We start from the raw sequence: 67166 nt of genomic DNA, 5'->3' as shown, positions 1-67166 counted from the left end.
ATTGCTAAACTGCATACATGATCACAGATTAGAGGTTGGAAGGGACCTTCCAAGATCATCCAGTCCAACCCCCCTGCCAGAGCAGGAGCATAGGTCACACAGGAACACATCCAGATGGGTCTTGAAAGTCTCCAGAGGAGACTCCAGAGCCTGTTCCAGTGCTCTGTGACCCTCATGTTGAGGTGTCACCTCCTGTGCTGGAGTTTATATCCATTGCCCCTTGCCCTGTCAGAGGGTGCAAGCGAGCAGAGCCTGTCCCCTCCCTCTTGACTCCCAGCCCTCAGATATCTATAAACATTGATTAAATCCTCTCTCAGTCTTCTCTTCCCCAGACTATCAAGTCCCAGGGCTCTCAGTCTCTGCTGATAGGGCACATGCTCCAGTCCCTTAATCATCCTGGCACATACAAAATTAGTGTCTTAAATTCAGAACTATCAAAAGGAAGAGCACAGCAAAGTTCTTGGGCGATGTGTGACAGCAGCACGACCACATTCACTACAAAGGAACTCGTGGAAGCTCCACCTAGACCTGGCCTTCTTGTACAGCAAGGAGGAAAGCTCATGCTTTAGCTCATCTTTTCTTAGGTGAAACACATCCCTGCAAGTGTGTAATTTTTCACTTGTTTCATGTCCAGAGAAGGGCCACAAGGATGACTGAGAGGGCTGCAGCATGTCTCCTGTGAAGACAGGCTGAGACAGTTGGTGTCCAGTTTGGAGAATGCTCCAAGGACTGGCCTTGCAGTATCTGAAGGGGCTGCAAGAAAGCTGGGGAGCACTGGGGGGAATGGAGCAAAACTAGAAGTGGGTAGAATCAGATTGGATGTTAGGAAGAAGTTCTTCCCCATCAGGGTGGTGAGAGCCTGGAAGAAGTTGCCCAGGGAGGTGGTGGAAGCCTCATCCCTGGAGGTGTTTGCAGCCAGGCTGGATGTGGCTGTGAGCAACCTGCTGTGGTGTGCGGTGACCCTGCCCATGGCAGGGTGAGGTTGGAACCAGATGATCATTGAGCTCCCTTCCAAGTCTGTGATCAAGAAACTTCTTGTTTTAAGCCAGTCTCAAGAATTGCCCTGAAGTGTTTCTGCAGTTGCTCAGTATTAAAATCCCCATGCTGACACTCAGCAGAGTGCTTGCTGCAGCGTTACCCTAAACCAAGAGACTCCCATGCCTCCTCCTGGTGAGGATGCTCACCTAACCCCTCCCCTCTTCTTTCTTTTTTTTTTGGTTAAAAAGAGAAAAGAAAGAGACAAATTTGTAACTCATTTTATTTGTCTGAAAATCTGGACAGCAGTGCCAAGGGTCTCTTGTTGTTACTGGGCATGTTACAAGCAGTACACCCAGGTTAGGAGAGCTGGGATTTCACAGAGATTTTTGTATGGAGTAGGGGAATGAAGTTATTGACTCTTCCCTGCTAGAGTTTGAACTACAAGGTAAAAATGCCACACAGCATGAAAAGGTAAAGCATACCAACAGAAGGAGGAACTTGTTCACTCACTATTCAAGATTGCAGAGAGGCTCCCTCCCTCCTTTTGGTAGCCAAAAGACATTACAGGTATTCCTTAGAGATGACAATGCCTTTTGAATGGAGTAGTTCACCCCAGCAAAAACCTCAGAGAAGGAAAAAAAAGGAAAGAATTAAACCTTGGTGGCAGTGAAGCTTCTTAAAATGGTGAAGCTGCTGAAGCTTGCTGTTCAGCAGAGCTAATATTGCTTGAGGCTGAAGTTAAGTACAGTGGAAATTACAAAGACATTCCTGGATGTTCACTAGAGAACAGCTCATTGAAGAAAAGGAAGTCAGCTGCTGCTTGCTGATTCAAAAAGTCCAAAATTAAACTGCTTTGGAGAATATTAGAAAACCCCAACCATCCAAAACCTAAAACCACAACACCCTGACACACCAAGGGAGGAAAAAAGGAGGGGAGGAAGAACCAAAACAACACAACAGGAATAAACCACAAACAAAAAAACAATGCAGGAAAAAAATAAGGGGAAAAGCCCCAAAAAGGAGGGGAAAAAAGGGGAAAAGCCCCAAAAAGGAGGGGGAAAGAAGGGGGAAAAAGCCCCAAAAAGGAGGGGGAAAGAAAGGGGGAAAAAGCCCTAAAAAGGAGGGGGAAAGAAGGGGGGAAAAAGCCCCAAAAAGGAGGGGGAAAGAAGGGGGAAAAACCCCAAAGAGAAGAGAAAAAAGGGGGGTTAAAACCAAAGGAGGAGATAAAAAAGGGGGGAAAAAACCAAAGGAGAGAAAAAAGGGGGGGAAAAACCAAAGAAAGAGAGAAAAAAGGGGGGGAAAAACCAAAGAAAGAGAGAAAAAAGGGGGGGAAAAACCAAAGAAGGAGAGAAAAAAGGGGGGAAAAACCAAAGAAGGAGAGAAAAAAGGGGGGAAAAACCAAAGAAGGAGAGAAAAAAGGGGGGGGGAAACCAAAGAAGGAGAGAAAAAAGGGGGGAAAAAACCAAAGAAGGAGAGAAAAAAGTGGGGGGAACCAAAGGAGGAGAGAAAAAAGGGGGGAAAAACCAAAGGGGGGGGGGGAACAAAAAGGAGGAAAAAAGGGGGAAAAAAAACAGAAAGGAGGGAAAAAAGGGGGGGAAACCCAAAAAGGAGGAAAAAGAGGGGGAAAAAAGGTGGAAAAAGGGGGGGGGGGGGGGGAAAGGAGGAAAAAGGGGGAAAAAAACCCTAAAAAGGAGGGGGAAAAAAGGAGGAAAAAGTGAAAAAACCCAAAAAAGGAGGAAAAAAGGGGGGGGGGGGGGTGAAAAGGAGGAAAAAGGGAAAAATAAAAAAAAAAACAACAAAAAGGAGGAAAAATCCCCAAGAAAGAAGTGGGAAAAAAAGGGGGAAAAAACCAAGAAGGAGGAAGAAGTGGGGAAAAAAAAGGAGGGAGGGGGAAGGAGGGAAAATGGGAAAAAAATCCCAAAAGAAGGGAAAAAAGGAGGGAAAAAAGGAAAAACAACAAAAAAAGGAGGAAAAAAATTGAAAAAGGAGGGAAAAAAATGGAAAAAAGAAAAAAGGAGGGAAAAAAAATTTAAAAAGGATGAAAAAGGAGGGGGAAAAGGGGGGAATAAAAGGAAGGAAAACATAAAGGAGAAATCCCAAGGGCAAGTCAACATTCATGTTATTTGAGGCCCAGACACCACACCATCCAAGAGCAAAATCAAGCCTGTGAAACAACTCTGCTTATAGTTGCAGCCCAAGAATGCAAAGTTTGTGACAAAAGTAAGGATCACTCCAGAGAAGCTGAATGAGGTTTTAAGAAGCTTTGTGTTGTTGGTAAACCTTGCAAAGAAAAGCATCAGGTGCTCGAGACTCGGGAAGAACCACCACATCTGAGGAACCACATCTGCTTCTCTAATGCTGCCTTACAGAACTACCAACAACTGCATTCTGTTACCTGTTTGAGCAACCCTTTCCTTGGCTTTTATCCTCCTCCCCCACATGCAGGCAACATAAAAAGCTGTAACTCGAAGGACAGCCCTAATGCTGTTGGGGCAGCAGTTTAAAACTGGACAAAAAGCCTCAAGTGGATGCATTTCGTGGTACAATCCCAGGCTACAGCCTGCTGTATAAAGACTATTTCTCATCATTCACATCTAGAAATAACTTTCTATTATTGATATGTCTAAGCTGAAGTCTATCTGGAACTAGCACATTACTGAGGCGAGGTTTAGCCCTTCCAGGTCATTCCCCAAACTGGCTAATACTAGCAAACTTTGGGGAGAGAAGACAAGCATCAAGTTTGATTCATCCATAATTTGTTTACAGCACTGTGAAAGAAGAAAATCCTCATCTTTAGTATGAGGCAACAGGAAATCTATTTACACCAGGAGAAGAGTGCAGTTTAATCCAAATTCCAAACTCCTCCCACGTCTAGCATTGCAGTTATCTGTATGTATTATATGAAACTAACTAACTGTACAATAGTTGGGTCCTCCCCCCCCAGAAGTTATGCTCTCTTATGCAGAAGAGCAGAAGTAGTCTGAGCTCACAGTTTGTTGTCATTTGGACATCTGAAAGCATCCTGCAATATCTCCAAATACTCTTTTAAAAGTCAGGCAAGTAGACAATTTGTTTTACAGGCTCATTTGAGAATGAAAGAGGGCATTGGGAACAAGGTATTAACTGAAAGTCATACTGGGAGGAGAGAATCCTCCTAGGAAGAGTGCAACTCCATTAAATACTTCTATACTTCAGGACATAAACACTCCTGAGGGCTCAGACATTTCAGTACTGGCACATACCAACTTCAGGACAGGGTAGAAATCAAGCAGTCACCACCTTTTTGTGTGCACTGGGAAGAGCAAGCTAACTTCACAAGCAGCACTAGCTGTGTATTAACACTGAGCCCTGGGAAGATTACTGCATTAGTTGTCCAAAGATGGGCATGGTGCACGTTTCCATCCAAAGCTGCAGGAGAGTGTTCTACAGCTGCTGCACAAGCGGCTCAAGGGCAACTTCTGAAAGCGGTGGTGCACACAGAGCAGTTAAGTTACCCCTGAAGACAAGGGGAAAGTTCCTTCAAAGCATTTCAGCAGAGAGGCTTCTTTTCTAGAACTGGTAACTGCTTACATAGTTCCAGTGGGGAACTGGAGGTTCACTTCCTCAGCAGGCACAGCTTCTCATGCTGCAGTTACTTAAGACACGAAGAAAACTCTTCCACGTGCTTTTCCTTTAGCATCACGTCCACCGTTTCTTCAGCATCTTCCCTTTAACAACCAGGGCACTGCTGCCTTGAAGCTGGCCTGAGTTTTCAAGGAGAAAAACACTGGGCTTTAGGTATTAGCTGGGTTTTGATGCCTTGGCTTTACAAACCTGGCTGAAATTCTAACCGTAGGTGGCTGGGGGGAGAGTGCATTTCACTTCTTTCAGCACAATCTTGAGGTGCTAAAGCTTAGAGTTCCTGAAGATTTCTCTTTCCTGGGGCCTGATCAAACTGACTGCCTCTAATGGTGAGGAACTTGGCTGCTCTGCAGCCAAGAATGCTTCAGCAGAGAGCTTTCAGGACAAAGCCTGATCTTCCCTGGAACCAGTACGCTTCAGCTGGATACCGAGACCAGGGTCCCCTCTCTGATGCTATCAAAGAATTTCCTCTCCCTCCCACAAAATGGCATCTGTACAGCTGCCTGCAAAAGAAACACGTTAAACAGATGGCCAGCAAAAGGACAACTGGGACATGAAAGCATTAGAAGGCCTGAGTAAGTGGAGGTTGAAAATGAAGGGAAGAAAAACACTGATTAGCTCATCAAGGAGGAAGGTAGGTAGCTAGTGAAAAAAAATCCTAGAGCATCCAGTGCTCAGACCCAGCCTCTCTGGGGACCAATCAGGATGCCAATAAGGTATTTATGGGGATCATCAACCACACATTTTGGTTTCCAGTGACAAATGAAAAGGAGTTTCAGTCTATATCTGACTGCAGAATGAGAGAATGCATTTCCTCTATCAAGCAATGGTGATGACTGATGAAATCACCAGCAGGAGAGATCAGCTGGGCTCCTTAATTCACTTTGGGCAACATAACCTAATCTCAACGTTTACTGGGGTTATCTAACCTAATCTGAATTGAACGTGCAGGAATGGATTAGAAGCAGCCCTGCTCATTTTGTGCCAGAGAAACAGGAGGCACCAAGAATTTGGGTGTGACATCAATTTTCAGCAGCACAGCCAAGATGGGGAAATCATCCACAGTCCACGCATTCCACTTTGCAGTCCAACGGTGTTAACAGATATTTAGAGCCTGCAAATCTCTACACTCAGTACTGCAAGAATGCTCCTCTGCAAATTTCCTTCAAATAGGCTTTAATCATGCAGAAAAATCTGATTTTCTCCCAAGGGATATTTTTGTTTTAAGCTACACTAAGTCAATTTTAGCAAATGAATTCTTCCTGGAAAGAAGGAAATTAGCAGGCAATGGATTTTCAAGTCCCCCAAACAGCCCCTGACAGTCTAACCTTTGAGGACACAGCTTTTGGTTGGCTGGGTGGGTTTTTTTTCCTGTTAGTCTCTCCCTCAAGGTACAACTTGGAAAATACCAACTCCAAAACTCTAAGTGGAATTTCACTCAGGCAGAAATTCCTCCACCCCAGCACATGGGATAGAGTCATAGAATTGTTAGGGTTGGAAGGGACCTCAAGGAGCAGCCAGTTCCAACCCCCCTCACACCTCACACTACAGCAGGTTGCTCACAGCCACATCCAGCCTGGCCCTCAAAATCTCCAGGGATGAGGCTTCCACCACCTCCCTGGGCAGCCTGTTCCAGTGTCTCACCACCCTCATGGGGAAGAACAACTTCCTAACATCCAATCTGAATCTACTCACTTCTAGTTTTGCTCCATCCCCCCCAGTCCTATCACTCCCTGACACCCTCAAAAGTCCCTCCCCAGCTTTCCTGTAGCCCCCTTCAGATACTGGAAGGCCACAATTAGGTCTCCTTAGAGCCTTCTCTCCAGACTGCACAACCCCAACTCCCTCAGTCTGTCCTCACAGGAGAGGTGCTTCAGCCCTCTGATCAGAACAAACACCTCTGGCATGGATTTGCCAGGAGACAAAGTCAGGATGGGTCCTTTTCATCCTAAAAATGCATCAGTCTGCACTGTGCAAGGTCTAAAACCCAGTATTTACTAGCACTACCAAAACACAAAACACCCAAGTAGTATGTAACTGTAATGCAAGCCCTTGCATGGCAATCCAAATTTATTGAACTACTGATGCTAAGTCATACAAAATTGCACCACTTTTAATTAAGGCTTTTTAGTTTACATTTGGCCACCTCAAAAGCAGTTGTAACATCAGGTTGGTCAATTTTAAATACTGTGGCTCCCTGTTGGATATTACACACAATCTTTACACCCAAACGTTAATGCATACAAAAGCAACAAGGCATTGTTAAATAAATCAGCAAAAAAGTTAATTACTGCAACTCAGGCCCTGTGACCAATTACACATGATTTAAAAATTACTTCCCACATTCACATCCACAGTACTCTTCCACCATTTAACACCTCAACCAAAAACGTTACACATGTAAAACAATCACTAAACAGGCAAAAAAGTACTAAACCGGTATATTTGGTATTGCAAATACACTTAATGCAGGAGCAAGCAAGGGAGTGGAATTCACAGTGAGAATCTACAGCTGCAGAAGCCCGAGGGGGGGAGGGGAGAAAGGAGGGGGAGAGGGGGTGGGGTGGGGAAATGATTTACAAAAAAATTGTCAAATCATTAAAAAAATTGCTTTTTAAAATATACACTTCTTGTTGTAGACCCCCACTGTACACACGACTATAAACATTGTTCCCTGTGTAAACAAGGCAAAGGAAACGGACGAGCAAAGGGTTTGAAAAGTCTGGACATTTCCTTCCCAACAGATATTTCAAGGCCATGTCTTTTTTAGGCAGACGTGGATTTTGGTGGTGTTGCTTTTCTTTCTTTTAGGCTGAAAGGACTCTTTCAAGACTAAGATCACTGTCTCCACAGGTTGGTTGGTTGGTTGGGGTTTTGGGTGTTTTGTCTCCTAAACCAAAAAACAACCCACATGAACAAAACCTAGAGAGCTGTTGTGTTAATCAAAGCGCTTTTGTACAAGACCAGGAGGAGGAGGAGGAGGAAGAGGAGGAGGAGGAGGAGGATGATCCTGTATCTCTTTAAAAAAGTTACAATAAGCTACAAATACCCATGAAGCAAAGTTATCTGGAGTAGTCTATAGAGGAGCTCTTTGGACTTTCTTTTTATTATGCTAAAATAGTGGTGCTTTGTTGGGGTTGGGTGTTTTTTTTTTTGTCTTTCTTTTTTTTGCCTTTTTTTTGTTGTTGTTGTTGTTAGGGATTTTTACATTATTGTACTCTCCAATAGAAAGTGGGGATTGGTGAAGTAATACAGTACACAGTTTTCATACAGGTACAACATTGGTGGATGAGCAATGTCTCTTAAATCAGTAATACTGGATGTAGGCTCTGGTTTTACCAGTTGCATACACTTAGAATATTTATAAGTAAAAATCTCTCATGACACTGGAAAGTGATTAGAATGTGCAAACTGATGTAGTAGCTTTCATCCATTTCTTAAAGGGTACCACCACAGGAAAGTCCATTTAAGATGTTGGTAGGTTTAATAAAGTTGGAATGCTGGCACTGTTGAATTGGGCAACAGTTCTTCAGACCTGGAATGACAAAAGGAGGTTAATATTGGCAACAACTGCTTGCCACTGCTCTTCAGTTCATACAACTCAACCAGAAACTAGCAAAGTTGGCAGGCTCACAGGATGTTAGGGGTTGGAAGGGACCTCTGGAGACAGAATAGGATAGACCAGACCAGGTTGGAAGAGACCTTCAAGATCATCGTGTCCAACCTATCGTCCAACACCACCTAATCAAGCACCAGGCACCCTATCAAGTCTCCTCCTAAACAGCTCCAATGATGGTGACTCCACCACCTCCCCAGGCAGCCCATTCCAATGGGCAATCACTCTCTGTGAAGAATTTCTTCCTAACATCCAATCTGAACCTCCCCTGGTGCAGCTTGAGATTATGTCCTCTTGTTCTGGTGCTGGTTGCCTGGGAGAAGAGACCAACCCCCCTGCCAGAGCAGGACCACAGAATCCAGCACAGGTCACACAGGAACACATCCAGACAGGGCTGCAAAGGCTCCAGAGAAGGAGACTCCACAACCTCTCTGGGCAGCCTCTTCCAGTGCTCTGTCACCCTCACAGTAAAGAAGTTCTTCCTCACATTGAGGTGGAACCTCCTGTGCTGGAGTTCCCATCCATTGCCCCTTGTCCTATCCCAGGGCACAAATGAGCAGAGGCTGCCCCTGTCCCTTCCTTCCTGACCCCCAGCCCTCAGCTATTCATAGGCATTGATTAGATCCCCTCTCAGTCTTCTCCTCTGCAGACTGCCCAGCCCCAGGGCTCTCAGCCTTTCCTCCTAAGGGAGATACCAGAGCTCTTGCAGTATATTCCACCAGCCCTTTAAAAAGGAAACTGTTTCCAGAAGGTAAAGTTTTGAAGCATCAGAAGGAACATTTTCAGTTTGAGCTCTACCAACCCCTCAAAGCCTGAAAAACAACTTGATAGCAGTGTGAACAGGGAATCCCACACAGATTTGTTGTCCTGACTGGAATGGCAAAAGAGACCATCAACATCCCTATGGTAACATCATCAAAGATTCTCCATGCCGTCCTGCACCACAGTGGTTCAGGGCTTTTTGTCATCATTGCTTTGTTTGCTTTTAACAGCCTGTGGTAGTTTTGGGCTGTGCCTTTAAAATATCTTGTTATAGATTTCGAGCAGAACAGGAGAAGAATGTAAACAAATCACTGTTGGGTGTAAAAAAGGAAAACAAAGATAATTCTAAGCAATTTCATTGGAGAGAGATCTGCCATAAGACTGGATGTACCCAAACATGCTGGGGGCTTCTAGTCTCTTCTCTTGTCGCTTTGTTGCTCTGGAGAGGATGCTAACCCTGCTTCTGCTTGACCATGGCTGCATTGTTTTGGTGAAGTCTAACAGATACTTTCTCTCTGCTCCTTTCTCCCTTTTGGGCAGGGGATGGGGAGGCAGAGAGACAGCTTCCCATGTCATCTTGACCAGGGGGGTTCTCATGTTGTTTATTGTAAATACCTATAAATATTGTAAATCCTGTAGATTTTCATTGAATCAACCAGGTTGGGAAAGACCTCAGAGATCATCAAGTCCAACCTAATACCCAACACCTCCTGACAACTAAACCATGGCTCCAAGTGCCACATCCAAGCCTTTTTTGAACACCTTCAGGGATGGGGACTCCACCACCTCCCTGGGCAGCACATTCCAGTGGCCAATTCCTCCTTCTGGGAAGAATTTTCCCCTCACTTTGAGCCTAAATTTCCCCTGGCACAGCTTGAGACTGTGTCCTCTTGTTCTGGTGCTGGTTGCCTGGGAGAAGAGCCCAACCCCCACCTGGCTACAACCTCCCTTCAGGGAGTTGTAGAGAGCAGTAAGGTCTCCCCTGAGCCTCCTCTTCTCCAGGCTAAGCAACCCCAGCTCCCTCAGCCTCTCCTCACAGGGCTTGTGCTTTGCACGTGTTCATTGCATTCCACTGTAGATTGTAGTTTCGGCTTGCAAGTACAGCTTTCATTTGCTGGGCTGGCAAAGTTAATGTTGGGGGGGGGAGGGGGGTAGTTTCAACCCACTCCCCAGCCACAAGAGAGAGAAAATGTGCAAAGCTCACCTGGCTCAGAGCTACAGTACAGCTGTGTATTAAAGTAGCTGACACGAGGACTTTTTGCGTGCTTTCCCAGGCACCGGAGTTTTTCTGTTAATTTGTCGCACAAGGTCGTAAAAGATCTGAGGGCAGAAAAAAAACAAGAGTCCATTGGTTACTGGCAACACCAAGCCTCCTGCACAGCCTCAAGCCTTGCATCCTCCCACCTCAGGTCCTCACGTGGCTCAAGAGCCCCTGTGAACACCGAGTGACCGCAAAGCCGGAGAGTTAAACTGCGCGCTTAACGCCAGGGGTTTTCCTGCTTCAGGTAACTGCCTGCCAAGGGTTTTCCCACCCTGAAGGAAGCAGACTGGAAAGGCAGCTATACAGTGCAGCTACTTGTCTCTGGGTCACAGAATCACAGAGCATTAGAAGTTGGAAGGGACCTCCAGAGATCATCCAGTCCAAGCCCCCTCCTAGAGCAGGATCACCCAGGGTAGTCCACACAGGAATGCATCCAGGTGGGGTTGGAAAGGCTCCAGAGGAGGAGTCTGCACAACCTCTCTGGGCAGCCTGCTCCAGGGCTCTGGCACCCTCACTGCAAAGAAGTTTCTCCTCATGTTGAAATGAAACCTTCTCAGTTCAAGTTTGTCTCCACTGTTCCTTGACTTATTCCTGTGCCCCACCCAAAAGAGCTTGGCCCCCTCCACTTGACAGCCACCCCTCAGCTATTGATAGACATTGATCAGCTCCCCTCTCAGCCTTCTCTTCTCCAGACTAACCAGCCCCAGATTTCTCCTCTCTCTCATTTTTGCTGTACCCTTTGCAGCTTGCTTGGTTCCTTTTAGCACACACAGCTTGGTTTATCAATGAGGAGGCCTCATTGTTTGTCTCCATTGCTCCTTGTCTTATTCCTGTTCACCACCCAAGAGAGCTTGGCCCCCTCCACTTGACCCCCACCCCTCAGATACTGATAGACATCAAAGGTCAAATTGATCTGAACGCTTATATGCCAGAGTTATCAACTGCTAGATGCTATTACTTTGCAATTTAGCACTGAGGTCAAGAAAGAGGCCACAGCTGCATTCTGAGCTCAAATCACTCTAAGGTTATTATTTTCAAGAACAGTTCCAGGAAGTTTTAAGTCCACATTTTCATGGTAACTGAAGCACACTGCTCAGTCACCAGTGGTCTCCTGCACTTGAAGGAGATCAGGCCTTTTCAGATACATGAAAGACACTGAAGTCTAGAGAATTAATTCAGAAGCCTCTCTAGGACTACAGCATGAGGTAAGTGTAACATTTCCTAGAACAGGAACTGATGCCTGAGAGTGCCTCTCACTTGGAGCCTCCCAGAATCCCAATTAGAACATGAATGTGTTGAAAGGCTAATTTAAGACAAGTCTACATACAATTAAACAGCATCTGCTTAGTTCCTAACTGACATTGTTCCAGTCATCTCTGTGTCTCCCAAGCACTGTCTGCAAAGCAGCAAACACTCCAACAAGGGCTTGGGGCATTTGATGGAAGCAAGTTCTAGTTTAATAAACATATGCCTTTCAGAGAGTTAAGCTGATTCATAGAATCACTAAGATTGGAAAAGACCTCAGAGATCATCAAGGCCAACCTGTCACCCAACACCTCATGACAACTAAACCATGGCTCCAAGTGCCACGTCCAATCCTCTCTTGAACACCTCCAGGGGTGGTGACTCCACCACCTCCCTGGGCAGCACATTTCAATGGCTAACAACTCTCTCTGGACAAACTGATTAGTTTCCATGAATTCCCAAGAAATTAAACACATATTCCTTATTTTTGATGTCAGCTCTATATAAAACCACCGTACTCTTTGGGTTACATGGAAGTCTTGCTCAGAGGCCCTTCCAACTTGGCTGGATGCTGTCACCACTGTTTTCCAGGAGACACAACGAACAGTAGGGTTTATCATAAACCCCAAGCCGTTCCAGACATGTAAATACCAGCACAGCTGCTAAAGCTTTTGCACCCCCTCTCCTTTTTTCCCAGAGCTGCTCATTCTGACAAAACCCTTACAAGTTTTTGTTCTTACTATCCCAAATAATTTAATACCAAACAACTTAGATCAAAGAATTTTAAGGACCTAACTCTCAAAGCTTTTTTCCAAAGCAGTCCAGCAATACATTCTCAAGTTGGCAGGGATCATATCAATGAGGAGATGTAACATTTATCCCAAATTCAGATGAAAAGGACTTGAGAACTAACTATACTCAATATTGTGTGAGGAAAGACCTAAGCCAAAGCTAAATGCAGCCCTTAAACACCTCAAATGTTCTCAATAGCAGGGTGCAGTTTAGTCCATTAGAGTGAATTTTATTCGTAATTGTTGGTTCTTCCTTGACAAACTCTAAATGTTTGTCCCAAATTCATATGGATAGGACTTGACAACTAATTATACTCAATGTAGTGTGAGGAAAGTCCCAAGCCAAAGCTAAATGCATCCCTTGATATAAACATCTCAAGTTCTCACTAGCAGGGTGCAGAGTTTAGTCCATTACAGTGAATTTTATTCACAGTATCACAGTACATTAGAGGTTGAAAGGGACCTCAAGAGCTCATCAAGTCCAACCCCACCCCCCCATTTTTGTGTGTACAAATAATTGATTTTTATTTCAAGAGGGGAAAGAGTCTTTATCCCAAAAGCAGGGGGCAAAGCACTTGGAAATCTGTGCTCACTTCCCTCCTTGGCTGTGCCCTTAAGCCATTTGTGCAGCAGTTTCAAATGCAGTTTCCCCATCAGACAATGACTGTTACAGCACAAACTGTAGGTGTTTGGGTTCCAGAGCAGTGTCCCATCCTTCTCCCTCTGCTGCCCCTCCCCTCCCAGAGGAGAAAGAGCCTTACCTCATTAACATTTATCTTTGATTTTGCAGAAGACTCTAAGAATGCACAGTTATTCCATTGCCTTGCTAGGTTCTGACCTTGTTCCTTTCCCACAACTCTTTCATCTTCCAAGTCACACTTATTGCCAACCAGAATCATAGGCACCTAAAAACCAAAGACCAGCACAGACATCATGAACATTCTGGGAAGGAAGAATGTGATGCACACCTAAAGCCCTACCTGAATCAATTCTTACAGGGTCCTCACTTCTAGAGCAATCAAGCTCTGATATAAACTGAAACTTGACAGCTGTGTGATACTTCCGCCTTCAAATCTATGTCAGTGCATTTTCTGCCTGCTGTTTGGCAGGGCAGTGTGGGGGACGGGTTGAGGATTCAGTATGCTGCTAGTTGAGCACATTTCACATCTCCATGACCTGATGAGATTTCACTTTTAGATATTTAAGGCATCAAGAAGTCTTCTGAAGAACACACTACAAGATCCTTACACATTCAGAAATCCTGTGCTGGGTAGCATTATCTTGATTTCAGTAAAGCATCTGACACTGTCTCCCACAGCATCCTTGCAGCTAAACTGAGGCACTGTGGTCTGGATGATCAGGTAGTGAGGTGGATTGAGAACTGGTTGAAGGAAAGTAGTCAAGAGAGTTGTGGTCAGTGGGACAGTCCAGTTGGAGGCCTGTGTCTAGTGGAGCCCCTCAGGGGTCAGCACTGGCACCAGTACTGTTCAATATATTCACCAACGAGCTGGATGCGATGACACCAGGCTGGGTGGAGTGGCTGACACAGGAGGGTTGTGCTGCCATGCAGCCAGACTTAGGCTGAGAGATGGGCAGGGAGAAATTTAATTACATTCAGCAAGGGCAGGGGTAGAGTCCTGCACCTGGGAAAGAACAGCCCCATGGAGCAGTATAGGCTGGGGACTGACCTGCTGGAGAGCAGAGAAGGGGAAAAGGACCTGGGGGTCCTTCTGCATGGAAGGTTGCCCATGAGCCAACAAGGTGCTCTTGTGGCCATGAAGGCCAAGGCCATTCTGGGGTGGATTAGAAGGGCTGTGGTTAGTAGGTCAAGAGAGGTTCTCTGCCCCCTCTACTCTGCCCTGGTGAGGCTGCATCTGAAATACTGTGTCCAGTTCTGGGCCCCTCAGGTCAAGAAGGACCTCAGGGAACTGCTTGAAAGAGTCCAGCCACAAAAACAGACAAAGGGTGGAACATCTTCCTTCTGAGGAGAGCCTGAGGGAGCTGAGGGCTCTGTAGCTTGGAGAAGAGTGTTGCAAGTGTTGAAAAAGCTGTTCCAGTATTTTGACCATTTAATTTCACCCTAGTGAGAAAGCAAGTCAGACCTAAGCTTCAGCACAGGAAAAGCTTTATTCAGATTTTGGTGAGAACTGAAGTTGCAACTTGAAGCTCATTATCTTTCTCCTGATACTATGGAATGGCTTTCAGGACTGAGGGGAGAGCTGGATGTTAGGAACAAGATCTTTACCATAAGGGTAAAGACATTGGAACAGGTTGCCCAAGGAGGTGGATGGGGCCCCTTCCCTGGAGATATTCAAGGTGAGGCTCAACAGGGCTCTGGGCAACCTGATCTAGTTGAGCTGACTGCAGAGGGGGTTGGACTGGATGAGCTTGAGAGGTTCCTTCCAAACCAGACCACTCCATGATTCCAAACCCCACAACAATGCAATCCCAAGGAACTGCCAGTCAGCATAAATGTACTATGTAGACTAATGTTTTAAATACCACATGCTTTGATTTTTGTGTACAAAATCAATTTGATCACTGAATGGTAGGGCTTTGAAGAGGGGACCTCTGAAGATCATCTAGTCCAACCCTCCCCTGCTACAGCAGGATCACCTAGGCTAAAAATCACCCAGGAACATGTCCAGGAAGGTTCTGAATGTCTCCAGAGACAGACTGCATGATATCTCTCTGGGAAGCTTGTTACAATGCTTTGCCAACCTCAAAGTGAAGAATTTTGATGCTAAACAAGGCTGTAACTTGGTAGGTTGTGGATGGGAAAGGTACCTGCAACTTCAATATGACCCTTCTGAGATACATTTGTGATAATGGGCAAGAGATGACTTCTAGAAGAAATCTGCTGAACATAGGCAAGACTTATAAAAGATGGCAGTTAAAAAGGTGCAAGGTGGTTTGTGCTCTGGAAGTCACACTGAACTTCCCCCAAACTGAAATACTGAGTATGTCTGTGCCTGCTGATGACAGAAGCTTGCGTGGATACATGCAGTAAGGAAGGCATCACGGCTGTCTTGAAGAAGGAAGTTCTTCCTACCTGGTGCCTACAACCTAGAATGTGTTCCTGTTAAAAACATGCTTGCTGCTGTTTCACATTTGAAATACCTTTCTTGCTTTTATTGAGGGACTGAACAGTCACTTCCTACAAAGGTACTAAGTTGAGGGGTTTTTAATCAATTACAAACTGGGATGTTTTAGCATTATGGAAGCTATAAAGTGAGGCTAAGAGGCACACATGGTAAATTGTGTGGTAACAGAATGACCAAATTCACTTGCAGGAATACACACAAGCTATAAAAGCTACACAACATGCAAGTTCAAAGCTCACAGTACTGTCTTCCACCAGGATTTCGTGCTATTAAAAGTACTAAAATCAGAGGCATATCAAAGAGAAGTAAAAAAAGCCCCACAAGGGGTTTGAAACTGTCACTGATGGTAATTGAGGTCAGGATGGAGTTGCTTTAGAGCTGTTTTCTGCAGCACTACTGAATCAGGTTATGTCCAGTTTCAAACAGAGTATTAAAGGAAAAGAATAAAAAGACAGTTATCTACATAACAAGTCACCATTTCTCTAGCTTGCCTTAAGAGTTACACTTCTGCACTATGCATCTGCTGGTTAATTTGCCACTTACAAGGCTGGAAGCTACCTAACCACAGTGCACACAGGACAGAACCTGTAATGACAACTAAAACATAAAGCATTTATAGACATTCTTACATCATCAGTGTCTTTGACTCGAAGAATCTGTTCTCTTAGGTCCTGTAAATCATTAAATGTGGACTGTGCTGTGATGGAGTATACTAATGCAAAACCTTGTCCATTCTTCATGTATAGGTCTCTCATTGCTGTAAACTGTTCCTGTAAATGAAAAAAGAAACACAGATACAGATGTCACAGTCTGTGCTTTCCTTGCACAAACAGCCTTATACTCCAGGTCACAAATGGTTATTGGTGCCTCCTCCCTCAAGCTGAGCAGTTGTTTTGCTGTTTCACTATGTGCATTTTAGTCAAGTGGAAAGCTTTGGAGGAAATCTGAAGTTTGGACATTATCTGGCCTCGGTAAGCAACATCTAGGTATTGCCAAGGGCTGTACCCTGGGAAAAAGGTCACAAAAACTAGAGAGGAGAGGTAGAGTAGAAGGTAATCTGCAGATTACAGAAGTCACATTCCTCCCACATCTCTCCTCACCAACGTTTTTCCATCTCCTGCTTGTTCTTCAAAATGCACTGTGAAGTAAATGCATCCCTTTCCAGCCTCTTGGCACCCTCCTATGTTAAACTCTAATCTTCAAGGAGATTGACTAGAGAATGGAGACACTCAGCAGACTTGTCACATCTCCTAGACTTAGGTGACAACTATGGTACTGCATGTGAAGACTTGCTGGTGCACTACATTATGCTCTGTTTGAAAACTGTGGAGGCAGCATCTGCCCCTCTCACATTGGTGCCTTGCCTGTCTCGTGCCTGACCAATCACTCACCAAGTCTCACGCTGCATGTCAGATGAGGAAAGTGCAATTTATGGTGAGAGAATGGCCACTCCATTTGTCCTACAGTTTTACACTGCTTTAATAGGGAGTTTAAGTTAGTTATTATTGGAGCAGATCGCTGTTACCGTTTGGGGAACAATACACCCAAAGGGTCTGGAGCTTACATTCATTGAAGGAAATGACTGGTTTCAGTCAGAGGAAAACCGTGATCAGTATGCAAAGGGTCAGCATAACCCTGGGCTTCAAGTTCCCATAAGCTGACTAAAGCAATGCTATTTTTATCCCAATGTCAGAGTACATCTCCCACACAAAAGGAAAAGCAGAGGAGAAGCAAGCATGTATTCTCTACAGTAACAGAAACCAAACCTGAGGAACTATTAGGCTTAATTCTTCCTCTGGGCAACATAAACTTAAACCAGTAGCAGCAGCTCTTCGCAGTGTGCCCCGCTCGTGCTTCCCCCATCACAGAACAAGAGCTCACAGGGAACCCCCACTGCATTTCCTGCTGCAACACTCCCCCAAGTTCTGTTTAAATGCTAGCAGGTTAAAGAACATCCTCTAAATCCCAGTGAACTGACCCAAACAACCCTTGAGAGGAGGAGGCAGGAAACAGGTCAGTGTTTTCCCTCCCCCAGGCTGTGATGGTTGTAACAAGGTACAGCAGTCTTTCAGGGGTCTACATACCGTTCCTGCAGTATCTAAGATTTCAAGCATACACTGTTGAGCATCTACTTCAACTTGCTGTCAAGAAAAAACAACAGAGATGTGGTTAGAATTTTCCCCCTCTTGCAACTCTCCCCTCCCCACCCCAAGGCACCAGGAATGATGTGATTTTAATAAGCAAATTCCTAATGCATCAAGCAACATAATGGCTTAAGAAGTTTATGTGGATCTCCACTTTGAAACCAGCAGGAGGAAGCCTTTCAAAGAGCCCTGGTGCCATTTTCAGCAGCAGCAGCAGCAGCCAAGTACCACTCTGCAAAGTGATTAGGGATTTTTGATTATTACAAAAAAGAGAGGCTGCTAAAATGGTAATAATGGTGATCAGCAACTCACACAACTAATTCCTGCTTGTTTCAGGGATCAGTCAGAGAGTGGAAGTATAGGTGAAAGCTAGACAGCTGGGTTGGCATACTAATGCTCATTCAAGAGCAAACAAGGGAATAAATAGTACACAGCAAACAATAAACCAAGGAAACCCCTATGAATAGTGTCTCCAAGGCAAGGCTTCAGTGACACCAATTAGGAAACTGACCTTAGGAAAACATGCAAAAGCAAAATAGGTTTAGATGCAGAAACTGATCAGGCTTCCTATTTCAGAGGTCTTCTCCTGGGGGGGATTTCTGATTTGTTTTCCAGCAAGACTTGGACAGACTGGAGAGGACAAATGCAGAGTCCTACCATCTGAGGAGGAATAATAAACTGCAGCAGTACAGGCTGGGAGGTGATCTGCTGCAGGGCAGCCCTGTGGAGAAGGACCTGGGAGTGCTGGTGGATAACAAGTTCTGGATGGGACAGCAATGTGCCCTGGTAGCCAAGAAGGCCAATGGGATCCTGGGGTGCATTAAGAAGAGTGTGTCCAGCAGATGCAGGGAGGTTCTTCTCCCCCTCTACACTGCCCTGGTGAGACCTCATCTTGAGTACTGCATTCAGTTCTGGGCTCCCCAGTTCAAGAGGGACAGGGATCTGCTGGAGAGGGTCCAGCAGAGGGCTATGAGGATCAGTAGGGGACTGGAGCACTGCCTGGTGAGGAGAGGCTGAGGGACCTGGGGCTGTTTAGTCTGGAAAAGAGAAGACTGAGAGGGGATTTAATAAATGTTTATCAATATCTGAGGGCTGGGGGTCAGGAGGGAGGGGACAGGCTCTGTTCACTTGTTCCCTGTGATAGGACAAGGAGCAATGGATGTAAGCTGCAGCACAGGAGGTTCCACCTCAACACAAGGGGAAACTTCTTTACTGTAAGGGTGACAGAGCACTGGAGCAGGCTGCCCAGAGAGGTTGTGGAGTCTCCTCCTCTGGAGCCTTTCCAGCCCTGTCTGGATGTGTTCCTCTGTGACCTGAGCTAGATTGTATGGTCCTGCTCTGGCAGCGGGGTTGGACTTGATGATGTCATTGTGTCCCTTCCAACCTCTGACATCCTGTGAGCCTGTTTTGGGCTTTTTGGTATTTTTATTATTGATTTGGTTTTTTTTTTTCCCTTTCTTTCAAGCTATTGGTCCACTTCCCTTGATTCCACCTGCATTTAAAATTCCTAGCTGGCAGATGGGCACTCAAAACTAGCCCTGATACGACACTACCAGTAGTTTTAACTTCTGAGCTTTTCATTTGTAACTAGATGTGAGCTTGCAGGGTGGGGGAGAGGAGTATTTCCCATGTCCCCTAGGGATGGAGAGTCCTTCAATAACCACTATTTTAATATGCTGTTGTTCATCTAATGAAGCAACTTCTATTCTCTTTATGAAGAAATATTTGGGGAGGAAACTAAGGCATCAAGTTGCAAGACTTCATGCTCTATTATTTAGTTCTACACAAATTACTTAGAGCCACATCCTCTCAACTTCAATCACTGTAAAACTAGGTTTCACATTAATGGTATAGAATTGCAACTGCTAAAACAATACATTTCTGAAGTCACACAAACAAGAGACAAGTTGGAATTGCAACTAACAGCAAGGGGAAGGAAACAACTGCACAAAGTGTTGTCCAGACTTAAGCAAGACTTCAACAAGCTGCCTGATTTGAAAAAGAATAATACAGAGATGTATTCATGTAAATATAGAATCATAGAATCAACCAGGTTGGAAAAGACCTCAGAGATCATCAAGCCCAACCTATTCCCTAATACCTAACACCTCCTGACAACTAAACCATGGCTCCAAGTGCCACATCCAATCCCCTCCTGAACACCTCCAGTGATGGTGACTCCACCACCTCCCTGGGCAGCACATTCCAATGGCCAATCTCTCCTGCTGGGAAGAACTTTCTCCTCACCTCCAGCCTACACCTCCTCTGGCACAGCTTGAGGCTGTGTCCTCTTGTTCTGGTGCTGGTTGCCTGGGAGGAGACCAACCCCCACCTGTCTACAACCTCCCTTCAGGTAGTTGTAGACAGCAAGAAGGTCTCCCCTGAGCCTCCTCTTCTCCAGGCTCAACACCCCCAGCTCCCTCAGCCTCTCCTCACAGGGCTGTGCTCCAGACCCCTCCCCAGCATCGCTGCCCTTCTCTGGACACATTCAAGTGTCTCAATATCCTTCTTAAACTGAGGAGCCCAGAACTGGACACAGGACTCAAGGTGTGGCCTAAGCAGTGCTGAATACAGGGGCTCCTGCTGGCCACACTATAATGCAGAGATAAATAATAATACAGAGATATATTCACACCTAGTCCTTTCAGGACCAAACCCAAAAGGGACATTTTAAGATCTATGCTAGATAAAAATACAAAGACAATTAGCATAGGCCAGAATCTCTTAAGATGGCTATACTTTTTCAGGCTCCATGGAAACAGTCTTTGGAAAAACTCAGCCAGCAAACATCCTGAGCCTAGTATGACCTGAAGAATGTAAATCTGTAACAAAGGAAACATTTCACTTTAACACAGCTCAGGAATATTATTTTCATCACTTATCTGGCCTGACCCAGCAAAGGCCTGCACCAAATACTGGGATAGGGTCTGAAATTCCTGCTGAGAAGAGTAAGCAGCCATACAGAATTTGTTGTTGTTGTCTGTTTAGTCAGAGTTGGAGCTTTGGCTGGCAGCCCCTGTGTAACACAGACTGGGCTTTTTCCAGCATACAGATTTCCATGAGGTCGAGGAAAACAAGTGTGAAATTATCATTTTGCTCTCACTAATTCTTCCTCTGTTCAGAAGAGATTCTGGTGGCTGGAAGCTGCACCAGCTGTTAATACAGCCCCTTTATTCCATTATAAATCTAGTCCAGTGCTGAGAGAGGAGGGCCTGCACTTTTTGCCCATTCACAGCTAGGGGTTTTGCATCTTGCTTCCCCTGTACAGACCCTGGCACTTGTGGCTGTAAGGTGAAACACGTCAGAGGATCAACTCATCTGAAAAGTAATTCAGAGAAGAAACTGACACAGCTGAAAACTGATCTGCTTCACCAAATGGTTAACTCTTTTCATAGCAGTCCAGATGTACACGATCTTAGCCTGGAATATTAATCAGTCTCAGCTGAAACTGAAGAGTGAGCAATATGGAGATTCAAGATGATGCAAACAGAATCAGACCTTTCAGCTTGTCATGCTGATGATGGGAAAAGAGAAACTAACAGGCCACTGTGTTTGTTCACTGATGATGGGTTTGTGTTAACTTATTAATAAAACAATAGCCCATCTAATGGAAGTGGAATCAAGCTATCAGTTAAGCTGCTAGGAATACAGTATGATGCCTCCAGTGTTCTACAGGGGAGCAGGAAGTTGCTCTTAGCAGATTTTCCTAGTAGCAAAGCTTAGAACCTCCACCATACATCTGCAAATCCACCTGCTGGTGCAACCACACACAAACCAGTAAGAAATATAATAATAAAGAAAATACATTCCCAATCCTGACAATGAAATTGCCACTCTTTACTGACTAGCCAGTAAGGTATTATGCTTAAACATCAAGCAGCTGGGCTTGAATTATTCCTTTTAGATTGAAAATTAAGTTAGGCTAACTGAAGTCACCTGGCATTTTGTAGCATCACCAGGCATCCCCTTTTGCAAGCAATGCCTCAAACAACTGACAACCTGCACTGCAGTTTGAAGTCTGTGTGACACTAGAGAGGTCTTCTGCATTTACCTTTCTGTAGGAGTCTTCTATCGTGGGGTCGTATTTCTCAACAAAGATTCCTTGAACAAATTGTACAGTCTGCAACACAACAAAAGAAAACAGGCTCTTGTGAGATTCTTCTTGCATAGCCACACCTGGTAGCCACTGCACACAAGTGTAGACTCAGTTATCCACTACATTGTTGAAGGCAAATTAAGTGACTGACATAATAAATTAGGAGAACAAGCAGTTAGGTGCATGTGAGTAACTGCTGTTAGATGAAGCAATGCTCCAGATCTCTTGCTTAGACCACAAGAATTAAAGCATGCATTGACTTAAGGTTTGTCTAACTCTTGGAAGCATCATTAGCCTTTTAGCTGAAGGGGACACTATACAGCAATGTGGTTTATATGCTTGCATTTAGGACTAGTGTGTCTTCTGCTACTTAGGACAAGGGGCAATGGATGGAAACTCCAGCACAGGAGGCTCCACCTCAACATGAGGAAGAACTTCTTCACTGTAAGAGTGACAGAGCACTGGAACAGGCTGCCCAGAGAAGTTATAAAGTCTCCTCCTCTGGAGCCTTTCCAGCCCTGTCTGGATGTGCTCCTGTGTGACCTGTGCTGGATTCTGTGGTCCTGCTCTGGCAGGGGGATTGGACCTGAAGATCTCTAGAGGTCCCTTCCAACCCCTAACATCCTGTGATCTGCCAGCAGAGGAATTAAAGTTTATAAAAACCCTAACCAGCAGCATTCACTAGGTTTAGCTAGACTCAGTAAGATATTCCTGTCTACCTAGCACATAGGGGATGTTTTTAGCACAAGTCAGATGGAACTTCAAGACTTAGAGGCCAAGTCAGAGCAGACAGGTTCAAGTCCAGAAATGCTGCACTCAGATAACGAATTCAGAAGGGAAGGAAAAAAGTTCTTTCACAATCTAACACTGTGTCTGCCTGCCTTTAGGAACCACTCTGTAGGAGAATATTTCTTAGCTGCCAGAGTGGACCTCTAAACCTTACTTTATAATAAACTGCACAATATAAACCAAAAGATGTAAAAGTTCTTAGGTGGGCTGAGAACATCATATTCTGTGAACTTCTCCAGTGCCAGCCTAGGTCAGGCTAAACTCTTCTGTAACCATTTCACTGACATGCATGAACATTTGCAAACAATGGCTTATACTCCTCTACCTGCACAGCTGTAGAGCTGCTTGGAGAAGGGATGGAGAAAACATGTTGTATTTTCTAGAAAACATGCAAATCTCCTCTATTTGCATTAAGAGTGCTTAGAGACTGCTATCAAACAGTTAGCAAACTGCACTCTGAAGACATTTCTAGAGACAGAAGTTACCAAGGCCAGACACAGGCAGACCAAGTTATTGTGAAGCAGCTTTCCTTACTCACAGACCTGTGGGTGAAGGAAGTTCCATGTAAACATAAGGAAAAAACTTTTTCACTGTGAGGGTAAAAACATTGGACCAGACTGCCCAGGGGGTTGTGGAGTCTTCTTCTCTGGAGGTATCCAAGACACACCTGGAAGTGCTCCTGTGTGATCTGCTCTAGGTGATCCTGCTCTGGCAGGGGAGTTGGACTACATGATTTTTTGAGGTCCCTTCTGGCCCTTAACATTCTGTGAAGACAGAGGCCTTGCACAATGCTGTGGCTATACACTTCACTGTGTAAGACAGGCAAAGACTTGACCAACCACCATCAGCCAATCCCCTACAAAACCAGCAGCAAGTGAGAGTGCACCAGTGAACGAGGTGGATTCACCCAAAGCACAGCACAGACCTGCTCTCGGCAGGAACCCTCAGCAGTCATGACTGCTGTTTGTTTGTGCACATGAAAGAAACAGGGGTTAGAAAGCAGTGTACAAGAGAAACAACACATGAGAAGCCAAAGAGAATGCACTCAACTGCCTCACAAATTACTTACCAGAGCAGACTTTCCAACACCTCCAGAACCAAGAACCACTAGCTTGTATTCACGCATGATGCAAGAGATAAATCACCCTCAATACCTGAAACACACAATAAATTATTGACCACATTATTGATCAACAGGACAACTATTTTAGCATTTCTACAGCCACCCTCAGATTGTACATATCCAGACATATAAACCAAGCCATGAGCAGTTAAATATTGATTTAAACTGATAAATGCAGGAGGTACACCCCTATAGCCAGGCATACTAGAAGCAGGATGTCACTTCAATTATCACAGGCTAGGGGAACTCTGGATGTTTATTCAAGACACAGTAACTGCTGAATGATGCAACATTTTCATCTAGCACAAATGAAGTGCACCCAGGTTGTCTTGTTACCAGGATTTTAACACATAATGAAGACCCATTACTCATGTGTTCTCTAGTCCAGTTTTGTAGTTGAGGTGGCATTGACTGGGAAAGTGGGTTTAGATGGATTTTTACATCCTGTGAAGCAGGAAGCCAGAGAAAAGGCAAGGACAGGGTAAGATTCTCTGCCAAAACATCAGAGGGGTTTCAAACAACCTGCACAAGTATGTGGAAACCCTGCTCACACCCATGTGTATGTAACACTTCCTCAGAGGCCTCTGGATGGACTAATCTCTGTCATTTACTGCAAGGAAGGATCAGGCATAGAATAGAATAAACCAGGTAAGAAGAGACCTTCAAGAAATTAATTGACTCCAGTTGATAGGCCAATTACTTGGATTGCAGCATACCATCCAATCAGGTGTGTTTCATAGAGTCAGTAAGGTTGGAAAAGACCTCAGAGATCATCCAGTCCAACCTATTACCCAATACCTAACACCTCCTGACCACTAAACCATGGCACCAAGTGCCACATCCAAGCCTTTTTGGAACACCTCCAGGGACAGGGACTCCACCACCTCCCTGGGCAGCACATTCCAGTGCCCAATCTCTCTTGCTGGGAAGAACTTTCTCCTCACTTCCAGACTAAACCTCCCCTGGCACAACCTGAGACTGTGTCCTCTTGTTCTGGTGCTGGTGGCCTGGGAGAAGAGACCAACCCCCACCTGGCCACAACCTCCCTTCAGGTAGTTGTAGACAGCAAGAAGGTCTCCCCTGAGCCGCCTCCTCTCCAGGCTAAGCAACCCCAGCTCCCTCAGCCTCTCCTCACAGGGCTGTGCTCCAGACCCCTCCCCAGCCTCGTTGCCCTTCTCTGGACACCTTCAAGTGTCTCAATGTCCTTCTTAAACTGAGGGGCCCAGAACTGGAAACAGGACTCAAGGTGTAGCCTGACCAGTGCTGAGTACAGTTTCATCTCACAATGTTTCCCAGAAACACACAAACTCCTCTTAATTGTGCAAGCAAGTTCATAACATCACAGCAAGCACTAAGGTAGTTCCCAGGTTTCTTACCATCTTTCCTTCACTCAGAAGTTGCTTGCACAACACATTCTGCAAAATCAGACCAAAACAAGTATTCCCCAAAGCCACACAGATGCCTGAAGAGCTTGCAGTTTTACATTCACTGCTTTCACAGTACTGAACAGATTATTGGCTGAACAGCTGCTAATGTTTGCTACTTATGGCACTGATGTAATAATTAGAATACATAGAATACATAGAATACATAGAATAAACCAGGTTGGAAGAGACCTTCAAGATCATCGCGTCCAACCCATCAACCAATCCAACTCCGCCCAAGCAACTAACCCACAGCACCAAGCACCCCGTCAAGTCTTCTCCTAAAAACCTCCAGTGATGGTGACTCCACCACCTCCCCAGGCAGCCCATTCCAATGTGCAATCACTCTTTCTGTATAGAACTTTTTTCTAACATCCAGCCTGTATCTCCCCTGGCGCAGCCTGAGACTGTGTCCTCTTGTTCTGGTACTGCTTGCCTGGGAGAAGAGACCAACATCCGTCTGTCTACAACCTCCCTTCAGGTAGTTGTAGAGAGTAATAAGGTCACCCCTCAGTCTCCTCTTCTCCAGGCTAAGCAACCCCAGCTCCCTCAGCCTCTCCTCGTAGGGCTTATGTTCCAAACCCCTCACCAACTTTGTTGCTCTTCTCTGGACTCGTTCCAGTAAGTCAACATCCTTCCTAAACTGAGGGGCCCAGAACTGGACACAGTACTCGAGGTGCGGCCTAACCAGTGCAGTGTACAGGGGCAGAATGACCTCCCTGCTCCTGCTGGCCACACTGTTCCTGATGCAGGCCAGGATGCCATTGGCCCTCTTAGCTGCCTGGGCACACTGCAGGCTCATGTTCAGTCTACCGTCGACCAGCACCCCCAGGTCCCTCTCAGCCTGACTGCTCTCCAGCCACTCTGACCCCAGCCTGTAGCTCTGCATGGGGTTGCTGTGGCCAATGTGCAGAACCCGGCACTTGGATGTGTTAAATCTCATGCCATTGGACTCTGCCCATCTGCCCAGCCTGTCGAGGTCCCTCTGCAGAGCCTCTCTACCCTCCAGCAGATCAACTCCTGCCCCCAGCTTGGTGTCGTCAGCAAATTCACTGATGATGGACTCGATGCCCTCGTCCAGATCATCAATAAAGATGTTAAAGAGCAAGGGGCCCAGTACTGATCCCTGGGGCACACCACTGGTGACTGGCTGCCAGCTGGATGTGGCACCATTCACTACCACTCTCTGGGCTCGGCCCTCCAGCCAGTTCCTAACCCATCTCAGTGTGCTCCCATCCAAGCCATGGGCTGACAGCTTGGCCAGGAGTTTGCTATGGGGAACGGTGTCAAAGGCCTTGCTGAGGTCCAGGTAGACTACATCCACAGGCCTCCCCACATCCACCAGGCGGGTCACCTGATCATAGAAGGAGATCAGGTTGGTCAGGCAGGACCTGCCCTTCCTAAACCCATGCTGGCTGGGCCTGATCCCTTGGCCATCCTCTAAGTGTTGTGTGATTGCACTCAGGATGACCTGCTCCATAATCTTTCCTGGCACTGAGGTCAGGCTGACAGGCCTGTAATTCCCTGGCTCATCCAACCGGCCCTTCTTGTGGATGGGCACCACATTGGCCAGCTTCCAGTCATCTGGGATCTCTCCAGTGAGCCAGGACTGATGAAAAATAATGGAGAGTGGCTTGGCCAGCTCATCTGCCAGCTCTCTCAGCACCTTAGGATGGATCCCATCTGGTCCCATGGACTTGTGGGGGTCCAAGCTGCTGAGGAGAGCTCCTATCACTTGCTCATGGAACACAGGGAAACCATGCAGCTCCCTGGCTCCCTCTGCCAGTTCTGCAGGCCAGCTGTCTGGTAGACGTTCTTTCCAGCTAGTAAAAACTGAGGTAAAGAAGGTGTTAAGTACCTCTGCCTTTTCCTCATCCTGTGTTACAACATTTCCTTCCATGTCAACCAAGGAGTGGAGGTTGTCCCTGCCCTTCCTCTTGCTATTAATATATTTATAGAAGGACTTTTTGTTGTCCTTCACATCAGAGGCCAGTTTAAGTTCCAAATATGCTTTTGCCTCCCTAATTTTCCTCCTACATGCCCTAGCAACCTCTTTAAACATTCCATGGGTTGCCTCACCTTTCTTCCAAAGATTATACATCCTCTTTTTTTCCCTTAGTTCAATTAAAAGTTCATTACACAGCCAGGCTGGCCGTCTGCCCCGGCGGCTCCTCTTCCGGCACATTGGCACAGCCTGCTCCTGAGCCTTCATCAGCTCTTTCTTGAAGCAGGTCCAGCCCTCCTGGACCCCTTTATTTTTAAGGGCTTTCTCCCAAGGAACCCTCTGAATTATTTCCTTGAGCAACCTGAAGTCCGCCCTCCGGAAGTCCAGAGTGGAGGTCTTCTTGCTGGCCCTCTTAGCTTGACTGAATACTGAAAATTCTATTATTTCATGGTCACTGGCCCCTAAACAGCCTCCGACCACCACATCACCCACCAGCCCTTCCCTGTTGGTGAAGAGGAGGTCAAGCAAAGCCTTGCCCCTGGTAGGCTCACGCAGCACCTGGGATAAGAAGCTGTCCTCTATGCAGTCTAAGAACCTCCTAGACTGCCTCCTCTCTGCTGTGTTGAGATCCCAGCAGATGTCAGGCAGGTTGAAGTCGCCCATGAGGACAAGGTCAGGAGATCTTGAGACAGCCTTAAGCTGTCTATAGAATGCTTCGTCGACATCATCCTCCTGGTTGGGTGGTCTATAACAGACTCCAACCAGGATGTCTGCCCTACCGGTCTTCCCTCTAATTCTTGCCCACAAGCATTCAACCTGATTGTCCCTAATCTCTAGCTCAATGGCATCTAGTGCCTCCCTGATGTACAGGGCCACCCCTCCACCCCTTCTTCCTTGTCTATCTCTCCTGAAAAGCCTGTAGCCATCAATTGCAGCACTCCAGTCATGTGAGCTATCCCACCACGTCTCCGTGATGGCAACTACGTCATAACTTTCCTGCTGCAACAAGGCTTCCAGCTCCTCTTGTTTGTTTCCCATGCTTCGTGCATTAGTGTACATGCACCTCAGCTGGGCTGCTGGTTTGGCCTCTGACCCTAGCTTACTGCCCCCAGACTCTTGCCTGAGGGGACTAGTTTCAGCCCCTCCATGTCTCTTGAATTTCACAGCTCCTCCATCCTCTCCTCACCCATACCCAACCTTCTTTCACATCACCCAAGTTCTTGCAAATTCATATACATACAGACACACCAACATGTAAATTACTTTGTTTATACAGGCTGTCTCCAGCCTCCTCTGAAGAGCTGAAAGCATCAGCATGCCAACACAAAAAAAACCACCCCAAACCAAACACAAAAACCCAACCAAACACAAAACCAGAATGTGAACCTTCAGGCAACAGCATCTCTTTAGTGTCATGTACTTGAAATAACAGCCAAGGTTTGCAGCTACAGCCCCAGAGTTTGATCTGTACACAGAAAGTACAACCGTGGCACTGTAATTCAGCTCACCGCCCAGTGCTTGATAAAAGGCCTTAGTTAATTTTTAATACAGTGGCCATTTTTAAGCTATCAGCTCTTCATCCAGCTACAATAAAGGGCTGCAAACCACCAGATGCAGTATTTCCTCTCCCTCATTACTGTTCTCACAGGAAGACATACTGAATAAAACCTGCTCCAGTAAAGCTAACAGTTGCTACCGATAGGAAACTCCTTATCCAAGAGGAGATAGCCTGCATTTGCTCATTCTGAAACACTTCAATGCTAAACAAAAGAGACAAACTTGTGTAAGAAGACTAAACCAACCTCTTCCCACCAGGCAATTTCCCAAAGAGGGCAGCAGGGTCCCAGAAGCCTGTTTTCAGACCCATCCCTTCCTAAGTCTGAACGTTGATTATGTTTAGCTATCTAACCACAGTTGCAATGGCTGTAGTTTCATAAACAACTGGAGGCAACTGAAAACACTCTTTGGAGACTCCCTGTTCAACACTAGCTAGTGGGGCTGCCTACAGCCTGCAGACCTGCTTGCTTGTCTGTGCTGAAAAGTGACCCACAAAAACAGGGGCCACAGATTTTTGGACATGTGTTTGGGTCACACTGCTCAACCTCCCCAACCCCCCCCCAATATCTTGCAGCCCTTCTACCAACAGAGCTAACAGGACTACTGCTTCTGCCCTGGGAGGATGGTCTCAGTAAATTTTCTGCAGGAGCTCTAGCTCTTATCAAGTCACCCATTCACTCCCTTTCTCTGCTACTGCAGAGAGGCAAACCCTTCCTCAACTGACAAATAACTTGGAGCCTGCAGGAGAGGGGGTGTGCAGGGAAACCAACACAGGTGCTTGTAGAAGGTAGACAGTGGAAGTTAAGTTAGAAAGACCCTTCTCAACAGCAGCAATCTCACAGCACATCTGGAGTCACACCATCTGTTCGGTGTTTAGCACAAAATGCTCAGGTGATTTACACAAATATCAGAATACCTCTGTGGTAGTGTCCAACTTTGCCATCAGAGATTGCCTATGAGGAGCAGCTGAGGGAGCTGCTGGCGTTTAGCCTGGAGTAGCAGAGGCTCAGGAGAGACCTTCTTACCTTATTTCTCTGTACAACTCCCTGAAGGGAGGTTGTAGCCAGGTGGGGGTTGGTTTCTTCTCCCAGGCAAGCAGCACCAGAACAAGAGGACACAGTCTCAAGCTGTGCCAGGGGAGGTTTAGGCTGGATGTTAGGAAGCAATTCTTCCCAGGAAGAGAGATTGGCCATTGGGATGTGCTGTCCAGGGAGGTGGTGGAGTCACCATCCCTGGAGGTGTTTGAAAAGAGACTGGATGAGGCACTCAGTGCCTTGGTTTAGTTGATGAGATGGTGTTGGGCGATAGGTTGGACTGAATGATCTCAAAGGTCTTTTTCAGTTTGGTTAATTCTGTATTCTGTAATTCACCATGGTCAAAAGACTGAGCAATCAAGAGGCTAGCTCCTGTTTGATTTTCTTCTTGCAAACACCTAACAATCTTTCAACTTATCTAAACTGTTCCTTGCACCTTCCATGAGCATAAGGACCGCAAGAGCCAAGCCATAATGACCTTATGTCATTAAATAAACCTTATGTCCAGCCAAGGAGCTCTCTGCAGACTTCTCTGACCAGCACATTCTGAGAAGCTTCAGTGATTTTCATACTTAATAGAAGATCTTTTCACTCCTGAATTAAGGAATTAGGTTTCCTTCCCCACACAGATTTGTTTGCAGCATGGACCACCACCACCATTCACACCTCAAGCTGCATCTGTTTGGCACCACTGCAAATGTTTGGTTAGATCCAAAACCCTCTGTGCTGTCCACCCCTTCTACAAAGAACAGGAACAGAGGATTGTGTCTTAACTGCACTGAAATACACCTTTCAAACCCACGACAAGTTAAGCCTGCAACTACATTACCTGTCACTTCTTTAAAACAAACATTCAGTTATGCCTTTATTTTTGGCAAGGTGTCACTAAAATGACAGAAATGCAGTGGGTGTAGGGGAAATTCTAGTGCAGTAATCTGGGTGAACTGCAGCAATTTATAAGAACAGTTTAAGCTGAATGCTTCAGTCTGAAGTTAGCAAGTAAGTAAGGAAATGTCAATAATGAAGGCTGACAGAAATTCAGAGGCAACAGAACTTCAGCAGCATGTACCCAATATCTGGTTTACTCAGTGCTTTGAGTGATTTGTGACTTTCTCTTACTGAATGTTCTGTACCTCCTTGAAGAAAACTCCAAATCCTGAAGGATTTGGAACCAAGCTAACAACTTGGTTTTACTAAGAGACTGTGAATTCCATTTTGGCTCTCAAAGAGGGATTCAGGTATTTAATGCAAGCCAAAGCTTCTTTCAGATCCAGCACTGGAAGTTCAGTTCTATATAACCCACTACTGTACAACACTCTGCAGCTGATTTCACTGCTTTAAGTGGTGGTACATAATTACAGCATGTATGTAAACACAATTACAGCTTGGTTAGCCATGATACTTCATCTCTAAAGCACCTAAGTAAAAAGCTTTTTGAAGGCATTTGAAGATGTGACAGAGCCAGACTGCAACACACTCAAATGTTTCTCTGTCCTCCCCTCCAAGCTTGGGAAATGAGCCATGTGAATACTAATGACACAGGGAGACTTCCTCTTTCTCCACAACAACTTGTCATTTCCACAGTTACTTAACTCACCAAGAACATCCAGTAACCTTTTTGATACACCCATGCCTATACAGCATAGAGGTAGCTTGGGAATCTCTGTGTTGGTCAGTCAGCAGGCAGTGTGATCATGGCATCTTGGAAACACAGACCAAGAGCAGGGCCACGAGGATGAGCAGAGGGCTGGAGCTCCTCTCCTGTGAGGACAGGCTGAGAGAGCTGGAGTTATTCGGTCTGGAGAGGAGAAGGCTCTGAGGAGACCTTATTGTGGCCTTCCAGTATCTGAAGGGGGCTACAAGAAAGCTGGGGAGGGACTTTTTAGGGTGTCAGGGAGTGAGAGGACTGGGGAGAATGGATCCAAGCTAGAGGAGGAGATGGATTAGACATTACGAAGAAGTTCTTCCCCCTGACAGTGGTGAGAGCCTGGCACAGGATGCCCAGGGAGGGGGTGGAAGCCTCATCCCTGGAGGTTTTGAAGGCCAGGCTGGATGTGGCTCTGAGCAGCCTTGTTCTAGTGTGAAGTGTCCCTGCTCACAGCAGGAGGGTTGGAACTGGCTGCTCCTTGAGGTCCCTTCCAACCCTGACCATTCTGTGATTCTATGTTCTCCAAAACACTTTAAAAAAAGCTAACTTGGGCATCTCTTAGGAGCATGCAGCAGAAACACCATCTATCCTCTGCTTCCACTTGAGATGTACCACCTCACTGGCTTTGAGCAGCAGTCCTGATGATGTCACTTCACCTTCCTCTTACTGTTTTCTAACAGAAAAGAAAAAATTCCTAAGAACTTTCCCAAGAAAGCTTTCCTGGTTACATGTCTTTACCTCCTTCTCAGCAGAGAAGCCACCAGTCCATGGCCCTGGGTTAACACAGCCTGCTCTCAGAAACACCCCCTCCACACAGATGGGAGAGAAAGGAACACAAAAAACACACAAAACCTAAAACAAAACCCAAAAGAAACCAAAAATGTTCTGGGTTGAGATAAAGACAGCTCAAAGAGATGGCAAGATGCACTATTAGCTTATCCTGTTTGCAGAAAGCATAGCAAAAATGCAGAAGCAGCAGCAGAAGCCAGAGACCTTCCCCTACCCCCCAACCCACAGCCCACCCAGCAGGAAAGTCACAAACACCCCAACCCCAAAAGCAGCAACTGGAACAGGAAGCCCTCTCATCTTACAATCTGAACTCCAATCCCCATAATACTTAGCTCCAGCCAGCACTTCCATTTTGAAGCTGGCATGACAGCAGCACTGTATTGAGGATCAGCAGCAGATTCAAGTCAACCCATGACCTCCATGAAGCTAGGAGCTGCTTCAGGACACTGCAGTCTGCCATGCTATTTGGTGTAATAAAAGCCTAACACATCTCTTCCCTGACCAGAATGCATGTTGGCAGCAAGCACAGCACAGACTGAGGTAGGGCTCTGATCTGACTGAACTTGACTTTCCAGTGATTCCCAACTAGCTTGACCTGACTCTCCTTGAGCTCAGGCTCATTTGCTCATATTGCATGTTGTACAGACTGGTTGAATCTTAAACCTCAATCATGCTCTTACATTACTTTTCAGACTGACACAACATTCCTCCCTGGAACTAATACTGTATTCAGCTCCATCCAGTGCCGAAACAGCAGAAGCCATTCAGCCTCAAGCAAGACACTGAAGCAAAAAGTTCAACTGCTGGAAGAGATGCAAGCCATAAAACCCGAGGTGGAAGCTCAAACTCCTAATGGATTTCCTTTCCTGCCTGGAAAAGAATAAAAGTACTCATCTAGCCACTCAAAAACAGGTACTAGACTTGGTGCACACAGCATCTCTACTAGTGACATGTGGTAGGCCACAGGCTGGACTTGATGATCTCAGAGGTCTATGCCAGCCTCAATAATTCTGTGATCCTGTGAAAGTCTGGCCTTGCACTTCACATATTTTCATCCCCTTCTGCCCCTGAGAAGTTGTTGCTGGAAGACTGTTGGAAGAATATATAATTAGGAAGCCATTTGTACAGTCAAGGCAGACCTCAATATAGCACCCCAAAAAAACCCCAAACACAACATTTTTTGCAGGCTGTGCTAACTAGCACTACGAGAAAGCAATTGCATCAACTGGAAGGGAGTTAAAAAGGATCATTAGATCACACAACCTCAATCATTCAAATAAGGAGACAGGTTTGTGTGTTTCCTTGTCTACAACTCAGCATTCCACAGCTACACCCCGACAGGGCCAGCATTTCTAGAATGAAGTGCAACAACTCCTCCTGTCTGTACTCCCCAAGTCATCCAACCTCCAGGCTGTAGAACACTCAAGAGGGGCACGGCAGAAATGAAGAGCCTATGGTAACTGAGCAACAGATAAGGAAAATCCCCCCCAGATTTACTGGGCAGTTGTTAAGAAGTATCCACTGAATCACTCAACATTTAAATACAACTAAGTTTAAACTTCTTCTCACAAGATAAACCATGTAAGCAGCTCGGTTTCTTTATTTAGTGGAGTCTATTTTAAGAGAAATGTTGCTTTGAAGGCTGGCTACATTTAAAGTGACAGACCTACAAGGAACGAGGGCAATGACAACTTCCTTTGCTTTTTCATTGCTCTGCTCCTCCCTCTTCAGGCAGGAAAATACTGTCAGCTGTGGTCTTTTATACAGGTGGTAAAGAACAACATAGGAAGCCTGCAGAATGCCTCTTAATTGGAGCAGGTACTGGCTTTGAACAGCTGAGCCAAGTATTTATATGCAGAGATATTTGACATAACTGAACTCTGAAGATCTTCAATGCAAGATTTAGCTAGAAATAGAAAAATCAAGGGAAGCTATGCTTCTTCAAGAAACACTTTCATATATCTTAGATGCTAATGCTCTCCCTAAGTACACAATCTCTCAGAAGCAGAGAACTCACTTTCAGGCTGCTTCCATTAGCTGCCAGTGGCACTTCAGTAACTGCAAGTTTCAGCAACATACTTCCTGAAATGTAAGAGTCCTAACCCCACCACAGCTGCCCAGCCTCTCTTGCTATTCTGTTTGTATTACTGTTCCTAACACACACACATTAATGCATTAATGTAACTGTTTGATTCCACTTCCTCACCATGGCAGGGGGGTTGGAACTAGATGATCCCTGAGGTCCCTTCCAACCCTAACAATTCTATGATTCATGACACACTTCTTAAAGCACTTGATAAACCAGAGAAGCAAGAGCTTCAGATGCACCTGGTCATCTTTCCCAATAAAGATTCTCTCTGAAGGATGAGCAGATCTTTGAATAAACCTGCTTCAGCAGAAGGAAAAAAAAATGTTTAACCAGGACAAGTCACTGGAATTGAAGTGATTTAAATACTTCACATCTGTCAAGGGCTGTGAATATGGAACTTGCCTTCCACTTCTGCCCTTACCAGATAAACTAAGGAAAATGCTTCCTAGACATTTTCTTGAACAATTTCACAGGCTCAAAGGCTGATAGGGGTTGGAAGGGACCTCTGGAGGTCTTCCAGTCCAACCCCCCTGCCAGAGCAGGAGCATAGAATCTAGTACAGGCTGCACAGGAGACTCCACAACCTCTCTGGGCAGCCTGTTCCTGTGCTCTGTGACCCTTACAATGAAGAATTTTTTCCTCATGTTGAGATGGAACCTCCTGTGCTGCAGTTTCTATCCATTGCCCCTTGTGCTATTCCAGGGCACAAGTGAGCAGAGCCTGTCCCTTCCTTCCTGACACCCAGCCCTCATCTATTTCTTGAAGCACATCTCCAGAGAAAGACAACCAAAGTAATATTGCCAAGAAAGCTGAGGAATAAGAAACCCAACTTCAGTGCTGAATGAAGAAACCACACTCTCTCTGCTTGTAAAGCTTTCCTAAAAAGCTGGAATGAATGAATGAAACAATGAAAAAGTCAGGAAGGTTCAAATGCCATTGGTAACAGAGCTTGATAGGAAAGTGGTTTGGAGGATGGAGGTGGTTTTGGGTAGAATTTAGTTCTGTTTCAGCTCTTTCAGCTTCAAATTTGGGCTTCTGATTAAACTTTGTTACACTGTCTGAGGAATGAGAAACCAAATAATCCAAATGTTCCAAGTGATATTAAACCAAATGAAGCTGTAAGTGGAGCTCAGCCCCAGGCCAAAGACATGAGCTAAATGCAGTCATTACTTGAAGATCCCCCTGAGACTTGCAATGTGAACTAGTTGCTCAGGTATGGAATTAAACAGATCACACTTCTGGGAGGAAGGATCATTTTCCGAAGGGATTGTGATTATTCAGCACTTTACAGACACCATGATTCTTGCTCAGGCCCTGACATTCTGGTTGTATTGTGATGCTGCAGTGTATTCACTAAAATTTTCATAATCCTTCTGCCCCAGCACATTTATCTCTCTGAAAGAGATGCTTTGTTAAGACCACCTTGGGAGTAGCACTCCCAGCTCATCTCTCGACTGTTTGCAGGGGGGGTGGAAATAGTAATAAAATACAGTTTCAGACACTAGAATAACAGATAAAGCAAACTACCTCACTGCTTCTCCTGCTTACAATTAGCAGTAGAGGGGGGAAAAAAAACAAGTGAAGCAAAAAAATAACTGCTGCTCAGAGAGGGGACAGTGGCACTCAGATGGAAAAGATGACAGTGGTCAGGCATTCAGAATACATAGAATACACCAGGTTGGAAGAGACCTTCAAGATCACCGCGTCCAACCCATCAACCAATCCAACACCACCTAAACAACTAACCCACGGCACCAAGCACCCCATCAAGTCTCCTCCTGAACACCTCCAGTGATGGCGACTCCACCACCTCCCCAGGCAGCCCATTCCAATGTGCAATCACTCTTTCTGTATAGAACTTTTTCCTAACATCCAGCCTGAACCTCCCCTGGCACATCCTGAGACTGTGTCCTCTTGTTCTGGTACTGGCCGCCTGGGAGAAGAGACCAACATCTGTCTGTCTACAGCCTCCCTTCAGGTAGTTGTAGACAGCAATAAGGTCACCCCTGAGTCTCCTCTTCTCCAGGCTAAGCAACCCCAGCTCCCTCAGCCTCTCCTCGTAGGGCTTATGTTCCAAACCCCTCACCAACTTTGTTGCCCTTCTCTGGACTTGTTCCAGCAAGTCAACCTCCTTCCTAAACTGAGGGGCCCAGAACTGGACACAGTACTCAAGGTGTGGCCTAACCAGTGCAGAGTACAGGGGCAGAATGACCTCCCTGCTCCTGCTGGCCACACTGTTCCTGATGCAGGCCAGGATGCCATTGGCCCTCTTGGCTGCCTGGGCACACTGCAGGCTCATGTTCAGTCTACCGTCGACCAGCACCCCCAGGTCTCTCTCAGCCTGGCTGCTCTCCAGCCACTCTGACCCCAGCTTGTAGCTCTGCATGGGGTTGTTGTGGCCAATGTGCAGAACCCGGCAGTACTGCAGTCACAGGACCAAGCAAGGTCAAAGGATTAAGTCTTTCCAGGTACATGTTTCCCACTTAGGGTAGAAAAGAAGTCTCAGATGGCCAAACCTAAATCTTTCTAAGGTTCTGTACCAGCCACACTCCACTGAGTCTCTTGGTTTAGAACCCCTTCCTCAGGGAAGCAATCAGAGAAGAGAAGATGTGTCCTGCTCTTAACATTTCCCAACTGCTGGCATGTAAGGGGGAAGTCCTAAATTAGAATAGAATAAACCAGGTTGGAAGAGACCTTCAAGATCATCGTGTCCAACCTATCATCCAACACCACCTAATCAACTAAACCATGCAATCAAGCACCCTACCAAGTCCCCTCCTGAGGACCCCACCACCTCCTTGGGCAGCTCATTCCAATGGGCAATCACTCTCTCTGTGTAAAACTTCCTCCCAACCTCCAGCCTAAACCTCCCCTGGCACAGCCTGAGACTGTGTCCTCTTGTTCTTACCCTTCAAATCCAAGCTTTAGGTTTTTGTGGGGTTGAATTTGGTTGTGGGTTTGGGGTGGGTTTTTTTTTGGGTGTGTTTGGGGCTTTCTTTCTGTTTTGCTTTCAGAATGATTTCAATGATTAAGCAGCACCTTGACAACCTAAGCCAAAGAGGAGAGCTGTTCATTTTCACCAACTTTTAGATGCTTTAGGAATTAAGCAACTCCAGGGTTATTCAAAAGGCTAAGTGGCATATCTTATTAAAAAACCCAACCAACCCTAAAACACTCTAGAGCTGACTTCCACACTTACATGTAGAGAACATGATTCAGAAATTGATTCTGAAGACACAGGAAAAGACTGATTGGATCTAATTAAAAGCTTTTATACTCAAGACTCCTGGAAGCAGAGCCTATTTCATTACTAATGTAGGCCCTCTGGAAGCAAGTCAACTGTTTGGCAAACAAGGCTAGGAGCAGTTTGTGTTTCTAGTTTTCACCTGCTTGTGATAGCTTGTCCTGCCAAACAAGGATTCTGTCAACTGGACAGCTATTTCTTCTGGGCAACACCACAGTAATTTTGCTTAGATAAAAATACCTCTTCATTTTTGTTCAAATACTTTAACTGATGCAAGAGAATCTTCAGAGGATTTTCCAAAAGCTGTTTGGGTGATTGAGCTTATCCAGGGACATGGAATTATACTAACCACTCCAGAAAAAGGCAGAGGCCTGAAAACAAGTTACTGCAGCACTAATATGGCACCAAGGTTTAAGGTGCTCCTTCAGCTGCCCTCAGGGACACTTACCCACAGAGACAGCTTCATCAAGTTTCCTTCCTTTCACTGAAGGGAACTACCTCAATTAACACTGCATGCAGGCATGATTTCCACAGAGCAGCTAAAATGAGTTTACTTGTAAGATTAGGGGACTTGAGCATTTCCCCTATGAAGAGAGACTGAGAGCTCTGGAGCTGTTGAGTCTGGAGAAAAGAAGGCTGAGAGGGGATCTGACCAGTGTCTCAGGGGTAATAGCTGGGGGTGGGGGTCAAGTGGAGGGGGCCAAGCTCTTTTGGGTGGTGCACAGGAATAAGCCAGGGAACAAGGGAGACAAACTTGAACATGGGAGGTTTCACCTCAATGTGAGGAGAAGCTTCTTTGCAGTGAGGGTGACAGAGCACTGGAACAGGCTGCCCAGAGAGGCTGTGGAATTCTCCTTGTCTGGAGCCTTTCAAGACCTGCCTGGATACATTCCTTTGTGGACTACTCCGGGTGATCCTGCTTTTGGCAGGAAGGTTGGACTCGGTGATCTCTGGAGGTCCCTTCCAACATCTAATGTTCTGTGGTTCTATGGCTGCTTTCTCTAATTAATGTAACCGAATAAACCCTGGTTTTGTTTTCCTGAACAAACTTAATGCATGTTCTAAGGATGAAAACTGGCCTGATTAAAGCCACTGATACCTCAAGATGAAAGCCTCCCAATGTGAGAAGCTAACAAGCATGTGCAACTTGCAGTTGTTCCCTAGGAAGTGTAAAAAGTCATTTCAAAGCCAGTGATGTAATGAACTTTCATAAGCTTCTAAAAACTGCTGTGCTTTTAGCACTTACTGAGTTCAAGTTTCAACTATGTGCAAAAACTCCAATGTGTCAAATCAGATTTGGAGTCCTTTACAAAACCTAAGCTTATATCTATTTAAGCCTAAATTGGGTTTGCAACATAGATCAGTTCTTCTTCTGATGACTGTTTGCCATAGGTTTGCATTCTCTGCCTGTTCTGTACATTAGCCACTGTCTCCCATGAAACTTGCTTGTGCAGCAGACTTCCAGCAAACACTATCACCTCAGAATTCCTGAAGAAACTGAACTACAAATGGGGTTTTTTTATGCTTGTAAGAAAAATCCAGGCAGATAATTAATACAAAAGAAAACCACTCTGATTTTTAGAAATACTACAAGTATTTTAAACTCAGAGAATCATAGAATAGTCAAGGCTGGAAGGGACCTCAAGGATCAGCCAGTTCCAAGCCCCCTGCCATGGGCAGGGACACCTCACACTACAGCAGGTTGCTCACAGCCACATCCAGCCTGGCTGCAAAAACCTCCAGGGATGAGGCTTCCACCACCTCCCTGGGCAACCTGTGCCAGGCTCTCACCACCGTCAGGGGGAAGAACTTCTTCCTAACATCCAATCTGAATCTAGCCTCCTCCAGCTTGGATCCATTCCCCCCCAGTCTTATCACTATCTGACACCCTAAGAGAAGTCCCTCTCCAGCTTTCTTGTAGCCCCCTTCAGATACTGGAAGGGCACAATTAAGTCTCCTCATAGCCTTCTCTCCAGACTGAACAACCCCAACTCTCTCAGCCTATCCTCACAGGAGAGCAGCTCCAGCCCTTTGATCATCCTCATGGCCCTTCCCTGGACACTCTCCAGCACCTCCAAATCCTTCTTGTAATAGGGGCTCCAGAACTGGACTCAAGGTGAGGTCTCACCAGAGTGGAATAGAGGGGGAGAATGCATAATTACCACATTAAGATACCTTGCTACACACGTGCTAAATATTCAGCAAGTTTGTAGAACTGAGGCAGCAATTTACTGCTGTGAATTTGGCTCTACAGTCATCACAGTTATTTACCTCTAAACTTTAACCAGTCAACAGCCAGCCACATCATGGTACACCCAACATAATTTACCTGATATGCATCCTCCCGATAAAAAGCAGATAGAAGCATTTGTTTGCCCCCGTAATTGTTACAGTAAATATCATTCAAGCTACGAAAAAGGTTAGAATCAGCAGGACTGCAATTACAGCACAGGAATTTTCAGAGGCAAAATGCACTCATGTACACTTTGAAAGTTACTTCAAGAATAAGGTTGCCAGCTGGCTGGAGAAAGGCAGCTTAATTTCTGTTGCAGAAACAAGACCTAGCTTCAAATTCCACGTGATATCTGCTCAACTGGCAATCTAAGCTCTGCTCTGATTGTGACGCCGGCTGCTGAACCAGTGAAGCCTTGTATCAGGTTTCCTTCTACAGACAGGAGGCAGGGCTCAGTTCAACTGCAACCCAAATACTACCTGAATTTTTGCCTCCCCCCCGTCTATTTTTCTCCATGACCCACACACCATATCCACCCCTGGCAATGCCAGAGCCTGCACACACAGCATCATTACTTGCACTGCCTTTGTTATTAAAAGTTTGGTTTCAGGTTTAGGCTGGATGTGAGGAAGAAATTCTTCACAGGAGGAGTGATTTGCCATTGGAATGTGCTGCCCAGGGACGTGGTGGAGTCACCATCACCTGGAATTGCTTAAAATGAGACTGGATGAGGCATTTAGTGCCACGGTTTAGCTGATTAGATGCTGTTGGGTGATAGGTTGGACTCAATGATCTCAAAGGTCTTTTCCAACCAGCTTAATTCTGTATTCTGTATCTTCAAGGCACAGAGAGGGAGGTTTCCTTCATCATTATATGATCTTTTTGTTACTAGCCATTTAAGACAGGCTAGTGTAAGCCCTTTGTATACAAATTATCCTTCCACAGTGTGATTTACAGCAGTTCTATTACAAACCAGGCTGGTAGGATGAAAGCATTGTTACCGAGTCCCATATGTCATTTTAATTAAGATCAGAAGTTCTATCTGTTGAAAGGACACTGATTCTATGCAAACTGAAAATACTAGCTACTACCATTCATTAAGAGCAATAAAATTAGTTCTTCCATGATAGATGAACCACACCAGCAAAGTCCCAAGTAATTGTAACTCACGCCTGTTTTGACCTTGCAATCAATACTTCCCTAATGGAAACATGGTGCTCAAACGTGAGCAGCAAACATCTCTGGGTGTCACCCAAATTATGCCTAATTTCACAAACAGTCCTTTTGTTAAAGCCTGAGACATCTGTTCTAAGGGTAAGCTGAACTAAAGCACAGACAAACACCCAGCAATAACAACCATCTTCTGCCACAGGGTTTTGCTACCTCCACAATAATGGAGGTGCAACCTTAACTGCTCCTTTTCACAGTTTATTAGCTGAAGCCACTGAAAAAGGCAGGGCTGTAAAAAGTCTGAATTGCTTAACTGAAGTAGCTGAAACTTCAGCAGAGCATCCTGTTCTGCTCCTGGCTGAAAGGCAGCAGCACCCTGAACATAGGGATGGTAGCAACTGAAGAACAGCCAACTCACAAACATATCTTGACTAGAAGATGACAGCTGTAGAAGCTGACCTCCACACTGCTGCCTTTATGCAGATGCACACACAACTTGGTTATTTATGAGGCAACTGCTAAACTGTCACTTCAGACAAGGATAATACCCCCCCCCCCCCCAATCAACAACCTCCTCCACCAAAAACAAACCCCAAAAGAAAACAAGAAAATAAACCTAAACCCAAACCACTAAAAAAACCCCACCAAAAAACACAAAACCAAACAGAAAAAAATGAATTTAAAAACCCCAAACAAACAAAACCCAACCACCACCAAAATACCCAAACCCCACACTAAAATGAATGCTGGCTTATCTTAACATGCCAAGTGGTGACCTACAGTAATTCTGCACCTGCACTGTGAGCAACTAAGGCATCTTTACACAGCCCCAGGTCTTGATTAATAGGTCAGAAGGTTCAAAGCAAGGGAGAAATGTGACAGTTTTGAGCAGGAACCCAAAGGTTAGCAACTCACACTTGCAAACCTGAGCTCACAATGACACCTACACAAAAAGCTGAGTACTTTTAACCCAATAGATTTGAATTACTCATCCCCACACCATCTTTTTCTTACAGGAAGTAGATCTTTAGTAGTTATCAAATGAATGACAGGTTGGACTCGATCTTTGAGATCTCTTCCAACCTTAGTGATACTGAATACTAAACTAGTCTCTTCCACAAGAGTCCATTTGAATCTTCTTATGCTCACCCTAGTTCTTGTTTAGACCATACTTGGCAGTTCCTCTGCATCTCCAAAGCTTGCCATTTCCTGGAGAAACTTGTACATTAAGACTTGCTTTGCTGTATGTCAAATCAAGCAATCACTTTGAGAAGGTAGCAGACAACACACTGAAATTTAGCACTGGCTCAGAAGATCTGGATGAGAAGACCTTTCAAAATAGGAAATGGCACATTATTTAGACTATGACAATCATCAAAGTATCTGAAGAAGTGTTACTACTACATCCTAAGCCTTTTAATGAAGAAGAGTTTCACTTCCAACAAGTTAAATAAATGGGGAAAAAAAAATCCAATCTCTGTTTTTGAGAAAAGCTAGAGGGAGAGAATGACTTCTCAGTCCCCCCCTGACTGTTGCAGAGAAACAAGTTTATCCTTTATGAAACCTCAGTCCTGTATTTCCACATGGCTTAGAGTGCTCCCACTTTACCCTGCACATGGCTCTTTTAAAGTTGGTATCTATTGCTTCAACTCTCTGTAGGTGAGGCTGTGAATGGTTCCTTGCTTTCACTCCCACTATTGCAGCAGATTCAGAGCCTTCAGCTTGTCTCCACGAAATGTACATCACCTAATTTCATTTAAAAAGTAGTCCACAATAAAATTACATAATGGAAGAACTACATTACCTGAAAATACAAGTGTTTGCAAGTGGATGTAGTTGTCTTTGGAAAGAGGAAGTACTTGCAAACTGTGTCTTAAGATCTTGCCTCTGGCTAGAAGCAGGATGTACTTTCAGTGAGCAAGACTGCACCTTGCTCAAGATACTGGCCACTGTAGTTAAATTAAGTCCAAACTAGCATGCCCTTAATGTTGCTTCATCAACAGCTTCCTGGCTAGACAGGACCCAGATTTATAGAAGAAAAGGAAGAGGCAGCATGAGGACTTCTTTGTTTCTTTGTTCTTGAAGAATAAAACGGTACAACCTATTGATCTTTTTCACTCCAGGCTTCACAAGAAATATTATTTTCTCAGTCTAATTCCTACTCACATAGATGCAGCACTTTTCTCCTTAGATTACTCTTATGAGCTTGATGAAAAGCAACACTCAGATCAAAAAGATGCCAAACAGCAGCACATACAGTGGCCTAAAGCACTTCACTGTACAGTATTTTTTTCCCCCCAGCTAGTCAAGTTTCTGCAGAACTTCAGTTATCACACTTTAGTTTTCTATGTGAGATCTCTGGCTAAACTTCAGTTTAGCTTGGGGTATTTCCTGAAATGAAAGGTTGAGGGAGATCAGAAAAAAAACCAACCCAGAGGATCATTTAAACACACCATATTTGCTCAAATATAAAGAGAGGAGAAAAGGCAACAATAAACTCAAAACATACAATGAGCAGCAATAGGTACTCTGCCCTGGCAGAGACCACACCTGCAATACTGTGTCTACTGTCGGGCTTCCAGTTCAAGAGACAGAGACCTGCTGGAGAGAGGCCAAGGGAGAGCCAGGAGGATGATTAGGTGACTTGAGCATCTCCTCTGTGAAGAGAGACTGAGAGCCCTGGGGCTGTTGAGTCTGGAGAAGAGAAGGCTGAGAGGGGATCTGATCAATGTCTATGAATAGCTGGGGGTCAAGTGGAGGAGACCAAGCACTTTTGGGTGGTGCACAGCAATAAGCCAAGGGAGACAAACTTGACCAGAGAAGGTTTCAGCTCAACATGAGGAGAAACTTCTTTGCAATGAGCGTGACAGAGCCCTGGAGGAGGCTGCCCAGAGAGGTTGTGGAGTCTCCTTCTCTGGAGACTTTCCAAACCCACCTGGATGGATTCTTATGTGGACTACCCTAGACAGTCCTGCTTTTGGCAAGGGGTTGGACTCAGTGATCTCTGGAGGTCCCTTCCAACCTCTAGCATTCTATGATTCTGTATCAATGGGAAATGCTTGTTTCTCTCTGGTATATATAAAAGGCAAGAAATTGCATGCCAAAAGTCAGAATATTTGAAGACCAAGCACCCAGTTAAGTGGAAGTTACAAATGCCTGTTTATCTCATAGTATCACAGACCTATTGGCCTCCACGCCCAGGATGATCTGTATCAAGTAACAGTGCCTCTCTTTGATGACATCTCACCTTATCTACTGTGTCAGTGAAAAAAAAAAGAGAAAGACACAGAGAAATGGGCAGCAAGACAGTTAACTCTTCTTGCCTCTTCCAGTGCTACTTGATGCTACAGGACTACCACAGTCTCTTTGTTTCCACCAGGTGCTAAGCTGATGATTTGCCATCAGCTTCTAGAAGCAGGTTGTATTCTCAAGTACCTGATGTCAACAAAAAGTTGGATTTTTAACACAGCATTTCCCAGCCCACAAAGAACACAAGTCCAAGGCATCTCAAATTGTATACTTGTATTCATTTAATACTGTTAAGATAAAACTACCTTGGAAATTTATCTGTGCCGTGATATAGTATGTGCAAGAGTTCTGAAGGTGAATTCCCATTTGCCAGGAACTCCTTTCTGCTGCCACTCATCACAAACCCTACGAAAACAAACAGCACTCTCTGTGCACTTGCACCAACCGACCTTAAGTAACAAAAGGATCATCCCCTGACTGAATGGAAACAATACCACCACACTCACAGAATGCCTACTGCCCATCAATTTGCCATTTAAACAAGTCAGAGAGGTCACAGAGAGACACCACAATAGATTCTCACACTTACTAACTACATAACTACAACTCCAGAAGTGTGAAAGGTAAGATTGTGCACACTGTATTAGCTTATAGTTTTCCCAACACCAAGAAAATCCTCCAGCAATACTGCATGCAAAAAGCAATCACATGAAGCAAAGCAGGCCGTGCTTATGGGTCATTTTGTCCATCAAGCTTTCAGGTGTACAAAATGAAAGACCTCTGCAATGAAATACCTGAGGAGGGTTGCTGACTGCATCTTACGCTGTCTAACAATTCACTTCAAGCGCTGCGTATCTGCAAGACTAATGAAAGAGGTTCCGGCACAGTTATGCTGTTGGCTTGCTCCCACACTTAACTAACCACAGAAGTCTGGACACACAGCCATGCATGGCTCAGTCTCAACCATAAATGTCACATTATAAACAAACAAATTAGTCCTAAATACTGTACTGCAGAGAGTAAGGTTCTTGGGTAACTTCCACTTAAGAGATGACTTCCATTCCACTTTCCAGTTTGCCTTTCCCCATATTCAGGAAAACCAAAACACACTGCAACTCTCCACTAACCTTCTAAGGAATTGCTTTTGGGGGAAGTATCAAATGAGATGTTCCAGAACAGGTTGGACTTGATGATCTTAGAATAGAAAAAACCAGGTTGGAAGGGACCTTCAAGATCACCGTGTCCAACCTATCATCCAACACCACCCAACCAACTAAACCATGCAACCAAGCACCCTGTCAAGTCTCCTCCTGAACACCTCCAGTGATAGTGACTCCACCACCTCCTCAGGCAGCCCATTCCAATGGGCAATCACTCTCTCTGTGTAAAACTTCCTCCTAACCTCCAGCCTAAACCTCCCCTGGTGCAGCCTGAGACTGTGTCCTCTTGTTCTGGTACTGGTTGCCTGGGAGAAGAGACCAACCTCAGCCCGTCTACACCCCCTCTTCAGGTAGTTGTAGACAGCAATAAGGTCACCCCTGAGTCTCCTCTTCTCCAGGCTAAGCAACCCCAGCTCCCTCAGTCTCTCCTCACAGGGCTTGTGTTCCAAGCCCCTCACCAACTTTGCTGCCCTTCTCTGGACATGCTCCAGCAAGTCAACCTCCTTCCTAAACTGAGGAGCCCAGAACTGGACACAGGACTCAAGGAGTACTTGAGGTCTTTTCCAACCTTGTTGATTCTATGATAACTGCAAGCAAGGACTGGAGAATTGCACAGCTTAACTACTGTATTGTCAGGGCTCTGATGGGGGCCAAGCACCGTTCAGCCTACCAGCTTCATCTCAAACAAAAAATTACTGACCACACATGAAACCTTTAGAAAAAACCCTTCAGAGGCAGGTCTGGCCCTCCAGCCACTGAAAACACCGATTTCAGCCGTGCTCAAGTGCTGCACCTCAGAACACCTTCCAATTCTTGTATCTCCCCTCTTGAACTCCACACAGGTAACTTGTGTATATCTGCAGGTCATCTTTAACACAGATGTGGAGTTAGTTTTTTTGTTTCTCCCTGGTATATGAAGAGTGCTTTAAAGAAATTTCTCTTCACTGCGAAGATGAAGAGTGAAGGCACAACTGGTTAGGTGGCAGAGCCAGAGATTCTGAGCAGGGGGAAAAACAGGACAAGACTTCAAAAGCTAAGACAACTGTGGTGCTTTTAGGCTATGCCTTTAAAAATTGTTCTGAAATGTTCATGTTGGGGGGAGAAATGCCAACCCACCACAACAACTAATACAGAGACAAAGAGAAAGAAGAAAGAGTTGCAGGGACTATCTGTACCCACAAGTTCTTTTAGATTAACTGAAGAGCTGGATAGCCACCGTACATTATTTGGGCAATGAACACAAAATTCATTTCAGTAATAAACTTCCACCATCTGATTTCACAGAGTTAGGAAGTAAACCACAATTAAGGAAGCATTGTTGAACCAATTACTTTCCTTTAATCCCGATTACCTACTGAAATCAATACTTACAATGGTAACTGGCACAATGAAAGCAAGCAAGAGTATCACCTGAGTATCAACACATTTTGTTGCAAGGAGCACATTCACCAGTTTCTTTTTGCAAAGACAAGAATTACAACTACAGATGCTTGCTTTGTCTTCAGTTATGAAAACTAACTGTTCTCCTGTTACAGTGCTTCAGTACTGTCCAGAAATTCAACAGTACAAAACTTCTCACAGCTCTATGATTAGAGTTCTGCTGAAAATTATTTCATGAGTGAGTAACAGTGGCACACATATAATATCCCTTTTGCAGAAGACCTGGTCAAGTCGTTCAGATTTAGGACACCTTCCTGTGTTACAACAGCTGCAGGAATGATATGAAGTGATCTAAGAAACTAGGGGCTGCATGAAGAGAATCTCAGGCTGGAAAGAAACCTGAGATGCTGCTTCTCTGACACAGGATGCCCATTAGAAGGGCCAGACTGTCCCACTCCTGCACTATGGTCTGGCCTTCCTCCCTTGGTCAGAAATGAACTAACCATATGTACTGTAATTGGCAGCCTCTTTTCATGGTTGCATAGCAGGAATTTACTTCAAGTAACATCAAGTCCTCAGATGACTAACCAGGAGGCTGAGTGCAACAGCGTACAAGATACTGTCAAACGCCTCCTCTTCTTCCTGGTTCGGCTCTTAGAAGTTCCCTCAGCTTCTACAGACCTTCCTATAGAGTAGTATAGTCACTTTCACTCTATGGCTTCAGTAGTAGAATATTGCTTTTGGTTCTGAATAGCTAGAGGGCCCCTAAATCATTCTATATTTCAAAAGTTGCCTAACAGGCAGATTTCAGCCACTACAGTATTGACAGCCTCCCTTCCTTTTCTGGCTGCTAGAGGAGAGAAACATGCAGCACATCAGTAGCTCTCAACAGCACACATGAAAAGAGGTACACACAATAGCTAAAAAAATCTTTTCACTTCTAGGTGTCCAGCGTTTGGGCATTCTAAAGCTTGAGAGATGAGAGGGTCAGGTCAGACTCTACTATGGCTTTTGAAAGTAGTCTCATTCAACTGCTCCATGAAGAAACAGTTTGTACCAGCAAAGGAGGTCTTTGACTTTCTCCAAATAATGCTTGCCTACTACAGGCAAGCTGTGGGCAACTTGCCTCTACTATGCCTGTCCCACTCAGTCTTCTCATGGACCTAAGGAGAAAGTGATACATGAGATGCTTTAAGGGAGATACTAAAGATACCTGCAGTCAACTGCTAAACAACTTCGAAGACAGGTTCCCTGCTAACAGCACTCAAACAAGGAAGAAGACAAACCCCCTTCCTTTTCCCCTGCTTTATGCAAGAAGAACGGAAAGTGACCATCTTAACCATGTCTGCGCAGGGAAACAAAGTCTGTCTTGGAATATGAAGGTGCAATCACTGTAGATACTCCTTTAATCTCTCTGAACACAGAGGCTGTCTAAAATATCCCTCTACCTGACCTAGATGCAACAGAACACAGCAGAAGCCTGCCCCAACTCAGAAGGGATTCAGTACACTGACAGTACCTGGTGCACTTCAGTCTATTTGTTCTGGGAGAGAAGAGTGGCAAGAGTCCCAGCCCCAAGCTAAACACAAACTTCTGCTGCACAGAATATGCCTAATGATCTGGTTATTAAGACAGCAATTTAATTAAAACTCACAGCAACTTGCAGATGTCAGTTAGGTATCTGAGAGAGTGTTACTGAGATGGGCCAATTCACTAAGGACCTGCCTACTCTATTAGCACACACCCAAGGACAAAGTGCCTGGTTTTATCTACAAGATACTCTTAAGAGCACCACTCCATACCCAAATCCAAGCAGCTACTGGAGCTCTGCAGATGACAGGATTGGCACTACAGCAGCAAGTACTCAAGCACTTCTGTGACACTTTCACCTCCCACATCCCAGATGATAGGTGGACAACTGTTTATTTTAGTTCCCAGTCACATTTACTAACGGTTAGATCACAAGCTACGCTGTAGTCTTCAGCAGACTTCCTTCCTCAGCCATACAAGTAATTTCTCTCTCTCCTTTTGCAGGCCCTCACCTAGATTCCCATCTGTTTGCCTCTGTTCCAGAAAGACTCTCAATTAAAAAGACAGTCGGTTTTACTCTGCAAAACTGGCACAGCACAAAGGGAACTGTCACGGCTCACTTCAGATTTATTTTTGACAAACTGTCCTACAGCAGAGCTCTGGAACAAAAATGCACAATTTTAATTCCACTCAGAAAACTTATCTGCTGTCTGTATGCAGTAATAGATGCCAGAAACCTAGGTAAAGACAGTAAAAAGATTATTAGGATGGGGGTTTTTTTTTTGCCCATATACAAGTTCTGGTTTTGCACTTATAGTCTTTTAACTCTGTTTTGCAGATTATTTCACCCCCAGGCAGACAAGACAGGTGCTCCAAGTAAGCTCAGCTTTGCTGAAACAAAAAGATGCATGACATTTATATCACCTAGTGCAACTCAAAACTCAAGTCATTTAGCTAATCATAAAGCTTCATGCTACAGATTCAAATTGAAGTAGTTCATGCAAGAACCATCCCCGAGAATATGCAGGTACCGAGGAATAAAACATTGCATCTAATCAGTTCCAAAGTTTATTTGCAAAGCCTTTGATGTGAAGAGCCAAGGTAACCTCCACTGAACCCGAGTATTTTTAGCTGGAGTGAAGTCTACAGGACTGACTTTGAGCAAGACAAAAAAGATGGGATGAATAAAGGGAAAACACTTGACTACAGCAAATTTGGTGGCTGTTTCTTTCTTCAAAAGCCTGTGATTTTAACACAGAGGCAAGTCATCCAAGAGATGATTATCTGATGAGTTTTTCAAGTTTTCCATACATGAGGAAAGATATTCTCTTCCAAAGGGAAATAAACTTGGGGTTGAATGGTTACATTGTTACCTAAGACAATATGACTGCTTCTTAGCCTTTTAATTGTAATTTATGGAGAGTATTTTGTGTCTTTTTTTTTTTGGTAACAGCAATTTCAATGTATATTTTACTGTGAAAGAGCACTGAAAAGTCTTTGTCATACACTGTCCACACATTTCACGCTGGGTTAAGATCTAGCTATTACATGATGAAAATGACACATTAATCAAAACATTTAAATGCAAGAACACACACACACACACACGACCTGGGTAATTTTCAAGTTGGGCACCTCTGAAATACTCTCTCTTGGAACTATACCACCTTATTATCATGCCCTGCAACTGAAAAACACTTTCATTTTGTTGGGGTTTTTTTTGTTGTTGTTACCCTGAACAGCACAACCCATCCCTTTAAGGCAGAAAAGGGGAGTAAAAGCACACTAATCTTTTTTTGCAGGAAACCTTGGCTTATTATCTATTTTTTTTTAATCCAAGGCCAGGGTGAAAACACTTCTATTTGGTTTTATTTTCCCCTCTGTAAACTTCTCTTTCCTTCCCCTGCTTCTTCACGCACACGCTCAGGAGGGTAGGATGCATCTCAGGCTTACTGGCCGCGTTTGGCGCAGGAAGTGTCAGTCAAATTTTTCCATTGCTTTGACACGGCGGTGGGGTGTTCAGACGAGATGAACATCCCTGACATCCTCTTTTCCTTTTCATTTTGCGATAAGCAAGAGGGGACCTCGCCGGCCACGCCGCTGCCTCTTTATCCCGCTCCGTGGCTACCCCAGGCACAAGGACCGGCGGCGGGCTGGGCGGTCTGCCCGGCTGGCCGCACCCGGCCTGTTCCCCCCCGCCTCGCCCCCACACACCGGCCGGAAAGAGCGCGCAGCTTCTTCCCGACGACCGGACTAGGTGGGGCTCCAGCTCGGACTTCCCGCTGACAACGACGACGGCAGCCGGGGACCGTCCCCTTCCCCGCCCGCGGCGGGGCCGAGCCGGGCGTCACCCGCCCCTCCCCACACCCAGCCGGGCCCCACGTCGCGGCCCCGAGCCGCGGGGTTACAACTTTCCGCTTCCGCTCCAACTTCTGCTCCGGGGACCGGCGGGAGGGGGCTGGCGGCACAGGGCAGGGCCGAGCGCTCGGCCCGGCTGGCAGCGGCTGGCCCTCACCGCCCCGCTCTTCCTTCCCCCCCGCCCCCAACCCCCGCCGTGTCCCCCCCCGCCGTGTCCCCCTGTGCCTGAGGCCGGACGAGGCGGCGGCTCCCAGTTCCTCCTCCGCCATGTTTCAGGCTCGCGCCCCTTCCCTCACGGCACGGCGCGCCGCTCCCCACCGCCACTTACCCCCCCTTCCCCTCCGCCGCCCCCACCGGCCCCGTCCCCGCCCCGCCGCGCCACCTGTACCAGACACGCCGCTCCCCTACCCCGCCACCAGCCCAGCGGCCCGGTCCACGTTCCTCACCGCGACCTACCGGACAGCGCCTCCGCTCCCCGCCGCCGCCTCGCCGGCCGAGCCCGCTGCGCTCCGCCCGTCGCCCGCTCCGTTCCCTCTCGCTGCCTGTACCGGGGCGCGGCTTGGGGCCGTCGCCGTGACGCCGCACGCCCAGCCTCGCTCTGGCGCGGCGGGGGCGGCGCGGAGGGGAGGGGTGACCTCGCCGCCCCTCTCCCCGTGCGCAGGCGCGAGGCGCCGCGCGGCCGCCCCTCCCCCCACGCTTCCCCACCCCCCCGGCCCCCGCCCCGCGAACCGGGCCGGTGGTGATGGTGGTGGAGCCGCCGGGGCGCGGTGGCTCTGGCGGGGTAGGGGTACTCCCTCGCCAGCCGCGGACATGCCCACCCAGGCCGGGGGGAGGGCGGCAAGGAAGGGGTGGTCGCTGCTTGGGCGGCCTTGCCCTGGCTGGGAACCCCTGCTGGGCCGGGCCGGGCCGGCTTGCACCGAGTGCGGTTCTGCGGCCTGCCCTGGGCTGCCTCTGGCCTGCTGCCAGCGCCCGCGGTAGCAGCGAGGGCGGCCGGGCGGCCGCCTAGGACCCCTTGGGCTGTGGGAGATTTTTCAGCTGAGGGATGGAGCAGGAGTGAGTGTGGTGGTTGAGTGGCTGGTAAAGTGTGTTACAGCTGGAGCCCCGAGCGCAGGGCTGCCTGGCGTTACCAGGCCAGCGATCTGTCCCCCTGTCTCCAGCCCTGTCAGATGCCTTTGAAGACGCCTCATGCTCCATAGCAACGTCTGCGTCGGGATAGCACAACCCCCTCTCCCCTCAAGTTCTCTTTGTAAGCTCCGAGTAGGAGCCACGAGTTTGTTATCGCTTATGATGGGTGGGTCCAAGACCCGCGCTGTAGCTGCTTTAAGTTAACTTAGACCATCAAGAACTGGAAATGTAAATACCTTGGCAGTATTCCTTTCGCTTCTAGAGGAGCTTTGAGACCCATTGATGAAGGGTGTTTTAGGAGTGCAATGTGCTACTGTTTTTATGTGGGTTATTACACCTTCCAGCGTGAGCAGCCTGTCATTAGCCCTGCTGATCCAAAGCAGGGTGCCCATTGCCTGCAAATAATTACAGTTTTTCTTAACCTTCTGTAGTTTCAGGCCTAAGTAATGCAAGTAATATCTTCCCCCTCCCTTCTCTAGAGTGTTGCTAATATTTTCCAGTTGCAAAGGGTTTAACTGATAAAGGTCAAAAATAAATGGGTGCTGGTGGCCCTAGGAAACACTTAGTAAGCAAATAGTTAATGTGGGGCGCTCAGATAAAACTTCTGTTCAGAGGAAGTTCACAGCAGAGTGTGTAAAACTGACAGGAAGTTGCAGTGAGGCTTCTGGCAAGGAGAGTGGGTGTGGAGGAAGTACAGGCTTTCTGTTTGTAGCACAGATAGAAACGGGAGTTAGAGGGGGAAAAAAGACAACAGCAGCTACATTTCCCTAAGTTACATGATGGAGAATTCCTTGCTCTAAATGTTTGGACACAGCATCAGATGGATGTGCAGAAGATGCTGGAGCTCAGAGCAAATGGAGTTGAAAGAATGAGCGGTGAGATGAACTGCTCTGGGTGCGAGGAGCTTCATCTAGATTCAAGGCACCCAGAAAGTGACACATTTGAAATAAAAACATTTTCTTTTCAAGAGTGCTGCCTGTAATCCCAAATGTCATAAAATCTCTTCCAAAGTCCAGACAAATCTCTTGGTGTTTTGCAGCTTAAACCCTTGTGCAGTACTTTGATAATGAATGCTGTAAATGACGGATAAAGCAAGAGAGTTCAGGCTGGGAGAGATCCAAATACACAGAAACCAGTCCTACCTCAGTGGGCTCAGGCTGGGAGAGATCCAAGAACACAGAAACCAGTCCCTTCTCAGTGGGCTATCCTACATGGGGAAAAATAAATGACAGATGTCAAAGTAGATAAAATGCAGTCTCTCAAGTGAAAATCATAGAGCCATAGAATTGTCAGGGTTGGAAGGGACCTCAAGGAGCAGCCAGTTCCAACCCCCCTGCCATGGGCAGGGACACCTCACACTGCAGCAGGTTGCTCACAGCCACATCCAGCCTGGCCTTCAAAATCTCCAGGGATGAGGCTTCCACCACCTCCCTGGGCAACCTGTGCCAGGCTCTCACCACCCTCGTGGGGAACAACTTCTTCCTAACATCCACTCCTGAGTCTACTCATTTCTAGTTTTGCTCCATCCGCCCCCAGTCCTATCACTATCTGACAGCCTAAAAAGTCCCTCCCCAGCTTTCTTGCAGGCCCCTTCAGATACTGGAAGACCACAATAAGGTCTCCTTGGAGCTTCCCCTCTCCAGACTGAACAACCCCAACTCCCTCACTCTGTCCTCAGAGCAGAGCAGCTCCAGCCCTCTGCTCATCCTCATGGCCCTTCTCTGGACACCTTCCAGCACCTCCAGATCCTTCCTGCAATAGAGGCTCCAGAACTGGACACAGTGCTCCCAGGTGGGGTCTCACCAGAGCTGAGTAGAGGGGGAGAATCACCTCCCTTGACCTGCTGGCTATGCTGCTTTTGCTGCAGCCCAGGCTCTGGCTGGCTCTCTGGGCTGCAAGTGCTCACTGCTGGCTCCTGTTGAGCTTCTCATCCCCCAGCACCCCCTGAGTCCTTTTCTTCAGGGCTGCTCTCAAGCCAGTCCCTGCCCAGCCTATATTGGTGCCTGGGATTACTCCAACCCAGATGCAGAACCTCACACTTGGTATGAGGGCATCTCATGCAGTCATTAGCTCTATAGCAGTTTTCTATCCAGTTTAGTCACTGAATAGAAAAAAAACCAACCTGTTTCTTTAGTCTTTTCTATCAGTAGATATTGCCAGCAGCCAGAAATCCTCACTGTGCAGAGGGAAAGAACAAATAGATAGACACATCTGTGACCTCACAACTTGCTTGAGTGAACAAAATGAATAACAGCTAACAAGCAGTGTTCTGAGGACAGATGTGTGTCATTACTGTAAGAATATTTTCCAGTGTGCCTGTAATTGCCCTGTGTTTCGTAGGCAGTGGGGCAAATGCTGCTCTCTGCTATGCAAGACAAACAGGAAGGGGCCTTTGGGAGCCTGAGTAGAACTCCCACGAGCAGATCTGGGTGTTTGGAGTTTCGTACAAGGGAATCTGCAACTCAAAAGTGTTTTAAAAGGGGTGTATACACACATATAGAGACATATGGTTTACTTAATATAGACTCACTTGGAGACTGATCACTGTGACTGGAAGAAATAGGCAATTAGGATCCATTCTCAGCAGAAGACGGAGTGTTCCCTTTTCCCCCAACTCCCTCAGCCACGCACTTTGAATGTAAATCGGGCCCTTAAGTTTGGATTTTCCTATGAATCATCTAGCTAATCCTCAGCACAATTCTTAAGCCAGCTTTACTCATGTTGGTGTGACTGGCAAATAGAAATTGGTGTGCTTGTTAAGCATACTTGCCCAGTAGTCCACAGGGCTTGTGCTGCTCAGCTTGCTAAGCATTCCACATGTGCCTGTTAGGGCTGTTGAGTCTGGAGAAGAGAAGGCTGAGAGGGGATCTGATCAATGTCTATCAAGAGCTGAGGGCTGGGGGTCAAGTGGAGGGGGCCAAGCTCTTTTGGGTGGTGCACAGCAATAAGCCAAGGACCAATGGAGACAAACTTGAACAGAGAAGGTTTCAGCTCAGCATGAGGAGAAATTTCTTTCCAGTGAGGGTGCCAGAGCCCTGGAGCAGGCTGCCCAGAGAGGTTGTGGAGTCTCCTCTGGAGACTTTCAAACCCACCTGGATGCATTCCTGTGTGGACTACCCTGGGTGATCCTGCTTTGGTACAGGGGTTGGACTGGCTGATCTCTGGAGGTCCCTTCCAACCTCTAATGTTCTGTGATTCTTTGGAGGTGTCCCTGTGACAGAGCAACTTCCCAGAGACCCAGGAGTACTGATAGGACCAAAGTGCTGTTGTGTTTTGTAGGACCAGCACAGCTTTCCTTAGGGGGCCTGCCAGTGCCCATCTGGAGTTTTTAAAAGAAGGAGGTGAAATACCCAGCTGCCTGCTCATTGAAGGAAAAAAAACCAAACAGAAGAGACCTGCTTCTGCCCATAAACCTTAATGACAAATAAACCTTAATGACAAATAAACTTTAATGACAAATAAACCTTTCCAAAGCTTGTCCTTTGGGCTGTAACTTCTGTCTCTCAGTTTACCAGTTGTCTGCCTGTGCTTCAAAAATGTCTGTTGTTTTTTTCAATGACTAGTGTCTAGCTGGAGCTGATTCAGCCTGCTCATTGCTGACACAGTGAGCTGTATGATGTCATGGCTGCTGTGAGGAACAGCTACAAGGGAAGAGAGAAGAACCCTCTCTGATGGAAGAAGAGGAGGGAAATACTGGTAGAATAGAATAGAATAGAATAGAATAGAATAGAATAGAATAGAATTAACCAGGTTGGAAAAGACCTTCAAGATCATCCAGTCCAACCTATCACCCAACACCATCTCAGCAACTAAACCATGGCACCAAGAACCCCATCCAGTCTCTTCCTAAACACCTCCAGGGATGGTGACTCCACCACCTCCCTGGGCAGCACATTCCAGTGGCCAATCTCTCTTTCTGGGAAGAAATTCTTCCTAACATCCAGCCTAAACCTCCCCTGGCACAGCTTGAGACTGTGTCCTCTTGTTCTGGTGCTGGTTGCCTGGGAGAAGACACCAATCCCCACCTGGCTACAGCCTCCCTTCAGGGAGTTGTAGAGAGCAAGAAGGTCTCCCCTGAGCCTCCAGGCTAAACACCCTCAGCCTCTCCTCACAGGGCTGTGCTGCAGACCCCTCCCCAGCTTTGTTGCCCTTCTCTGGACACCTTCCAGCATCTCAACATCTTTCCTAAACTGAGGAGCCCAGAACTGGACACAGGACTCCAGGTGTGGCCTAACCAGTATCTCCTTAAAAAGTCCTGTGGAATTAGTAGGGGGTAGGGGGGAGCTGACAGAATATTTGGTGAAAACAAAAGAAGGTTTTTCCCAAAGAATACTTCAATACCAGCTTGCCAGGGTAGCTTTTGGTCACCTCCTTAGGATTTTTTCCCCACTTTGCCTGCATTGTTTTCGCTGCATGGGTGTTGGAGCGAAGAATGTGGCTCTGTGTGTTGCAGTTTCATTCCTGCTGAAATGCAGGCATCCCCGGGACAGAATGCCGAGCTGGCTTGTGCCAGCACACTCTGAAATTTAATGGGCAAGTGGTGCCAGGGAATGTTGTGCTGGCTGCATGCCAGCTAGCTGTGAACTTTGCTAGAAATTCGTCCTGAAGGGAGGAGGCATGTCATTTGGTTAATCTAGCAGGAGACTCTGCTCTCAGAGGGGAAGCAAAGTTCGTGTCTCTTCTGCTGAATGGACTGAAAGGAGTCAATTCTTAGCTCAGAGACTCAGTTCTTCTAGCAGATCAGAATGTGCTTTGGATCGTGAGAGCAACAAGGAGACAACATCTCCAGTGCTTAAAAAGAACAGAATAGAATACATAGAATAGAATAGAATAGAATAGAATAGAATAGAATAGAATAGAATAGAATAAACCAGGTTGGAAGAGACCTTCAAGATCATCTCGTCCAACCCACCCAATCCAACCCACCTAAACAACTAACCCATGGCACCAAGCACTCCATCAAGTCTCCTCCTGAACACCTCCAATGATGGTGACTCCACCACCTCCCCAGGCAGCCCATTCCAGTGGGCAATCACTTTCTCTGTGTAGAACTTCCTCCTAACATCCAACCTAAACCTCCCCTGGCACAGAGGTCTGTGATTTTTGAGACATGGATGCATGAGATACCTTTATCAATCTGTATCCCTCAACATGACTTTTGTTTGGTATTCACAGAGCACTGGAAGAGGCTGCCCAGAGAGATTGTGGAGTCTTCTTCCCTGGAGACTTTTCCAGCCCTGTCTGGATGTGTTCCTGTGTGACTTGTGCTGGATTCTATGCTCCTGCTCTGGCAGGGGGGTTGGACTCGATGAACTTTGAAGGTCTCTTCCAACCCCTAACATCCTATGATCCTATGAGTTCTTCATACTTGGACTGAGTCACATAGAGCAGGAATACCTGCCTGCCTGAGTAGCTCCTTGGGATCTTTCAGAGATGTATCTTCCCCTGAAAACTCAATGCAATTTCTCTTTGCTGCTACAGCTTGAGCCTCTCATCTTTTACATTGATAATTATCAATTCTACTAGCGCATTGTTTTCACTTCTGACATTATGCAGCTCTTCATCTTCACCTCTGCTCATTGCATCTTCTTACTATATTGCCATTTACTAATCAAAGTTCTTTAAACAGGAGTTTAATGACAAGTTTGACTACAACTTAACTCTCCAAGAGTCTTTCCCCAAGTCTTTTCCACTTTCCATATATTTCCCTCATTGTTGAGGAAAATCCTCAGTCACTTCTGGAATGTATCCAGAGAAGGATGAGCAGAGGGCTGGAGCTCCTCTCCTGTGAGGATAGGCTGAGAGAGTTGGGGTTGTTCAGTCTGGAGAAGAGAAGGCTCTGAGGAGACCTAATTGTGGCCTTCCAGTATCTGAAGGGGCTACAAGAAAGCTGGGGAGGGACTTTTGAGGGTGTCAGGGAGTGATAGGACTGGGGGCAATGGAGCAAAACTAGAAATGGGTAGATTCAGATTGGATGTCAGGAAGAAGTTAATTCTTGAGGTCCCTTCCAACCCTGACAATCCTATGATCCTATGCACAGTTACAGTTATAAACACTCTTTTCCAAGGTCAAAATTCTGTACATCTGTGGTCTGGTAAAGCAGAACCAAAAGTAGGCACTTCCCATATACCTGCCTGGGATTAGTGTCATGGTCCCAGTGCTACAGTTCACAGGCTACTCCGTTCTGCTCAGTGCATGACTGTCAAATATCTGCTGGCAGGGTGAAAAGGACATTCTCAGGAAGAGTGCAGAATTATAAATGGAGAGGGGTGGGGCTAAGCATTAATTTAGAACCTCACAGTGCCACATTATCTAAATTGCCAGTGTCTCAGTCATCACCATCAGCTCTCGGCCCTTGCACCCAGTCCTTTCATGGCAGGCTTTGAAGAACCATCCAGGTGTCACAGGAGCTGGTGATTCAGAAGGTAGTAACCTTCCTTCTGCATCATGTGCTGCAGGAGTGCCCCCCTGAAAAGGCAGCATGTCTCTTTTGTGAGAGAGAACTTCTTTGCCCATATCCTGGGCAGGTTCTGCTCCAGGTAATCACATTCCCCCTCCACTTCCAATTGGATACATTATTCTTCATTTGCTCTTTTAAAACACTTCTGTTGCGGTGACAATCTTGTTCCTTATCTGATCAGCTGGTTGTCCAATGCAATTTCAAAGATCTTTTCAGCACAGGATAAAATAAAGTAGGCTTTTTCCTTTTTGCCAAATTAATCCCTGTTTTTAAGAGTTTAAATTCCAGAGCTCAGGGCATGTTCTTGAAGCTCTCTGCAATTCAGAGTGCTGTGCTTTCACAACAGCCACGTTGCAAAAGAGCTGTTCCTTGCTTTATCTGTAGTAATTGCAGTGATATAAAAGAGGTCTCACAAAGGCAGGAGAAAATAGATTAGAAAATAAGAGCCCTGTAAATAAATGCTGAAATTTACAGTTTAAATTGCAACAGTGTCCATTGAAGTTTCTTCCCAAGCTTAGAAAAAACAAAGGCAAATTTTACCCAGCAAAGCAGTTACAGAATCACAGAATCGTCAGGGTTGGAAGGGACCTCAAGGATCATCCAGTTCCAACCCCCCTGCCATGGGCAGGGACACCTCACACTACAGCAGGTTGCTCACAGCCACATCCAGCCTGGCCTTAAAAAACCTTCAGGGATGAGGCTTCCACCACCTCCCTGGGCAACCTCTGCCAGGCTCTCACCACCCTCATGGGGAAGAACTTCTTCCTGACATCCAATCTGAATCTACCCATTTCTAGCTGTGCTCTCAGCCTTTCTTTCTGTCCACTTCAGAATCAAGCCAATTAACACAAAGGGCCAAAAGCACTCACAGAGAAACCATTAGCTATATTAGCAGTTCATTAATGTTGGTACTCAGTTTGTTTAGAACAAAATGGACAGAAAGTTAGTTCACAACTTTGTTAGATCATTTACTGCTTAGCTTTCATTATAGATATGGTCTTGTTCTGCTGTGTCTTTCCTCTGGCCATGAAAGCTGTTGCTGAAACTACAGTGAAGAGAGAGGTCTTAATGAGGATTGTTAAAGTCTACAGCAAGGAGTATGCATAGTCAACAGATCCAGAGAGGTGATTCTGCCACTTTGCTCTGATGAGATGTCACTTGGAGTACTGTATCCAGCTCTGGAGCCCTCAATACAGGAAGGACAAGGACCTGATGGAGAGGGTCCAGAGGAGGGCCACAAAAATGATCAGGGGGTTGGAGCAGCTCTGCTATGAGGACAGGCTGAGGGAGCTGGGGGTGTTCAGCCGGGAGAAGAGGAGGCTCTGGGGAGACCTAATAGCAGCCTGCCAGTACCTGAAGGGGACTACAAGAAGGATGGAGAGAGACTGTTTGCAAAGGCCTGCAGGGACAGGATGAGGGGCAATGGCTTCAAACTAGAGCAGAGCAGATTGAGATTGGATATTAGGAAGTTCTTTACTGTGAGGGTGGTGGAACACTGGAACAGGTTGCCCAGGGAGGTGGTTGAGGCCCCTTCCCTGGAGATACTCTAAGTGGAGCTTCACAGGGCTCTGGGCAACCTGATCTATTTGGGGATGCCCCTGCTGACTGCAGAGGGGGTTGGAGTGGATGACCTTTGGAGGTCCCTTCTGGCCTGGACCATTCTATGATTCTGTGACATGCCTTGCCTTTTAAAGCTAGCCTAAAAGCAAAGTCATTTTCTTGTTTGATTGCTGCTAAAAGAATACATTGTGGGTTTTTCTAGCCCATAAAAAGGACTTTCCCCGCCCCCCCTTCTTTCTTAACAAGCCCATAAATGGCAAACCCCTCAAGCAGTCATTTCCTTGAAGTGTTTACCACTTACTCAACTGTGTATTTCAGTCGGAAAGCCGTATTTTAGTGAAACTTTGTATCCCCCAAATATCCAAGGTAAAAGCAGGAGAATGTTGACTGATTTGGGGTGAGTGCATATATTAAAACCATCTCCCAATAAATTGCTACGTCTGCCACAGGGCATGGCTCACAGTCTGATCTGGAAAACCTTTGACCTTCTTTTTTTGTTATCATATTGGTGCTATGATAATCTGTGGCATCAGAGCTGTGCAGAGAGCTGTTGATGCCCTGCTCTGCCTCAGAGTCACAGAACATCAGAGATTGGAAAGGACCTCCAGAGATCATCCAAGTCCAACCCCCCTGCCAGAGCAGCATCACCCAGGGTAGTCCACACAGGAATGCAGCCAGGTGGGGTTGGAAAGGCTCCACAGAAGGAGACTCCACAACCTTTCTGTGAAGCCTCTTCCAGGGCTCTGGCACCCTCACTGTAAAGAAGTTTCCCCTCATGCTGAGCTGAAACCTCCTCTGTTCAAGTTTGTCTCTATTGGTCCTTGGCTTACTGCTGTGCACCACCCACAAGAGCTTGGCCCCCTCCACTTGACCCCCAGCCCTCAGCTATTGATAGACATTGCTCAGATCCCCTCTCAGCCTTCTCCTCTCCAGACCAAACAGCCCCAGGTTTCTCCTTTTTGCTGTACCCTTTGCAGCTTGCTTGGTTCCTTTTAGCACACCTTTCAGCTTGGTTTATCAATAAGGAGGCCTACAACCTGTTTGCCCCTTCCTGCTGTCACTCTCAGAAAGACTCAGGGGTCAAATCCCTTCTTGTTCCTTAACTGGCCTGCAGTTCTGAATAAATTATGTGTGTAGTGGATTTATTTTATGAATCCTTTCATTTTGTTACTGCTATACTCTGCAGTTCTGCTGTACTTCAACTTGAAGGCTTCATAATATCCCATTCCCATGAGATGTCTGTGTGTTCCATTCAATTTTTACCAATAAAAATAAGCATTTGAAATGAAAATGATGTCCCCTTCAAACCTGTTTCACCAATTCAGAACTGCTTCAAAGCACCAAGCTTTTAACTACCTCTGTACTACACAGAGTCTTCTATTACAACCTCCAGCAGCATAGAATCATAGAACCGTCAGGGTTGGAAAAGACCTCAAGGATCATCCAGTTCCAACCCCCCTGCCATGGCCAGGGACACCTCACACTACAGCAGGTTGCTCACAGCCACATCCAGCCTGGCCTTCAAAACCTCCAGGCATGAGGCTTCCACCACCTCCCTGGGCAATCTGTGCCAGTCTCTCACCAACCTCATGGGGAAGAACTTCTTCCTAAGGTCTAATCTAGATCTGCCCTCCTCTAGCTTGGATCCATTCCCTCTAGTCCTATCACTACCCAATACCCTAAAAAGTCCCTCTGAAGCTTTCTTGTAGGTCCCCTTTAGTTACTGGAAGACCACAATTAGGTGTCCTTGGAGCCTTCTCCAGACTGAACAGCCCCAACTCTCTCAGTCTGTCCCCACAGCAGAGGAGTTTCTTCTGATTTGAGGTCTGGATGGTATTTTAACATTCAGAGGAGGCTGGGTGAAGAAGAGGAGCCCTGTGAATCACTACCAAAGGTAGGGACAGAATGGAGGCTGTTGCCCTGGTGTTGCCTTTCCTTGTGTGAAGGTGATACTCCTGTTGCCCTGGTGCTGTGTTTCACAAGCTAAGGTGATACTCCACTGGCTGTGCTGGTTGTGCAGCCCCTTTGTGTGTGCCACGTGGCATTTCCAAACAGAAAGCATCCTTCTGACTCTCTCCAGGAAACACAACCCCTCCTCATTTCAATCAGCATGATGACAATGGATTACTTTGAATCATTTAAAGAAGTTTACACATCATCACCTTGCAACCAACACACCAGTGGCACTTCATAGATCTATCACAGAATCACAGAAACATTCAGGATGGAAAAGAGCCTCAGGGTCACCAAGGCCAACCCCGAACCCTACTCTGCAAGGCTCACCCCTAAACCACAGCCCCAAGCACCACAGCCAAACCACCTGCAAACACAGCCAGGCTTGGGGACTCCACCCTGGGCAGCACATTCCAAGCCCTGACCACTCTTGCCCTCAAAAAAGGTTTCCTAATGTCCAGGCTGAACCTCCCCAGGGGCAGCTTGAGGCCAAACTTGGCTCAAGTGAGGAAGACACAGGGCCATGATTTAAATTATGTAACATAAAATAAAAGATGATTTCTTTCATTTATTCTTTAATTTCTACTTGAGTTGTTAGTTTTGCTTCCTGCTTGTCCTAACTTCTGCTTTTTACCTCCATTTTCCCTTTCCCTTATATTCTTCCTAGAAAAACTAGAAATGGGTAGATTCAGATTGGATGTCAGGAAGAAGTTGTTCCCCATGAGGGTGGTGAGAGCCTGGCACAGGTTGCCCAGGGAGGTGGTGGAAGCCTCCTGCCTGGAGGTGTTTGCAGCCAGGCTGGATGTGGCTGTGAGCAACCTGCTGCAGTGTGAGGTGTCCCTGCCCATGGCAGGGGGGTTGGAACTGGCTGATCCTTGAGGTCCCTTCCAAGCCTGACCATTCTGTGATTCTATGATTCCTTTTGCTTCAAAAATGAACAAATTATGGCAGTGTGAGGCTCCAGTGAGGACACAGTGAATTGCAGTAATTGATTTCATGCCACCTTTCTCTAGCTTGTATAATGTAGCCTAACCTTTATTATATAGCACTCATTATTTCCCTAACCAGCAGCATTCCCCCTCCCCCTTTCTTCTCTTTATCTTTTCCCTGGTCTCCCTTTTTTTTGCACTCACACAGCCAGTTTAACCATTGTAAGTTAGTTCAGGAGGGGAGGTTCTGAGACACAATCAACTTCAAGACAGTCTTTCCATTTCCTTTCATCCACTACAATACTGAAATTAATGCTCAGAGCCTGGCATTTACTCTTAATTTATGTTTTTTTGTGTTCCTTCAATGATTGATATAAAAAGAGAGGACTGCAGCTTTTCTTTTTCTCCTGAAAAAACCCCTCTTAGATTAGCATCATGTCATTTACAAACTTTGCTGCATAACAGTGGATGCAGAGAAAGAGGAGTGAGAAAGAGGAGTGAGAATGAGGAGTGCTTTGGAGATAACTTTCCTTCTACAGCCACTTCTTGCAAATTGCTTTTTGTCATGGAACTGATTTCTTTCTCCTTTTTTTTTGTGTGTCTGTCTTTGGGCATTCAGTAATGGGTGGAAAGCCCTGAGGAGGGAATCCTTCCTTTTATAGAAGTTCTGAGGCATTCAGGCTTTCCCAGGTTGGCCCATGTCCTACTTTCCCTGTAATCTGCTGTGTTCCAGGCATCATACTTTAGCTCCCAGGCAAAGTTCTGTGCATGCTTTAGGCTGTGCATGAAGGGTGCATGTGTGAGGATTGTAGTATATGGACAGATGGACTCACAGAAGTCAAGGGAGCTGCCCACAGTACTTGATGCACAGAGGAGACTTAGAGGGGAACTTATCACCCTCTACAACTACCTAAAATGAAGCTGTAGTCAGGTTGGGGTCAGGCTCTTCTCCCAGGCTGCTTGTGACAGGACAAGAGGGCATGGCCTGAAGCTCTGCCAAGGGAGGTTTAGACTGGGTGTTAGGAAGCACTTCCTGATAGAAAGGGGAATGAGAGACTGGAATGGACTGCCCAGGGAGGTGGTGGAGTCATCATCACTGGAGGTCTTTAAGGACAGATTGGATGTGGCACTTGGTGGCATGCTTTAGCTGATGTCATGGTGGCAGGGTCATAGGCTGGACTTTATGATCTCAGAGATCATTTCCAGCCTCAATAATTCTGTGATTCTGAGAACACCAAGTATCATCAGTTCACTGGGCCACTAAGTCTGATCATTTTCCATACTCAGATTTTCTGCTCATCTAGCCAGAATGTGCTTAGATGGCTCTCTCAGACTATAGTGTAGGACAGTCACTCATGACTCCTTGTCACACACATGTGTTCATGACATCCATGTTGGAAAACTGTACATGTTCTGGAGAAGAGGAGGCTCAGAGGAGACCTTCTTGCTCTCTACAACTCCCTGAAGGGAGGTTGTAGCCAGGTGGGAGTTGGTCTCTTCTCCCAGGCAACCAGCACCAGAACAAGAGGACACAGTCTCAAGCTGCACCAGGGTAAGTTTAGGCTGGGGGTGAGGATGAAATTCTTCCCAGGAAGACTAATTTGCCATTGGAATGTGCTGCCCAGGGAGGTGGTGGAGTCACCATCACTGGAGGTGTTTCAGAAGAGCCTGGCTGAGGCACTTGGTGCCATGGTTTAGTTGATGAGATGGTGTTGGGTGCTAGGTTGATCTGGATGATCTTGAAGGTCTTTTCCAACCTGGTTAATTCTATTCTATTCTATTCTATTCTATTCTATTCTATTCTATTCTATTCTATTCTATTCTATTCTATTCTATTCTATTCTATTCTATTCTATTCTATTCTTGTCTGAGTTGCATTCTGGAAATGTATTTTGTTTAAATGCTTTGTAATAAGTTACCTATTCACCAGAGACAGGAACCATCATACAGATGCTTGCAGCTCATTACAGCTCATTTCAGGTTTGTTAGGTGACTTGGCCCATAGCTAGCAATCCCAAACACCACTCAGAAATCTCACCCCCATTTTCTTTCAGAAAATATCAGTGGCAAAAAGCTTGCCAGGTGAACCTGAGAGCCCTGGGGCTTTTTAGTCTGGAGAGGAGACTGAGAGGGGATTTGATCAATGTCCATCAGTAAAAGAGGGCTGGGGGTCAGGAAGGAAGGGACAAGGACAGCCTCTGCTCATTTGTGCCCTGGGACAGGACAAGGGACAATGGATGGAAACTCCAGCACAGGAGGTTCCACTTCAACATGAGGAAGAACTTCTTTGCTGTAAGGGTCCCAGAGCACTGGAAGAGGCTGCCCAGAGAGGTTGTGGAGTCTCCTTCTCTGGAGCCTTTCCAGCCCTGTCTGGATGTGTTCCTGTGTGACCTGTGCTGGATTCTATGCTCCTGTTCTGGCAGGGGGGTTGGACTGGAAGATGTTCAGAGGTCCCTTCCAACCCCTAACATCCTGTGAGCCTCTGAAATCCTGTGAACATACATGCAAACTAATTTCCTTGAAGGACAGTTATAACTTAGCACATAGCCAGTGGTTTGGTACCAGTATCACATAACCCAGCTTCCATATAGTTACATGGAGAGATCAGCCTTAACTCTGCCCTCCTATATCTGCAATCACATCATATAGAAACAAATTACAAAAGTAACCAAAGAATATTTTTACATATATGGGTAAAACTTTAACTGTCAAAAAGAACTTTGACTGACTAAATGAACTGGAGCACCTAGGAGGTGCTCTCCTATGAGGACAGACTGAGAGAGCTGGGGCTGTTCAGTCTGGAGAAGAGAAGGCTACAAGGAGACCTTCTTGTGATGATCCTTGAGGTCCCTTCCAACCCTGACAATGTGTGCACTTGCAGCCCAGAAAGCCAACCAGAGCCTGGGCTGCAGCAAGAGAAGCAGAGCCAGCAGGGCCAGGGAGGGGATTCTCCCCCTCTGCTCCACTCTGCTGAGACCCCACCTGGAGCACTGTGTCCAGTTCTGGAGCCTCTATTGCAGGAAGGATCTGGAGGTGCTGGAAGATGTCCAGAGAAGGGCCATGAGGATGAGCAGAGGGCTGGAGCTGCTCTGCTATGAGGACAGACTGAGGGAGTTGGGGCTGTTCAGTCTGGAGAAGAGAAGGTTCCAAGGAGACCTAATTGTGGCCTTCCAGTATCTGCAAGGGGCTACAAGAAAGCTGGGGAGGGACTTTTGAGGGTGTCAGGGAGTGATAGGACTGGGGGGAATGGATTCAAGCTAGAGGAGGGGAGATTCAGATTAGACATTAGGAAGAAGTTCTTCCCCATGAGGGTGGTGAGAGACTGGCAGAGGTTGCCCAGGGAGGTGGTGGAAGCCTTATCCCTGGAGGATTTTAAGGCCAGGCTGGATGTGGCTCTGACCAACCTTGATCTGGTATGAGGTGTCCCTGCCCATGGCAGGGGGGCTGGAACTGGCTGCTCCTTGAGGTCCCTTCCAACCCTGACCATTCTGTGATTATTAGCTTACCCACACACCTGCATGGAGGCAAACAAACAAATGATCAGTTTTCAAGCCCTCAGTTCCCTCCCACTTTGACCACACTCCTAACGGGTTGTGAGTGACGACAGGAATAAGACCTGCGTCGGTGCCCTGGACCTGTACCCGTTTAACCATGCAGTCAGGGGTGCTCTGGGAATCCTATTTTGAATCTCCACAGCTCTTTGCAAGGCAATGTTTGACCTTCATGATGTATTAACATACAGATTTCTTTCCCTTTTTTTTTTTTTAATTTCATATCCCGATGAAATTGGGGCAGGGAACACAGATGACTGCCTCCGAGCCCTCAGGCGCCTGATTATCTCAGGATAGCTGTGCCTTCCCCGGAGTTGCTCAACTGCTGCATTCACAGCCTTCGCTGTGAAGAAAGCAGCAGCAGATAAACATCAGTCAGAAGGCGATCTCCAATTGTTGGCAGCCTACAGGAACCGTTTGCCCCGAGCATCAGGAGTAGATGGCTGTGGTTTTCAGGACTATCTTTGGCTAGTATCAGCTCAGAGCTCTGTCATCCTCTTGTTTTAATTGCTGCTGAGTGTATCACTGACTCACCCCAACCTATTTACAAATCTTGATTAAGTCACAACAGTTAAATATATTTATAGAGGTTTTATAGGCTAGGGGGTTACTACCCTTTTTTGTGTGGATGTGTGTTGGGGAGTCTCCCTCTCTGGAGATATCCAAACCCCACCTGGATGTGTTCCTGTGTGATCTGCTCTGGGTGATCCTGCTCTGGCAGGGGGGGGTGGACTGGATGAGTGTTCAAGGTCTCTTCCAACCCCTAACGTTCTGTAACTGTGATTCTGTGCCTGTGACTCTGTGATTCTGTGCCTTTGTGACTCTATGCTTCTGTGACTCTGATTTTGTGAGTGTAATTCTGTGACTGTGGTTCTGTGATTCTGTGCCTCTGTGACTTTGTGATCCTGTGATTCTGTGCCTCTGTGATTTTGTGATTCTTATAGTCTATGATTCTGTGCCTCTGTGATTCTCTGACTGTAATTCTGTGACTGTGGTTCTGTGATTCTGTGCCTCTGTGACTTTGTGATTCTCGTATTCCATGATTCTGTGACTCTGTGACTCTGCCTTTGAACACCTCATGCAGAGACAGGAAAGGACATTTATTTACGCTTGAGTGTTGGCTAGTGGCAGCAATAGCTTCCAGCAGCTGAGCACGGCATTGGGAAGATGCAGTGCTCAACAGAGGCATCCCAGTCAGAATCTTCCCTCACCAGTTATGTAGCTTTCCCAAACAAGATGCCATCCATG

The 67166-nt window shown here is 46.2% G+C and overlaps 1 protein-coding gene across 1 annotated transcript; it reads right to left on the bottom strand.

Moving 5' to 3' along the window:
* Positions 1–7797: 7797 nt before the first annotated feature.
* RAP1B (RAP1B, member of RAS oncogene family) lies at positions 7798–50961 on the bottom strand. The gene is made up of 8 exons (XM_054178408.1): positions 50797–50961; positions 23477–23561; positions 21574–21642; positions 17463–17519; positions 16008–16148; positions 13036–13179; positions 10182–10297; positions 7798–8134 (listed from the first exon to the last, which is right to left on the bottom strand). The coding sequence occupies exons 2-7, from the start codon at positions 23531–23533 to the stop codon at positions 10211–10213; spliced, it is 555 nt and encodes a 184-aa protein (XP_054034383.1). The 5' UTR covers positions 23534–23561; positions 50797–50961; the 3' UTR covers positions 7798–8134; positions 10182–10210.
* Between the last annotated feature and the right edge of the window lie 16205 nt (positions 50962–67166).

This window comes from Dryobates pubescens, chromosome Z (assembly GCF_014839835.1).
Source record: "Dryobates pubescens isolate bDryPub1 chromosome Z, bDryPub1.pri, whole genome shotgun sequence".
Taxonomy (NCBI): domain Eukaryota; kingdom Metazoa; phylum Chordata; class Aves; order Piciformes; family Picidae; genus Dryobates; species Dryobates pubescens.
Note: the sequence above shows the minus strand (reverse complement) of the source record. Positions and strands in the feature narration are given on the sequence as shown.

What these genes read in the sequence shown, in the direction of transcription:
- RAP1B (XM_054178408.1), bottom strand. Translation starts at nt 23,533, where the DNA reads ATGCGTGAATACAAGCTAGTGGTTCTTGGTTCTGGAGGTGTTGGAAAG. An exon ending in GTGTTGGAAAGTCTGCTCTG is followed by an intron (nt 21,643 to 23,476) that starts GTAAGTAATTTG and finishes GTTGTGTTGCAG; the next exon opens with ACTGTACAATTTGTTCAAGG. An exon ending in CAAAGATAAATGTTAATGAG is followed by an intron (nt 10,298 to 13,035) that starts GTAAGGCTCTTT and finishes TTCTGCCCTCAG; the next exon opens with ATCTTTTACGACCTTGTGCG.